This window comes from Pleurodeles waltl, chromosome 4_2 (assembly GCF_031143425.1).
Source record: "Pleurodeles waltl isolate 20211129_DDA chromosome 4_2, aPleWal1.hap1.20221129, whole genome shotgun sequence".
NCBI lineage: Eukaryota > Metazoa > Chordata > Amphibia > Caudata > Salamandridae > Pleurodeles > Pleurodeles waltl.
This window is the reverse complement of record NC_090443.1, coordinates 654,541,820-654,613,908: the sequence shown is the minus strand read 5'-3', so window position 1 is coordinate 654,613,908 and position 72,089 is coordinate 654,541,820.

The window sequence follows — 72,089 nt, the reverse complement described above, 5'->3', positions numbered from 1 at the left end:
TAGTGGATGTATGTCTCCACTGGTTCTGGAGGGGGCATGGTGCCCAGAGTGCTTCATCCTGCTAAGGACAGAGGTAGTGGATGTATCTCTCCACTGGTTCTGGAGGGGGCATGGGGCCCAGAGTGCTTCATCCTGCTAAGGACAGAGGTAGTGGACGACAGTCTCCACTGGTTCTGGAGGGGGCATGGTGCCTAGAGTGCTTCATCCTGCTAAGGACAGAGGTAGTGGATGCCTTTCTCCACTGGTTCTGGAGGGGGATCTGTGCCCAGAGTGCTTCATCCTGCTTGTGACGGACTCAGTAGCGTCAGCGCCCTTGGTGCTTATGGGCCAGCAGTGCATGTGGCAGCGGGCCCTGTTCAGCGGTGCTTGAGGCGGCGGTGCCCTGTTCAGCGGTGCTTGGAGTTGCAGTGCCCTGTTCAGAGGTGCATGAGGCGGTGGTGCCCTGTTCAGCGGTGCTTGTAGCGGCGGTGCCCTGTTCAGCGGTGCTTGAGGCCGCAGTGCCCTGTTCAGCCGTGCTTGTAGCGGCGGTGCCCCGTTCAGTGGTACTTGTGGCGGCGGTGCCCTGTTCGGCGGTGCTTGGAGTGGCGGTGCCCTGTTCAGCGGTGCTTGAGGCGGCGGTGCCCTGTTCAGCGGTGCTTGAGGCGGCGGTGCCCTGTTCAGCGGTGCATGAGGCGGCGGTGCCCTGTTCAGCGGTGCTTGTAGCGGCGGTGCCCTGTTCAGCGGTGCTTGGAGTGGCGGTGCCCTGTTCAGCAGTGCTTGAGGCGGCAGTGCCCTGTTCAGCAGTGCTTGAGGCGGCGGTGCCCTGTTCAGCGGTGCTTGAGGCGGCTGTGCCCTGTTCAGCTGTGCTTGAGGCGGCGGGCTCCTTTGCAGTGACTCAGCTGCTGGCGGTTCTCTCTGTCCCAGCGGGGCTTGTGCTGGCGGTCCTCTCTAGCCCAGCGGGGCCTGTGCTGTCCTCCTGGGCAGCAGGGCAGGTGCTGGCGGTGGCCTCCTTGGCAGCGGGGATGATGGCGGTGGCCTCCTGGGCAGTGGGGATGATGGCAGTGGCCTCCTGGGCAGCGGGGAGGATGGCGGTCTCCTCCGGCGTGCTGCTCTTCCCAGACTTTCCGGGTTTCTTGTTGCCCTTCCCCACCTTGGAAGGTTTTGCAGCTGACTCCACACTCCCACTGGGACCCCTGGGAGCGGCTTTGGTGGCTGGAGTCTCCCCCCTCTCCCGCCGGGCACTGGGCAACTTTTGATGCTTGACAGGTGGGGGACTGTCCGTGCCACACTGGATGCCCTGGTGGCCGGTGCACTCCAGATTCCGGTGACTACAGGCACCACTGGTCTCGGAGATGTTGTGGCTGAGGTGCTAGGTTGGGACCTGGAGAGTCGGGCCCTAGGAGATGGATGGGGTGGGGGAGGTGTGGGAAAGAGGTGAAGGTTGGACAGGAAAGGTTTTTGGGAGACACTGGGATGGGTAACTGGAGGGGGTTTGGGAGTGGAGGAAGAGGTTGTGGTTGTAGGAGGTGTTTGTTTGGTGACTTTGGGTGAAGGTGCATGCGCTGAAGGCTGTCATGAGGTGGATGGCTGTTGGGTGGGTGTGTGCCTGCGTTTGGTATCTCGGGAGGTGGCGTCACAGACACACTGGGAGAGGACACAGGGGACGTGTGAATGGTAGTGGGGGTGGTGACTGCACGTGAGCAGGGTGTGGTGGTGGGTGTGCTGGTGATGGCAGTAGTGGCTGTAGATGTAGTGCATGCAGGTGTGAGTGTAGACGAGACTGGGAGGGAGGAGGGAGACAAGGAGGAGGGGGACACAGTGGATGTTGATGTATCTGCATGTGTGTGATGCTTGCGTGAGTGCCTGTGGGATGTGTGGTGCTTATGTTTGCCTGAGCTTCCCTTGTGTGTTGACGTGTGTGCATGCTGGTCTGAAGGTGTGCTTGGGATAGGCTGGGGTACAGGGGATTGGGTCTGGGTGGAGGAAGTTGGAGCGGGGAGGCTAGAGACAGGGACAATGGCTGCCATCAGTGCTGAGGCCAGAGTCTGAAAAGCTAGCTGAAGGGCCGCCTGACCAGAATGAATGCCCTCCAGGAATGCATTTGTTTGTTGCAACTGCCTTTCGACATCCTGGATGGCATTCAAAATGGTAGACTGCCCAACAGTGAGGGACCTGAGGAGGTCAATGGCCTTGCTATTGTGGCATCTCCTCTTCTGCTGTTTGCTGTCACGCTTCACTGTTCTGAGTTCTTGGGTGTACCAGCTGCCCCTTTTGGTGCATTTTCTCTGCTTGTTGCTGTTGATGGGGGCAATGCTGCCAATACAGTTGGTGATTCAGGCCTTGAAGTTATTAATTCCCTGGTCCAGATTGGTGGCAGCGGCTGCGTTGAAGGTGTTGAAGGCATCAATCCAGCTGGGCTCTGAAATTTTTCCCCAGCTGTGGTAGGGGGTGCTGGCCATTTTGGGGGTGGCAGTGCAGGAGCTGAAGATGCTGAAGTGGATGATAGAATGATCAGTTCATGTCAGTTTTGTGATGTGACTGTATTTGACGCAGTTGATGGAAGTCAAAAATGGAGTCCAAAGTGTGTCTTGTGGTGTGTGAGGGGTTGAAGACAATATGGGTCTGTCTGAGGCTCTCCATGATGTTGAGGAGATTGTCAGTGTTGTAGTCACTGTGGCTGCCTATGTGGAAATTGAGATTGCTGAGGAAGATGTGGTCCTTGGAGTCAAGGGCTAGGGGAGTTATAAAGTCTGCAGTTGCATTGCAGAAGCTGGCGGGGGGGCCCAAGGGTCAGTATGCAAATGTGCCTCTGATGGTTCTCTTGCCGTCAGTGTAGAGTTTAAAATTGAGGTGTTCCCCGGGGGTAGTGACATTGTCAGTAGTGGTGGTGCTCTGTATGGCTTCCCTGTGGATGCTGGCTATTCCTCACCCGGGATTGTTGGTGCAGTCATGGCGAGTGATTTTGTATTCATCGGGGAGCTCTGTTGCGATGTCAGGGGTGGAGCCTGAGGAAGATGATGCCGGGTACGAGGGTGGTAATGAGGTCCCAAAATTCAATGGAGTGTTTGTCCATTGAGCATGTATTGAGGAGCAGGCTGTGGAGTCAGTGGCTTGCTTCTGGTGTAGTGTGGCGAGCTGGGCATGGTGCTTTGGGGCATGGTGGTGGTGTTGCTGGTGCAGGAGAAAGTGCAAAGCGTGTAGTGGTGTAGAGAGGAGTGACATTTAGTAGAGTGGCGTATAGTGGAGTAGCCTACAGTGGACTGGTGTAGTGTGGAATAACTGAGTTTACCTGTATACCGTGTAGTGAATGTAGTGTGGTGTGACATATAGTAGAGAGGCATAGAGTAGAGTGGTGTACAGTTCAGTGTTGTACAATTGAATAACGTAGAGTGTAGTTGAGTAGAGTGTAATGACATATGGGGTCATTACAACCCTGGCGGACGGTGTTAAAGGTGCGGTAATACCGCAAACTGGCTGGAGGACAAAAAAAGGGAATCATGACCGTGGCGGAAACCACCAACAAAGACAGCCACTTTAACACACCGCCCACCACGGCGGTACAGACAAGCAGTGCGGCGGTCACCGCCAACAGACAGGCGGAAGACAATGTACCGCCCATAGTATCACAACCCGCCAATCCGCCACCTTTTCCAGGGCGGATTCACCGTGGATAAAAACACGGCAGAAACAGTTTCTGCAATGGGAAAACGCTCACCTGAACACATCCCACGAGGAAGGAGGACTACATGGATCCAGAATTACAAATCCTACCGGCCCTTGTATTCCTACTCATCTACGAAGAGCAATGCCAGCGCCGGCGAAGACAACGGTGAGTACTGCACCTACGACATAGGGGAGGGGGGAGGCAAAAGTCAGGGGGACACACACGCAACACCCCCACCCCCACCCCCACCCTCGCATATTACAACACACACACCAATACATTCACAAACATCAAAGTAACAACCCACAACCCCCCCCCCGGAAGAATGCAAAGACAAAATGAAATCAGTTCAAACATTGTAATGTTTCAATATACATGTCTCAAATATATACAGATATATTATAAAATCATTCAAAAGTATATACATTACGAGAAGTAGTGCAGATAAGCACATCTCAATGTCCGTACACCACTAGTCCAAAAATGCATGGGCAAGGCCCACACAAGATACCTGTCCACAAACGGAGAGAACATTGCCGGGGCATCAGAGAGAAATACAACAGGCACCTCAGGGGGAAGGGAAGGGGGGGCACCTCAGCCGAATGAGTGATGTTTCCTGGGGAGTGCAAAGCCACAGTCTCTCAAGTCTCTACAGTGGGTGGGTTGCCCACTGTACCATCCTGGGGAGTGCAAAGCCACAGTCTCTCAAGTCTCTGCAGTGGGTTGGTTGCCCACTGTACCATCCTGGGGAGTGCAAAGCCACAGTCTCTCAAGTAGATAACAGCCACCACTGTTTCTGGCGGGGGACTGGTGCCCCGACTGGATTAGTCTCCCCGTGACAGTTCCTGTCCCGTCACTGTCCCAGCTGCACATGGGATAACGATGCTTGATGTGGCGGTCTTTTCCTTCTTCAGCGGTGCATGCCCTGTTCAGCGGTGCTTTTCCATGGCGGTCTCTGGACTCTTCAGCGGTGCTTAGCCATGGCGGTCTCTGGACTCTTCAGTGGTGCTTTGCTATGGCGGTCTCTGGACTGTTCAGTGGTGCTTAGCCATGGCGGTCTCTGGACTCTTCTGCGGTGCTTAGCCATGGCGGTCTCTGGACTCTTCAGCGGTGCTTAGCCATGGCGGTCTCTGGACTCTTCAGCGGTGCTTAGCCATGGCGGTGTCTGGACTGGGCATTGGTGTGTGGCATGACGGTCCCTCATTGCCCAGCGGGGCAGTGGCTGCCGGGGCCCTCCTGGGCAATGACTCTGGCGGTGGTCTCCTGACCAGTGACGATACTTTGGCCCTCCTGGGCACTGACTCTGGCGGTGGACTCCTGACCAGTGACGATACTTTGGCCCTCCTGGGCACTGACTCCGGCGGTGGCGGTGGATTGAACAGTGGGCAAACCACCCACTGTAGAGACTGTGGCTTTGCACTCCCCAGGATAATGCAGTGTGCAACTCACCCTCTGTAGAGACTTGAGAGACTGTGGCTTTGCACTCCCCAGGATGGAACAGTGAGCAACCCACCCATTGTAGAGACTTGAGAGACTGTGGCTTTGCACTCCCCAGGATGGAACAGTGGGCAACCCACCCACTGTATAGACTTGAGAGACTGTGGCTTTGCACTCCCCAGGATTAAACAGTGGGCATGTGACCCCCTCGTGGATTTGGCATCATGCACTCAACCGACTGAGGTGCCCCCCCTTTCCCTCCCCCTGAGGTGCCTGTTTTCTTGCTCTCTGATGCCCCTGCAGTGTTCTCTCCGTCATGGTCGGGGATCTTGTGTGGGCCTCGCCCATACTGTGTGGGCCCAGTGTTCCACGGACTTCATTGGAGCACTACCTGGACTACTAAGCTTGGTGTATATTTTGTTTATGGTGTATATATATATATATATATATATATATATATATATATATATATATATATATATATATATATATTTGAGTACTTGATTTTAATATATTACAATGGTTACACTCATTTCCTTTTGTCTTTGCATTCTTCTGGGGGGGTTGGGGGAGGTAACTATAATGTATAAATATGTATTAGTGTGTGTGTTGTAGTGGGTGAGGGTGGGGGTGGGGGTGTTGCGTGTGTGTGTCCCTGTTTTTCCCTGCCCCCTCCCTTGTGTTGTAGGTGAAGTACTCGCGGTTGTCTTCGCCGCCGGCGTTCGTGCTCCTGGTAGAGGAGCAAGAAGATGAGGGCTGGCAGGAAGTGCAGCTCGGGTTCCATGGCGTCCGGATTCCTCGTGGGGTGTGTAGAGGTGAGTGTTTTCCTTTCGAAGTCCTGTTTCCGCTGTGTTTTTGTCTGTGGTGAATCCGCCCCGGGAAAGGTGGCAGATTGGTAGGTTGTGATACTGTGGGCGGTACTTTGTCTTCCGCCTGTCTGTTGGCGGTGACCGCCAAGCTGTTTGTCTGTACCGCCGTGGCGGTCGGAGTGTTAAAGTGGCTGTCTTTGTTGGCGGTTTCCGCCATGGTTGTCGTTCCAACTATTTTACCACCGGACTGTTGGCGGTCTTACCGCCTCTTTAACACCGTCCGCCAGGGTTGTAATGACCCCCTTTGTGTCCTTCACTTTTTGGTTTGGATTATTTTTCACATCGATGACTGACTTTCTCTGGGCACCTCTAGCCTCCTTGTCCGCAGCTTGTTTCCCAACATGTTCTTTAGCTCTGGCAGCCATCAGGCACTTCAGACTAAGAGTTTCTCTCAGTATTTGTCATCTGAATGATTCGGACAAACATCCATTAATAACTCTAAGTTGCATGGCTTTTTCATCATCAAATTCATGAAATTACAGTGTCTGATGAGTATATCAAGAATTTCCACAAAATCTTCAATTGTTTTACCAAATCTTTGAGGTTCTTGACAGAAAACTTTTTTATGTGTAGATAACACTTCGTGTCCTTCAGTTTTTTATTTTGGATTACTTTTCACATCCATGACTGACTTGCTCTGGGTACCTCTAGCCTCCATGTCAGCAGCTTGTTTCTCAACATGTTCCTCACCTCTGGCAGCCATCAACAGGCACTCCAGACTAAGAGTTTCTCTCAGCATTTGTCGTCAAAATGAATCGGACAAACATCCATCAATAACTCTAAGCTGCATGGCTTTTTCATCATTAAATTCATTAAATTACAGTGTCTGATGAGTGTATCAAGACTTTCCACAAATTTATCAACTGTTTTACTAAATCTTTGACGTTCTTGACTGAAAACTTATTGTTCATAATCAACATTTGGTACTGGATTGAACTTGAGATTCAACACAGTCTTAAGTTGATGGTATGGGACTTCTTCTTCGTTTCTTGGCATTTTCCATTATGACTTCTTTCACACCATCACAAGCATGATTTTTTAGATGTGTGATAATTATTCTGTTAGTCATCTCTTCAAGTTCATCAATTAAATCTTCAAATGTGTCTGTCTAGTCAGCCCATCTTTCGCCAAGTTTTCACTTTTTGGCGGCAAGTAAAGGTGGTGGTGGAATGGCCTTCTGACGAATATCGGACTGCTGCAAATATGGGCTGCACCGAAAACACAACCCCTGGAACTTCTCCTGGGACCACTGTCAACCGTGCTATGATGACTATATCTACTTGATTCAGGTAAGCAAGTGACCCTTTATATATATATATATATATATATATATATATATATATATATATATATAAATATATATATATATTTGCTTGATCTTATTAGTGCTATTTTGTGGAGCCAGTAGTGTGGGGACATGACACTGTGAGGCCTACACATTGGATAACGTTGGACTACCTAATTACAAGTACTAAGTGATCAGTTTTGTTTGGGAGCAAGTAAAATGACTATGATGACTATATCTACTTGATTAAGGTAAGCAAATGACCCTTTATATATATATATATATTTGCTTGATCTTATCCTCAGTCTCTTTCTTCGTTACCTAGCTGGTCTCTGCTTTGCAGAATTATGTGGTATCTGATAATTGTCTTTTACTGTGCTTTATAAACCTGGTTAAATCCACTTTCACTGTTAAAGCTCCACACAATGTATAACTTTACTTTGCGTGGCTGGGTATTTCTTTTTCGTATGATCTCGGACAGAGCTGCTTGACCAATGATGCATACATTTCTTAGTGAAGCTTTCATTCAATTCACACAGATGTGCGACGAAGAATGGAATCCGAAGAGCAGGAGAAATGCTGCTGAGAATGAAGGAATTCTACTAGGGAGGATTCTGGAGTCAGTTAAGTGCTGCTGCCAGTCCAAAGAGGATAAGTGGGGGCTGTACTCGGATGAAGGATTTTACACCCGTTCAGGAGCAGATGCAGGAGAACACGTGTAAGGCGACAATGGCTTATCAGCAGTGTAAGCCGATGATACACCTGTTTGCTAACTGGCGGTTTCAATGTGGGGATTAGTTTTTAATAGGTGGCACATGTTTTGCAGTTGGCATGTGACACTGTCATTCAGGATATGACCAGAAACAATCATGGTGTGCTTCATGTGCCTTTAACAATATGAATACAAGCATTGCTTCTACGACTCAAAAATAAACAAGCATTGCTCTGACTCATGACTAACAATATTATAATGCTTATAGTGGAAATACCAAGTTACATCAGAAGCACACAAGATTGTAAGATGATCAAAGGCATAACATGTGTAAGATAAGTGCTATTTTGTAGAGCCAGTAGTGTGGGGGCATGACACTGTGAGGCCTACACATTGGATACCATTGGACTACCTAATTACAAGTACTAAGTGATCACTTTTGTTTGGGAGCAAGTAAAAATGTCATGTTTGCAGTCTAAGTGATAGCCATTTAAAAGACTCTTCAAGTAAAGTCAGATTTTAGGTCATAATTCTGAAAATACCACTTTAAGAATGCTGACATTTTCTTGTTCTAACCTTTTGGTGCCTGTATCCTATGTCCTTTGTCAAATGACTAGGTGTAGTTGGCAGTTGACCTTTGTGTGTTCTTCTCAGACAGCCAAACAATGGACCTACCAGGTGTTGGGAGGATGGGCTTTCCAAGCAGCATGAGGGGGTGGAGCTTTGCACAGCTCATACACAGAGACTTCTGGCAGACCGGGGCCAGGGCTTGGAAGCAGGAAATTCCAGACACATCTGTGGGAGGGACAATTCCTCAAGCTTCTTCCACTTCAAGCTGGCACCAGGTAAAAAAACTAGGACCCTCAGACCCACTCTTCAGTTTATTTCTAGACCTGCAGTAGGACTATCAGCAGAACGTCCTGCAGCCAGTGAGCTATTTTAAAGGCCTACCCTATAGCACCAGGAGAACTGTCAAGATACCTGAAGCCTGCCTTGGGCCCTCAGAGGACTGCTATGCTGCTTCAGAACTATTTACCTGCTTGAACCCAAGTGTTCCAGAGTGACTCCAATTGCTAGTTGGCTGGCCTCCTTATCGGAGCCTCAGGGACAGAAAAGGCTACAACCATTCTGAAACCACACCTGGACAAAGCCTGGGTGAGTCCTGACCCTTCTAGCTGTACCACTCCAGTTTTGGGCCCTTGGAAGTTGTGCTAGAGGTGTCCAGATAGTTGAAAACCAAAACCTTCCAAAAAGTGCTCTGAGAACTAAGAGGAGACCTGGACTTACCTGCCTGCCGATCTGCCCAAGGCGCATGGCCGCTCAGCCTGACTTTGTGGCACCCCTAACTACAGCATTCTCCATAACAGCAAATCCACTTCAGCGACTCCTTGCACAAGGGGTATCTAGCCTTGTGGAAGCCTCATGACTACAGTCTGCAACTTCATCCTGCTGTAGATTTTTTACTTCCATAAAGGAGACTAAGTTCAATGTAGAAATCTTCACCACAACTGCATTCAGTTGCTCCGAACAACCTCCTCCTCAGACACTTCCAGCTGCCTTGTCCTTCTGAACTTTACCTTCTCTGACATTTTTTCAAAATTTCTTTTACATCCAAAGTAACGCGGAGACAAGGGCCAATCCACGTCATGTATCTGAACTTAACTCCATACTTCGCCCAGTCTTGTGTGTTGATCTTTTAGTCACTAATTTGCACTTTAAACCTTAAAAATTCATAACTCCTGTTCTACTGACTGGGTTTTAGTTTTTGTTGACTCAAATAATGTATTAAAACTTATTCTGTTTTTAAATTAGTGTGGGATTTTTCTTTTGTTGTGTTTTAACTTCACTACTGTTTAAGAGCAGCATAAATACATTACAATTGCACCTGACTGCTTTTGTACCCAGCTGTTGGAGGGTTAGACACAGGTTCATGTAGTGACTTTTTATGGTTCACCCTGAGAAGGATTGTGGATGTTGCTTGAGAAGGCTTCTACCACCAACCAAGAATCCAATTATTCACAATCTCCACATTTGTCCTTTTGTGTTCTATATTTCCTGTTTCTGCAACTGATTTCCTTCTCTCTGAGAAAATATTCTGATGATTACAGGCATCTAAGTATATATGTTATGTTTTTATCTAGGATGGGAAGTACTTGAGGCTGCTGTGAAGAGGGCAGATAAGAACATCCAGTGCAGGGGGAAGGAATGGCTGCTGGGATAATTGGTAAGCAACTTTCCTTTCTCAGTGACAACTGCAGCATTTGTTAAGGTATACCTCTCTTTATTCCAAGCCCACTTAGCAATATTTTTTTTATTTATCCAGCCGCCTATCTTTCTGTCTCTATTAATCAATCAAGCAATCATTCAATCAGTACATTCATAGAGCTCTTCTTATTACCTGTGAGGGTATCAAGGCACTGACAAGGTTCAGTTTGTTAGCTGACTAGCCAGACCCTGAGGGTCTTTCGGAACTCTTGAAGAGATAGGAAGCTCAGAAGATGATAAAAGGGTGGGGTGTTCCACATTTTTGCTGCTAGGTAAAAGGAGCAACCTCTGTATCTGCTACATTAAATGTGAGGTGTTGAGGGTTAAAAAAAAGAGAGATGGAGGTTTCTGGTGAGCTAATGGAAGTTCAGGCAGTGGTTCAAGTAGGCGGGTCTGAAGTTGTGTAGGGCCTTGTGTGCGAGGTCAGGACCTTGAACTGGCATTTTGTTTGTACAGGGAGCCAGTGGAGTACCCCTGAGATGGGGTGATGTGGGTTCATCTAGGGGACCCAGTTTGAGTTTGTCTGCAGTGTTCTGTGTGGTCTGTAGTGATTGGAGGTGAGCTGTGATCCCTATAAAGAGAGTGTTGCCATGGTCCAGTCAGATGGGAATGATGGTCTGGATGATGATGCATCTTGAGTTTTGGGATAGCCATTTGAATATCTTATGGAGCACACAGAGGATGAAGAAGCAGGAGGAACAGATGGAGTTGACCTGAGTCATCATGGTTAGCTTGTTGTCAAGAATGATGTCTAGGTTCCTAGCATGATCAGTGGGGGTAAGAATAGGTCAGAGTTCTGAGGGCCACCAGGATGTGTCCCTGAAGGAGGTTTTGTTTCTGAAGATCAGTACCTCTGTGTTGTCTGTGTTGAGCTTCAGGCAGTTGTCCTTCATTCAGTTGTGAAAACTGTTCTTGGTGTTAGTAGTGTCTTCGGAGAGGATAAATTGTGTGTCATCGGCATAGGGTATGATGTTGAGTCTGTGGGTTTGGTGATGCTGGCCAGAGGTGTCACATACGTGTTGAAGAGGGTGGGACTGAGAAAGATTCTTTACTGCACTCCATAGATAATTTCCTTTGATTCAGAGGTGAAGGGGGAAGGTGGACTTTTGGTGTTCTTTTTGTGAGAAAAAAGGTGCTCCATTTGAGAACGGATCCTTGTATGCCTATGTCCTGCAGACTTGTGAAGAGTGTGTGTTGGGAGACCATATCAAAGGCTGATGAGAATCCTAGGAGGATCAGAATCGCAGTCTCTCCTCAGTTGAGTAGGGCTCAGATGTTGTCAGCAGCCATGATGACTGCTTTCTCAGTGCTGTGGTTGCTGCAAAATCAGGATTGGGAGGGGAGAGTAGGAGGTTCCATTCCAGATGTGTGGAGAATTGTTGGTTGATGGCTTTTTAAATAATTTTGCGAGAACAGGAGCAGAAAGATCAGTCAGTAGTTTTAAAGTTCACTGATATCGGCCAGTTATTTATTTAGTAGGGTGTTGACTCATCCTCTCTACCATCCAATTGCTAATAGAAAAGGTGTGGTGCCCAGTGCCCTCTTGACTCCAATGTACCCTATTCTTTCTGTTCCACCCAGTCCACAAATTGTAATCCCATATCTGCATTCACCACATTTGCCACACACTTTCAGCCTAAGTGACTACTTACATAGCTTCCTTTACTGTTCCATCTTCTACCTCTCATGAGATTAAGCCTGCTAGTATATGATACCCAATGGGTTCATTGGCAAGGATAAACCTAGACCAAGGCCTGCTGCTTAACTTACCTTACCCTACCCTCTCACTTATATGTACCATAGAGAAGGAATAATTATTTTGGGTGGAGAGGTGTAGAGTGTAACTCATTCTGGAGTTCTATTCAAGGTGGGACTCGGGCAGGAGGGAGTACAGAGAAAAAGAACAAGGCCATTGGAATTTATGATGGCATGCTGCTGGATGTCCTAAAAACACATACTGCCTCTACAGGATGTCTCCATTATATGTGTTTGTTAAAGTCAATTATATTGTGTAACATTAATTTAATGTGCCACATTAATCAATGCCAATATATAATTATTTTTTGAAGTTCATTCATTAACACATATTAAGCCTATGTTGAAGGTGTCTCCAATGAAAATAATGTTACATTTGCATCCAGTTTTATTAAAAAATATATTTTTGCTTATTGTGGCAATCATGGATTCATTCATGCCTCTCACTTCTATTGCATTATGTGAAGTATATGTGGTGAAAACAGTTTGCCTTCTGACCAAGAATCACATAAACAAAATCCAATAGCCCCATGTGAACCGCAATGCTGTGGCTACTGTGCAATGTGTTTAGTAATATATTTCATCCTGTTCTTTTCTGTTCGATCATCTAGTTACTCCTGCTGGTGGACCTGCCTTGGAGGCCCACTCCCAGTGGATGATTGGAGGCTACTGTGGTGGACTGCTGCCCACTGGACTGGTGGTGCTTAAAGAGCACGACGTGGAGTCATCTGCCGCTGCCTTGGGCTACAAGCTGGAGGATCACAAGCAATGACATTGCTTCCACCATAGGTAGCTGAAGTCCCCAGCCATCAAGCTTCCCCCAGGCACCACCACCATGAATTCTGCCTTCCTCTGGCACATCATGCAGGACCTGGACTAGATAAAGTGTGGCAAGTAGGACTTTTTCACCAGGTAGAGGCTGCAGAGTCCTATTTTAAGAAAGGAGGAGTAGGACTTGTGAGAGGTGAGGGTAGGCAGGAGAGGTAGGAACAAGCAGTGTTTTTTGGGTTTGTTTGGATTTGGGTGAAGGGTCTGGACTATTGTGGGAGGAGAGCGAGAGAAGGACAGTTGGGGACAGTGTTGTTTGGGTTTGGATGAGGGGGTGGGCCTATTGTGGGAGGAGAGGGTGGTACTTTTATTCATTTTTGTTAGATAAAGGAGTTTGTTTATCATCATGAATATCTCTTGTTGCATTACTGGTCAGAAAAGCATCACACAAGGTTAAAGAAAAATCAATATCAATGCAGTGAGGCCAGAGGTTGCTCTTCACACCTGTCCCATTGTAAACAAGTTGTCCCACTGTGTCCAATGTTTTTTCCCTTCAAGCATTCTTAATTGTTGCCTGCCTGATCTCCCATTCCAACATATGAGTTACATACACAACCGTTCCACAATTGATTGATCAGACTCAGCAGCATCCACTCTTTGGCCCACCCTCCATAGGTAGTCACCGTTAATTGGGTCTTGTCAACAACATACAGCAAAAACACAAATCCATCATTTTCCAGAACTTCTTTTGTTATCTGAGTGGATAAATGGTTTTCTGCTACCTCTAAATAACAAGTTCTTACCTTAATGCAGGGTTCCTTCTTAATTCTAGTGGTGGTGGACCAACAGCGCTAACAAGGACCGCATCACAGGACTTAAAAGAAAATGGTTGAAATTACCACACAACTCAACTGTTCACCTAACCTGGGGAAAGAGTGTTTGGGGTTGTATGTATGACTTGCTAAGAGGGAATTAGGGAAAGGTAAGAGACAGACAACACACAACATTTATGAAGCTATTGAGCCCAACACTTCTGTTGTGGAAGGATGATGACAGTTCAGATAACAAAAGCAAACAGCCCTTCAGCCCCCAGACTCCCAAGTTATCTAATAGCTTTGTTACCTAGGCTTGAAAAATGCAAAATAGGGAGGACCTATACAGTTAACAAAATGGTCATGGATAGAAAACAAAAATGATACAATACACAAATGGATGGTGCCTCTCTATTCTTCTGGCATTGTCTGTCTTGGAGGCAGGGCAGAACCACAAACTTTGAGTACAATAGAGCATTCTTTTCCAAATTAGGCTGTGGAATGAGAAAATAAAAGGTCAATATGGAGAGTTAAGGTAAGCATGATGGTGACTGAAAGGAAATAGGATTTGTATCATCACTCCCGTAGTGCCCATTTGTCATCCTCCATTGTCATGGCTCTGTCAGTTGCATCCCCTTATCTTTGAAATACGTATTCATTGATAGACTTGTGCTTCTCAAACAGATGATCCAGCTTTTACTTGGTTGAGTTCCAAAATAATTGCACCTCCTGTATGAGATCTTTTGCAGGGGGTTTATTAGCACACCGACGGATCACAAAACGTTTCTGGGCTGTAAATGAATGACTCAATGAGTGCTTAATTTTCGGCAGGTGACCAGTATGTTGCTGACTCGCTAGCTTTTTTTTTTTTAAAGTCCTGTACAATTTGGAGGCAATGCGCTAAACAAAGGACTCTGTAATAACCACCATCAGGTGTGGCTTTGACTATATTCCTGTCATTGACAGTGGGGAAAAAATCAATTTGAGAAACCTCTTGGTTTAAATCATTCCTAGGCCTTGGTATTAAACCTTTTCGAGATGTTGGTAGCTGTATACAATTTTTCTATGGCACACTGTGCAACTAGTGCATGCTGCCAAATGGTCTGAAAAGAATCATGAATGTAAGACCATCAACCAGTCTTTGCCTAACTGAACTGGAAAAGACATCGAGTTGACAGTGATGCACATATAATCTGTTTCTTGACAGCTATCCCATTTGTCCATAGTGAGGTGGATGGACTAAACTGCACTCTGTTCCATAGTGCTGCTAACTAATTGCAGCACTTCATGAGGGAGTACTGGTACAACCAGTCTGGCAAGATAGGTCTGGCTGGGAACCTTGCATTTTGGGCAGAGGGACTCCACAAATTCCAGAAAGCCCACTCCATCCACAAGAGAAAAAGGGATGACATCAAGCTTTAATATTTTATGTAGCTTTTTGCTGTACAAACATGTTGTTGTGTGGTTCTGGTGGTACCGTAACTCTTTGGTAAACATAACCTAATGTTAGGTTGTATTTCTTGCTGTCCTACTGCCACAAGTGACTTATGGGTGGAGCAGCAGGTAGGCTGTCCGGGTGTTTCAGGCTGGATATGGCTACATCCTGCTGTGCCTTGTACCATATATAGATTGATAAAGGTGAGGATTGTATACTATGAGGAAGGTTAAAAGGCTGCTTTGTGTGATGATACTGGCATCCTCCTCTTCTTCCTCTGGCTGTCTTCTTCTTTCACTTCAGCTGCTGGTTCCTTCTCACAACCAGCAGCTATGTTTTAAAGTGCTCGTCATATGAGTGTGTGTTATTTTTTCACACGGGACAGTTGGCCTCTAGTACCACAATGCTCACCTGGCTTACCATGACAAACTTTCTTGTAGAAAATGGAGCATATTTCTATGTTATCTCATGTTTGCTAAGAATAAATAAGTCTCAAACTAAGAAGTATAGTTTTAAAATTTTGCCAAAGCCTGAAGAACTGGAGGTAGAGCTAGATAACTGTGTTGTTTGCTTTTCTGTAGGGTTTGCTTAGACTGTGGCAGGGATGGTCATGGTGGTGGCTGTGGGTTTCTGGGGTCATGTAAGTATGAGAGCTGAAGGTATTTGTGGAGCCACATGACTCTGAGCAGGTCGTATAGAGATGATCTATACCTTCTCTGTCATACTCTGCACACTGGTGATCAAAGGCTTATCATCACCACCTTCCTCATGAGCCCTCCTTTTTGCTTGTTTTTCAGACTCAGTCAGTATATAATCCATATCCAGATCATCAGAACTGGGGATTGGAGAAGATGGGGGAATATTCTTTCTTTTCCTTGCTGGAGATTGAGGAGCCGATGTGGAAAGAGTACTCTTCTCGATAAACATTTGCTCAGCAGGAACTCCAATCATCTGTTCTGCTTCCACTTCTGGAGGATCTGTTGCGGACTGTGACTCATGTTGTCAACTTTATTGGTATTATTTGGTTTGAGGTTGAAACATTTCTACTTAGATTCCCCTTGTCTGCGGTCACTTCATGGTGATGGTGCAATTAATGCATGAGTGATACTCTCAACCTCTTTCTGCCCGGAGGAGGATGCAGCAGGTGTGTCACATTTCCAGAAAAAGGATGAGGAATTGATTTCACTGGAGGCAAACTGCTTCTTCTCCCCCACTGGACACTTTTTTGCAGGGACCTCCTTTTTTGGTGCAATCTTCTCAGCACTACAAATTCGCAAATAACATTAGAAGCAGAGACACTTAGCAGAGGAGGGTTCAGGTATAACTGTTATCTGATTTCTTCACAGACTTCTCTCCATGTCAGTATCATTTGTGATGTCTTCTGTAACACCTGCAAGCAAAGCAACAACACAAAAAGTAAGAGAAATGTGGACAACCAGCAGTATCTAAACAATGTAACATCTTCATCTTCCTCAAGCCAAATGTTTAACCATAGAGTACTCAAAACATGCATAAATCATTTCCCACATGATAACATTACACAAGTACAAGTTCAAGTTTTAGTTTATTTATGAATATGGAACTCTATGGAGGTCCACATAAAACATAAATCCAATTTAAACATACAACTTTAAAACTATGCATTAAAAATGACGCTGCGTGTCCTAAACAATATTTCAATTATATTTTTCAAACTTTACCAACAATACCATTAATATAAGTTTAACATTTTTAAAATAGTTAAAAATACTGTAACAAAACATTTTATTTGGGGGTGCATAAAGTGACTGCAGTGCTTCTGATGAAAAACGAATAGAATAAGACAAACATAATGGTTTTTACAATTTTAGGCGCTGTAAATAAAGTGCTGGGCAGTCAAAAAGGACGTTCTTTGGATCCTGAAGCCCATTATTATATAACTTGCAATCCGGTGGGGATCCATACCATTTTGCTAGAAGGGAATTAAGGGGAACCATCCTCAATCTCAAAAATATTAAAAAACGTCTAAACCCATGAGGTAGTTTCCATGTAATATAAGGTTGCCCCTTCCTCAACATAATCGAGCTACTTATGTTTGCAAAGTCCCTCCTCTTACTACATCCCTCGGTATCCAAGCGAAAGCAGAACACCCAGGTTACCTGCTTCAGAAAAGCTTTTAATTGAGCTGCTGAGATTGTAACAGCAGTGTTGGGCTCTATATTCAATTTCTCGGCTGCTGAAAGAAAGGTTCTATACAAAACCGACTTAACCTTTCTTTCAATCATCAATTCTTTCTTCATAAAAACCTTAAGGCATTCTCTCTACACCTTAATATTGCCACAGCCCAGTGAACCAACCACCCCAGCTAAACCTTGAGCGTCGAGATGCAAGGCCACTGCTGCAGTTGATGGAGAGACCCAAGTTAATTTCCTCAGCAGTTGACCTTCTATTTTTTTAAAGAAATCCCATCATCCATCTCAATAGTTTCCAAGCCGTATAGTAAGGTAGCTGGAAAATTTGCACTGTACACTTTGAAAAAGGTACCTTTGGCCTCATATAGTGCACTAACCCTCTGGCCTGTGCCCATGCTTTATTTTTATTATTATCTAAATGGGGGCTATCACTAAAGTCATGAACCAATATCGTCCACAGGAAGGTGTAATATTTTACACATTCTAACTTATGAGACCACCCTGACCAGGAAAAGTTAGAATATTTAGATCTCTTCCTACCATGGACGCACATATGTTTTGTTTTAGAACTATTAATCTTTAGATAGTGACTAGCAGTAAAATGTTGTAATTCCTTGAGGCAACTATTTAAGCCTTTGGGAGTCAGATCCAAAAGTATTATGTTGTCCGCATATAGCAGACAAGTTATTTCTTGACCCCCCAATCTTTGGCGCTATCCCCTCCACCCATGATATGCGACTTGGAAGATCCAAAATATATAACGAAAATAAAGTAGGGACTAAAAGGCACCCCTGCTTCAAGCCATTTTCAGTGGTTTTTTTTGCCGAAAGGCCTCGATCGCCTCCTAGTAGTACTCTACACCATCTAGAGGTGTGAAGAGCGATTATCAAATCTAAAACGAGCTGAGGCATTCCCATCCCTGCCAACTTCCTTGACAGCAAAGTACGGTCAACTTTATCATAAGCTGTGAAAAAATCTATGAATGCCGCATAGGTGACTCTGCCTATCATACTTTGCATTAATCAGGTGAAGAACTGCCCATTGATTTATTTGGGTCAGAAGACATTTGACAAAAACATTTCCACTGCATCCAGTATAGCAATATGGCAATAGTTTCTTGGGGATTTCCTATCACCTTTTTATATAAAGGAGACAGGATACTTCCTGTCCAGGAGGGAGGTACTTTATTCAACATGTAATACCCATTGAAAACTGGGAATAATATTTTGCTCCACCGGGAGGGTTCTCGTTTTATAACAGATATGGGGACTTCATCTGGCTCCATCGTTCCAGATGAACTCATCCCTCGGATTGCCAGTTCAATTCCATCAACAGAATGGGCTTGACAAGAAAATGCCCCTACTTCAATGTTGAAGTAATGAACCATTACCCCATTTGCTGCATATAGTTCAGTTAAAAACGAATCCATTGTGCTTCTTCTATCTCCGGGGAAATGATTTTTCACTGGATCCACAACCATTAGCAACTATGGGCCAGATGTAGCAAACGGTTTGTGAGTCGCAAACGGCGAAAATCGCCATTTGCGAGTTGCAAACCTGAGTTTGCTATGCAGAAATGCATTTTGCGAGTCGGGACCGACTCGCAAAATGCATTTCTGCATAGCAAATAGGAAGGGGTGTTCCCTTCCTATTTGCGAGTCGGAGTGGTATGCAACTCCATTTGGAGTCGCAGTTACCATCCACTTGAAGTGGATGGCAACCCACTCGCAAACGGGAAGGGGTCCCCATGGGACCCCTTCCCCTTTGTGACTGGACCCCAAATTATTTTTTCAGGGCAGGTAGTGGTCCAAGGGACCACTACCTGCCCTGAAAAAATTCCGATACAAAAGGTTTCGTTTTTTTTTTTAAGTGCAGCTCGTTTTCCTTTAAGGAAAACGGGCTACACTTGAGAAAAAAAAAACTGCTTTATTTAAAAGCAGTCACGGACATGGAGGTCTGCTGACTACAGCAGGCCTCCATGTCAGTGAGTGCCCATAGTCGCTATGGGGCCGCAATTTGCGACCCTCCTCATTAATATTAAAGAGGTGGGTCTTTGCGACCCCATAGCGACTCGCAGACGGTGTCTGAGACACCGTTCTGAGTTGCAATTTGCGAGTTGCTCGGACTCGCAAATTGCAAGTCGCAATTTGCAAAGTAACTTCATCTGGCCCACCGTTCTGCATTGCAAATTGCGAGGTGCAATTTGCAAAGTTGCTACATCTGGCCCTAAGATCCAAAACGACCTGGCATCTCCCTTTAGAACTGCCTCTCTCAACTTTATCCATAAACGGTTCCGGACCATTTTATCAATACTGGCCTTCAATCGTCTCCTCCTTCTTTTTAACAATGATAACCGAGCCTCCATCTCCACTGTAAAAGACAGATATTGCAGCTGTACTAAGTAATTTATTTCTCTATTCAGTGAGAGAATAGGGAGGGGGATTGGCTTAAAATATCTCTTGTGTGAATCTTGATGTACACTTATTATTAATTGCTTCATGAATGCTACAAAGCTATCCAGCTCACCCCTTTCCCAACCATCTAGGTTCTCAAAGGTGGACTCTAGAATAGCCTTTAATTCCCTACACCTCCTATAGTTCTACTGTGTTCTTCCAATTGTTTTTCTTAAAGTTTGAAAGTAGAGCCATAAAAATTCCAGGGGCATGCTGGGGGCAGAATAAAACCTATGGGCAAAGTCATATACTATGATCACTCTAGGGGACATTTACTACCTTTAGGTCACCTAATAAATAAAATGAAGAGGTACCAACCACTATGCAATCCAAAATAGTGCCACCTTGTATGGCTTTATGAGTAAATATGGCAGGGTATCAGAACTAAGTCTCCAGTTTGCTATAATACAATCACATCTTTTCATCTCTTCCAGGAGATGATGCCCTCTTTCATTAATTTTTATTCTTTGAGGGAATGGAAATAGGGGGAATACCAAGAGCTTCCTCATTTTCAAAATCACTTAACTGACTGAAGGCAAAATTAAAAATCCTACCATTCAGATCATCTACCAAGACAACATGTGGAGGCGGATCACAGTCAAGATGGTTTTCAATAAAGAAAAGACTTTAAACATCAAACAATCATATTTAGCCTTGGGTGGAATGTATGCATTTACTAATAAAAAAGAGGGCCCCCCAGTGCTCCACCTAATTGATAGACAAGGCTATAAATAGGTCATAAATGTTTCTATACCATTTGTATTTGCATACATATTTACTAGTTAAAGAAATGCTATTCCCCCTTCACATAGCCCCTTAATGGATGGACTAGCTTTACAATCAATAATTAGGACAGAAAATATCATTGTCACACCATGTCTCCCTGAGACAAATCACATCCACTTGTAGGGAATTTAAAAACTGAAGTTTTTCCTTATTATATTTTACCCCGGTTACATTCCAGGAGACAATTTTTATTTTTTTATTAAATCAGAGATGTGTTGGGCAGATTTCTATGCTGGATCAATTTAAAGCTCCTGGCAGCCAATTCCAACTCTGTTCCTGATTGTGATGAACTAAATGCTCTCAAGCCACTCATCTGCCATTTTTCCCCAGAAATATTTGCAGGTCCTGAGCCTCTCTTTTAAAATTATCCCTCCTGTGTGAAGGGGAAGACAGGTACTTAGCCCAAGCATTATCCTTGGGAGGGAACCAACCAGTTTTAGAGACACCCCTCTTGTTGGAAAATGGGTTATCGGTAAGGGCAGGAAAGTACCTACATTTATCAATAGGCCACTATTCTCCACTTAGGACCAGTTAGGTCTCAGTAAATTAAACCTAGCTCAACCTTTGGTAGCTTGGCAACGAGCGACAAGGCTTAACTTAGGAGACATCATTCAAATATCACAAAACAGTAATTAAATAAAACCCAGGAAACAGTTTAAAAATCCAAAACCAATTTATAAAATAGATTATATTTTTATCTTTAAAATGACACAAAAAACGAATAAAATCGGATAGGGGGAACCGGAAATATGAATTTTTAAAGAATTATTGTTTTCTAGAGCCTAGAAACAAAAAGCGCCAATCTGGTCATCTGGTCGCACCTCGACCGGGGCAAAGTCAAAGATTAAGGCTGACCGCGATGGAGCCCGGCTCGGCTACAGCCCGTGGGAGGCCTCGGTCAAAAGTTTACCTTCGCACTTATTCGTTTTTCTGAAGATTTTCTTCAGCAGGACGAACCTGCCAGTCCAATCCTACCTCCTGGAACTCTTCTCTGGATACGTGTCGTGGGAGCCCTCTGTGGAGATTTTTACCTTCAGACTAAGTCATTTTTTCGAGGTGAAAATCCTTCTACCGGGGTAAACCTGGATCTTGATCCAACGTCCTTGGTGCCCTCCTCGGATACGCTGGCTGGGAGGTCCCGGTCAACTTTCTATGTTCGGACACTGGGGCATATTTATACTCCGTTTGCGCTGAATTTGCGTCGTTTTTTTCAACGCAAATTCGACGCAAAACTAACTCCATATTTATACTTTGGCGTTAGACGCATCTAGCGCCAAAGTTCATGGAGTTAGCGTCATTTTTGGGCGTGAACACCTTCCTTGCGTTAATGAGATGCAAGGTAGGCGTTCCCGTCTTAAAAAATGACTCCCAGGCATGTGCGTGGTATTTATACTCCCGGGCAAAAATGACGCCCGGGAGTGGGCGGGGCAAAAAACCCCGCATTTGCGCCTCTTTTTAACGCCTGGGTCAGGGCAGGCGTTAAGGGACCTGTGGGCTCAGAATGAGCCCAGAGGTGCCCTCCCCTGCCCCCAGGGACACCCCCTGCCACCCTTGCCCACCCCAGGAGGACACCCAAGGATGGAGGGACCCATCCCAGGGAAGAAAAGGTAAGTTGTGGTAAGTATTTTTTTTTTAAAAACATTGTGGCATAGGGGGGGCCTGATTTGTGCCCCCCTACATGCCACTATGCCCAATGACCATGCCCAGGGGACATAAGTCACCTGGGCATGGCCATTGGGCAAGGGGGCATGACTCCTGTCTTTGCTAAGACAGGAGTCATGTTAATGGCATCTGGGCGCCCAAATAAAATGGCGCAAATCGGGTTAAGGCGATTTTTTTGCCTCAGCCTGACTTGCCCCATTTTGGGACGCCCAAACGCCATTTTTCCCTACGCCGGCGCTGCCTGGTGTACGTCGTTTTTTTTCACGCACACCTGGCAGCGCCGGTCGGCTAACGCCGGCTAACGCCATTCAATAAATACGGCGCCCGCATGGTGCTTCAGAATGGCGTTAGCCGGCGCAAATTTTTTTGCCGCAAAACTGCGTTAGTGCAGTTTTGCGTCAGAAAGTATAAATATGGCCCTTAGTCTCTTTTTTGGAGATTTCCTTCACCGGGACGAACCTGCAAATCAGGCCGGGTCGCGGTTGAGGCAAGCTGGCTAGAGTTGCCGCGGCGGGTCGGTCCCTCTATGGAGCTTTTTTTCAAAACTTCTCCAAACTTCTCCAAACTTCTGGGTCTTCTCCCAGATGTGCTTTTAAGGTTCTTTTGAGGTCCACAGCTCACCCCAAGGCTCCAGAAGCTCTGAGATGATCCTTGGGGGTGTGGACTACAACTCCCAGAATGCACCTGGCACAAAACTCCTTTTTGGCCACTGGACAGTGGCCAGCTGGTTGATTTCTTCAGGAGTTGGTGCAGGGGATTCTGGTTAGCAATTTTTCACCTGTAGAAAACAGGGAGTCCCTCCTTGAACCAGTTGAAGCCAGGCAAAGACATATTGTGGTGAAGCCCAAGTGTGCAGCTGGTGCAGTCCTTCAGAGTGCAGGGTCCAGGTGCAGGCCAGGGGTCCAGCAAGGCAGTCCTTCTTCTCCTTTGGTTCTTCTTTGTTGGAATCTGATGGGGAACTGAGGTGTGGGTGCAGGTCTGCCAGTTTTATCCTTGCTCCTGGGTGAAAAACAGGGGGGTCCTGATTCTCCAATTAGGTGCAGGGTCCTTCCCCCTGTGATGACCACTTCCTGGGAAGTGTGGCAAAAATCAATCCCAGGAGGCAACATTCCTCAAAAACCCATCATGGCTGAAAGTGATTTTTGGAGGTTACACCTGGCTGAGCCCACCCACTGGTGTGGCTAAAATCATAAATACACCCCTCTCCTGCCCTCTCCTAATCTAATCAAGGGGGCACCTAGTTTCCTGGGGTTGCAGGATGTGGGGGTGTGTAGCCGGCTGTCCGATCATCAACAAGAAGACGCCGACGGAGACGAGGAGGAGGAAGGAACGAGCGACCGGGGTAGCGCTGAGAGCAACGAGGATATTCTGGAAGGAAAGGGAGCCGAAGGACACAAACTCCGCCACGTCCCCGGAGGGACGTGGCTAACAAAGGTACGGTCCTTCATCAAGGACAAAGTCTTATCAAAGGGGAAGGATAACGACGGGAGAGGGGAGGGTGGAGGCTGGGAGACGGGAGGGGAGAGTCTTGAGAGGGCAGGGAGAAGAAGGGTATTGTGAAGGAGGAAAGTATTCGGGGAAATATAAGAATACCCTAAACGAAAGGAGTTAATCACAGATAAGAAAGACCACTATTTAGTAATTCCTAAAGAGCACACAGAAACAAAAGCGAAGTCTGAGAAAACATGAAGAGGTGACTATTTTCTAACTCAATGCACTTTCCAAAAGGGCACACAATCCCTCTCTCTCTCTCTCTCTCTGTCTCTCTCTCTCTCTCCCTCTCTCCTATACTACTAATAAAGACCTCTACTCACATACCATCCCGACTTACCTTTATCCGTTCCTTTTTCCGGTCCGCCTGGGAGCCCAAGAAGAAATCTGCACCAGTCAAGAGGGGAGCTGGGAAAAGAAAGAGAGAAGAGACACTCAATTAGGAAGAGCACGCCATCCATATCTACGTGAACTAATCGCATATCTATAAAGAACCATAAATAAAATCCTCGATTCTCACACACTCAAGACTCATAGTCCTTATTATCACCAGCCCACTGCCACAGGGTGTTGCTGGGTTGCTCCAAATGTCCTTCTCTGCCTTTGAAGACCAGTTTGGCAGCCCTCCCCCTTCCTGCCTCACCATCTGCTGAGGGGAGATCTCCACCCACAGGCACATCTCTTTGTGTGAAGCCAGGCCACTACACACCTCATCAAGGCAGCCTGGTCAGGCTGCCAGAGGCTGGCCAGTCAGAGCACAGCACCAAAAACAATGCAGGGCTGAAGTTGGCAACTTTTCAGGTAAAGTTTAAAACTCTTTACCTGAACAAGTAATATTAAATCCAACAACTGGAAGTTGTGGGCTTTATTACAACCATTATTTTGATACCAAAGTCTTTGTATCTGTCACTTGAGGGGACTTTTAAAATTGAAATAAAGTCTCCCCATTCTAGCCTATGAAGGCCATTCACTACAATGAGGGAAAAACTAATTTTGCTGTTTTTACCTCACCAGGGCTTATAAAACTATTTTTATAAGGTCTCTGCTTATAGTTACATGGCACCCAGCCCTAGGGGCACATAGGGCACACCTTAGGAGTGACTTATATGTAAAAATAAGGTTGTTTAAGACTTTGGATCTACTTTTAATTCCAAAGTCGAATTTGCATATAACTTTAATTTAAAAGCAGCCAGAAAGGCAGGCCTGCCTTTAAAATTACACTAGGCACCTCAGCAGTGCACCTATGGGTGCGCTATGTATGCTGTGGTCCCTAAACCTACATGCCCTACCATATACTAGGGACTTATAGGTAGGTTGACTTAGCCAATTATAATTAGCCTAATTTGCATATCCACTTTACACAGAGCACTGGCCCTGGGACTGGTAAGCAGTACCCAGGGCACAGCCAAGAGTCAGTAACCACCAGCAGAAGACCAAAAGGTGTAGAGTTGACCAGGGCAAAAAGGAGGACTTTCCTACACCTCTCATGAAAAATGGGAACAACATCAATTCCTCTACATTGCAGACACTCTGAATTTTGCACAATAGTGTTTAAAATAATATTGGAAATAAAGTTCACCTAGATTTTAGTCCCCCCCATTGTAACTGAAGGAAACCACGTCCAGATCTCTACTTCGTATAGAATTTAAAGACTCAGGCCCATATTTATACTTTTTTAGCGCCGCATTTGCGTTGTTTTTTCACGCTAAATCGGCGAAAACCTACAAAATAATTGTATTTTGTAGGTTTGCGCCGATTTAGCGCAAAAAAACAACGCAAATGCGACACTAAAAATGTATAAATATGGGCCTCAATATCCACAAACAAGACAACAGTGCTTGCCTATTCAATACTATACCAACATCAAAAAGGGGAATAAAATCCAATGCACCTGTCACAACATTCTGCTGCTGATGGACTGTACCTGCAGATTGACATACTGCCCCCAAATGATTCTGAACCTTAGGTAATTTAAATGGGGGGATCAGTAGATTCAAGAAGGGTATATCCAAGGGAGGAGGTGTAGCTAGAGAATTTGCACTGGATTCCACTCCATTCACCAAGGAGCTAGAATTAACAGGATTCTGAGGACAGCTTCCAGCCCTCAAACCCAGCTGTGACAAGTGAGGCAGTTCCTATTAGCTAAATACAGAGGCTCTTCTAGCCCAGGACATTGCTCCGTTAAGGGGATGCTTCTTCCTTAAAGTAACGTTTATGACAACCTCTCTTTGAAATTCCTATTGATAGATTTCTTTCTTTTTTAGGGTCGAGCGCAAAGTGCTCTGTCTCAATGGGCTTTTAACCACGCCCATCCATTAGGTTGGTTTGTGGGCTTGCATTTCACAATTTTTCTTCATTTCATTAGTGAAAGGCATGCATACATCATGCCTTTTCCGGTGTTTAGTCCTCCTTAAGTGCTCCGGCAAACTACTGAAACCATATAAGGTTACATGTTTTCCATATGGTTTCTGGACTACTTTTTCTCTTTATTCCACAGGCAGCACAATCCCGCTGGGCAGTAGTCGTGCGCTTTGCATGATATCAACCCTGTTACATGGCTAATTGCACTTTTGCTGGTTACATGGTTAATTGCACTTTTGCCGGTTAAGTAGATAATTGCACTTTTGTAGATACGTTTCACTGCAAGTGAACTTCTGTTTGCTTTTGTGTGTCTCCGTCACACTTCATGGTGGCCATGGGCTCGTTTATGTGAAACTGTTTTACTTTTCAGTTTATGTGGCAAGAAAAGTCCAGTTAGGAGTTTAAAACTTGAAAAGCTCAAACTCAAGCAAACGCGAGACCCGTTGCATTGCAAATGCTTGTTTCATTTCTGGTTTTCCTTAGGCTTTGTTAAACCAGAGCTAATAGTCTGAGCAACATGAGAATTGAAAATAGGATACAAAGATTTGCCCGCCTCCACCCTTTCAGTGTTTCCTCCTCTGGTTGCATTCATCTCAAACATATATTTCACACAACCAGTTGGACTTTCCACAACAGGCATTTCTTGCTTACTGACCTTATGATAGGGTATACCAGCTTGTGAGCTGACATTGACAAAAGTCTTACCCATCCTGAAACCAGAATTTATACAATTTAAGAAATGATCCACTAAGGCCGTAGATTTTATCCCTTCCCCTGGAATACTTTCATTTCTCCCCTCTATTAATTCCTTTCATATAACTGTAACTACATCCAGAGTAGATTCAGATCCCCTTACAATTTTTTCCAAGAAAGTTAGAATAGACAATAAAAGTCTCTCCAAACAGAGAAGAGTTGATAAACACTTCACTTCACAATCCGGAGAGCTAATCAGCTGATTTCTCCTTAGATTTAACTATGGGGTCTCCGACAATTGGGATACAAAATGAGATTCAATTGATGGAGTACTACTAAATAGTTGCAAGCCGGTGGATAGAATTTGGGTTTGAATGGCAGAGGATTGAATTGTAAGTACCTTCACTTGCACCCATATCTTTTACAAAGATCAAAATCCATATAGGATAACGTAAAATCTTCTTCCTGGATACCTGGTAATGCACTCGGCAGGGAAGACCCAGAGTGAGCAGGTAGCCCTCCCTCAACCCCTTGACCTATGCCTCAAAAGTCTGGGAAAGGGGTTGGCTCGAAAACAGGGAAGCCCGCATTTTCCTCTTGGGCCAGACTTCTAGACTTTATTAAAGTAACCTCCTCCCTCGGAGATATTCACAACGACAAGCCTCTTTTACTTGATGGCTAGTAAGGCTTCCAGATGGCTCTGCCGAGCATTAGCCTGCAGGGATGTCTTTTCCACTTCCTAGAGAGGGTAAATTAATTTTTGCCTTAAAAAGCGAAATTCAAAGAGTCTCTATTTCAAAGGTGTTGCACCTGGCCCTTTTACAGGGTCATTCCCCAGACTTTTTGCTTTTTTCTTTTTTCTTTTTGCCTCCTTATTTTTCTGACCTTTGTTGGCTGACGTTTTGACTCTGAGCACTTTTTCACTGCTAACCAGTGCTAAAGCGCATGTGCTCTCTCTTACAAAATTGTTATGATGGGATTATACCTAATTGGCATATTTAATTTTAGCTATAAGTCCCTTGTAAAGTGGTATCCCTATACCCAGGGCCTGTAAATTAAATGCTACTAGTGGGCCTGCAGCGCCACTTGTGCCACCAAGTAAAGTAGCCTGTCAAACCTATCTATGGCCTTCTAGCGCAGAGCCTGTGTGCGCATTTTTCTGCCACAGGGACCTGGCATCTAAGTTTACTTGCCAGGCCCAGAACTCCCTTTTAAGTCACATGTAAGTCACCCCTAAGGTACGCCCTAGCTAGCCCTTTGGGCAGGGTGCCATGTGACTCCCTTCAGCACAAGGAGTGCTGCCTCAGCTGCATAGCATCTTGGGAGCGCTCTTTTGGTGCCTGTAGCACTTTTCCAAAAGCGCGTTTTCCCTGTAAATTTGGGCCATCGCACTGCTTTGAGCGCTCTTTGTGCTAGCAAGATCACCGCCACAACCCGGGCTGCAAGGATAGTTCTAACACTTGAAAAGCCTTCCTCGTTTTCTAAAAGCTCACCGCCGCGACCCGGCTGAGGGAGATTCCAGTGTGCCACAGTCACACTGTCCATGGCGCCCCCGGGGCACCCAGAAACGAGGACAGGAGCGAGTGCCCTCCAAACAGTTTCCCCGGGGTGAAGCACGCTTCTTGACGTGCCCCTGGGGCACCTGCAGGCACCATCCTTGGTGCCTTCCCCACTCAACAGCCTAGATCGGGCTGAAAAGCGGCTCGTGCACCACATCGGGTGCGGCCGCGTTGGGAAGCAGGAGGGAAGCCCCATCGGAGGCCCCTGCTTCCTTCTTCACCGCTGGCAGCCACATTGAGGACGAGGGTGGCTGCCTCCCACCATGCAGGACATGGGGTGGAAAGGGAATTCCCTTCCACCCGGTCACTGCCATAGTAGTGCCATTGCCCCAGTTGCTTAATCCCTGATTAACTCCCCCCCTTCTGAGAGAGGGCTGTTAGAGGCCGGGGGGCCCCACAAAGGTTGCGGGTCCCAAGAGGGGCCCTTTCCATTTTCTACAAGGGGAGGGTGCCGACCGCCCCTCTCCCCTAGGAGCACCACGTGGACCCTGTTTCACGCATATTAGTGCCGGGGGCTCCCATGCTCCTCTTCTAGGCACCAGGAGTGCTTCATCTCCAGGAAAACAGGTACTTTCAAGAAAGTATTGGCTCAGTGAGCCAAGTATGAACCTTGGGGGGGTTTATAGATTTCCTACCTGCTTTCCTGCCCTTACATATATGTGCTAATGTTCTTTTTATGGGCATGATTTGCTGATATGTATTTATGTGACTTGTGAAATGTTTTTTAATGTTCTTTATAAGGGTATTTAGGGGTTATTCATTGCAAGTGCATAGAATTTTTACTGTAATTCCTGACTACTGCTTATGTTGCAGAATCCTGAGTACTTACGTGTTCTAATGTGACAACTGCTAGGGTAGCAGGGTATTACTTACATGTAATGTTGGCCTAATTATGTTTTGTGAAATACAGTTTATTTTTACATATTTCAGTGTTGTGTTTACTTTGTGGTGTACATTTTACGTCTCGTGTGTTGTGTGTGTTGTGCAAACGCTTTACACATTGCCTCCCGGTTAGGCCTGACTGCTCGTGCCAAGCTACCAAGGGGGTGAGCAGGGGTTATCTTGGATGTGTAACTCCCTTGCCCTGACTAGAGTGGGTGGGTTCTGCCTGGCTTAGGTGCATGCCCTAGTCAATCATAAACCCCATTTCTAACAAAAGGGGATTAGCTTTAGACTTTACACATGACTGCCCCTTCAAAATACACCCTGATCTTGATTTTTTGGACGTCGTTTTTCCCCGCACTTTTCCCGCCTTTTGGGTGGGTGAAGATATATCAGGTTTCTTCTTTAGACCTTTGTGCAGAGATTAATTCAAGCCTCAAATATATTAACAGAATTTAAACGTAACTTCTGACTCCCTCCAGGAATTATATTCCAACAATAGAAAGAATGTCCTGTAGAAAAAAAAACTAATTCCAGAGATGCAGGGTGGAGGATGAATTTAATGAGGCAATTATGCAATGAGAAGGGCACACCAGATGACCCACAAGCCGCACCCTGTCTAACCGGGCCACCTCCGAGGGTCGCTAGGGCACACACTTTACGGTAACCAACTGTGACCACCAGACTTGTATCACTCCAATTTAAGAGGCATCACATGGTGGTTGAAGAGGGAGGCATAGAAAACAAAGGCAAGATGGCCTCCAACACACACAGGCACACTAACTAACTCCACAAAATGGTAGTTGTTGCATGGCCAGCAAAGAAGGAGACACAGAGAACAAAGACAAAATGGCCACAAAATACACACACACTAACTGGCTCCACAAAATGGTGGTCACAGCATGGCCTGCAAAGAAGTAGGTATAGAGAAAAAAAAACACTTAGCCACCAACACTGTCACTCACACACACACAAAATGGTAGTTGCTACATGGCAAACAATCATGGATGCATAGTGAATTAAGGAAAAATGGCCACCACCCTTACACTGGCCACACAAACTGGCCACAGCCACATGGGCAACATTAAAAGTGGTATGGAGACCAAAGAACACATGGAAGCCTATGACAAAACGCATACACTTGCTATCCAAAATGGCCACCGCTGCATGGCCAGCAAAGAAAGCGGCTTGAAGAAAAAAGAAGACAGTTGCCCTGCCCTGCCTGGAGCACTTCCCCCCACAAAAAATATTTTTACAGGGAAAGAAGTGCACAGGTTTTATTTACGCAATGTGTCTGAGTCCCCACACACAACTGCCCTTTCCCATCATCAGGAAATTAGCAATCCCAAAAGTGAAAACTACATTAAGTTTAAAAACTTGAAATCCACAATTGCAATTATGTCACAAATTACAAAAAATGGTGGGCAAAAACAAGGTAGCTGAGAACAAAGGAAAATATCTGGCAACATATTATGGTTACTTGCTAGAGCACAGCGACTCACACCCGAAGTGTACCTCAGAGTTTAGCTACTCAAAGTCAGAATAGTGCAGTAAGAACATTCATATTTTAAGCGTCTTTTGAACTTGGAAGGATCTGAGCGCATCCAAATTTGTAAAGGAAGCTTGTTTCAGTGAAGGGCAGCAAGAAATGAGAAAGATCTACCTCCGAATCTGAAGGCACAGATATGAGGGATTCTTAGTAAAGCTTTATTTGCAGACCTGTACAATTTTTTAGGCTGGTAGTGACAGAGTCTTGTGTTCATTTAGGTTGATAGCCTCTTGGTTAGTGCCTTAGAGTCAAGGTCGGATTTAGATCCTGGAGGCGGCATAACTTCTTCAAAACGTGACGCCTAACCTGTCTGCCGTATTATGATCTCCATAACAAATTATGGGATTGTAAAACAGCGGACAGGATATCCTTCACATTTGTGACAGAGTATTCTCTGCCACCAAGATCTAAATCTAGCCCACAGTTTAAAAATGGCACATTTTCTGACTGGCAGCCAGTGCAGGGCATTCAGAATGGGTGCAGAGGAAAAGCATTACGGAAGATTACAAATCATTTGAGCTGCAGTATTCTGCACAACTTGAAGCTTAGCCAGCAGTGAATAACTTGCTGCCACAAGCAGTGCATTTCCATAGTCCAAGTGACTCATGATCAAAGCTTGTACATGGTTTTCTTAATGTGGAGGAGAGCCATTGAAAGGCTTTTTTAGAAGGTGCATGGGTCTGGACTTCAGAAGCCACCCCAAAGCTAGCACCACAAAAGGGATGATGGCTAGAGTGCTGAAACTTTTCAAAACACTCACACCCAGTCACAGATCTAGGTTAAATCCATTATTATTTTGCTTACCATGCTATACCAGTTTGGATCCAGCCATATGCAAATCAGTGTTGACCTTGCTCGCCATGGGAACAGTCCAGCCCAAATTGCCAGATAATGTCCTCCCTAGACTGCAAACAGGTATCTTGGGACTGGTTTTGGGGTATCACCCCTTGTCAGCCAGGCTAGATTGAATCCAGTCGCACAGTAAGCAAGGGACCCACGTCTGGGCATACCCTTGTCATTTAGGGCAACTTTGGCAACACAAAAGGATGGTGAACGAAGTGCTGAAGCTTTTCAAATACTTACCTTCAGTCCCAGATCTGGGTCCAACCCATTGTTTTTTGTGCTCACCATGCCACCCGAGTTTGGACCTAGCCATATGCATATCAGTCTAGACCCTGCTTCCCATGGGCAGAGTCCAGCCCAAACTTCCAGGCCAGGTCCTCCGTGGACTAGAAGCAAGCATCATGGGACCAGTTTGGGGTATCACCCCTCATCAGCCAGGCTAGCTTGAATCCAATGGCACAGTGAGCATGGGACTCACATCTGGGCATGCCCTGGCCACTTAGGACAACTTTGGCAGCAAAAAAGGATGATGGACAGAGTAACCTACTTTTTGCATTTAATCTAAGGCCATCCACAACCCCATAAAACTCTTATAAAAATCATATAGCACAGCAGCAGTGGGAATGTTAAAAATATATCAACTACCCATCCAAGGTCTAGACTAGAACTCAAACATTCAAACAATATCACAGTAAAATGGTAAACAAATCAGTAATAAATCCAAAAAGCCAACATGAGAAAATTGAGAAAAGGTATATTAAACCATAGGCCTATACCATTAAAAAAAACATTCCCCCTTAAGAAAGTGAATATCACACAGGTCCCCTGCACTCAAGTCCAAATTCCAGTCCACCCACCAACAAAAATACAATAAAAGGAACAAACAATCCTGTGCGTGCCCCCTTACATCAAACTTGAATTGAATTTATTTGATTTCTCCCACAAAAATAGAATTCCAATCTTGTGAATACAACCAAGATTGCAGAGAAAGAGAGAGAGTGATGAATTTCCCCCAAAATCTAAATCCAAAGGACCAAGGGCCGGGCAAAGCAGAGAGAGGAGTCTTCAGGACAGGAAGAGGAAGTTGCTGCTCTATGTACCATAGCCTCCTGATTTCTTTGGTACTTAACTCCTGTTTAAAAGAATAAAATTAAATAAAAAAGTGCATTTCACACTACAAAATACCCAACCAGTCTATAATTGTAAAATATCAACCCAAAATGCTTTTCTAGATCATTTCTGAGCCACTTGAGTAAACAATTTACTTGAAATGCTGATTAACAACCACCTGCACTTGAGTTTTGATACTGGTGTTCAGAATGACCTCTGAACATCCCCAAAAGAGCATTCACACTTCCATGCTGTTTCAATGCTTATTGTGGTCTGATTTTTGCTGACCAGGAGAATTGGTTATGCAACATGCCATCATAGAGTTAAAATCAGTAATTCAGCATCACAAGAGTAGTGATGAGTAACCAAAATACTTCAATTATGCCCAGGCCTAATTTTGAGGTTCCTGCAGGGTTTGACTGCATACTATGTGCATCATTTGCAGGGCTCCTTCAGAAGAGTCTGACATCCTCCACTGCTCCCTCACCACCACCTTCTTCTATCGATTGAACTTATTTTCTCTCATCACCAGCAATTATGTTTTTGAGGTGCTCTGCATGGTGTTTTTCAGATGGACCAGTTGGCCCTGGTAGAATAACGTCCACCTGGCTTAGTGGAACAGCATTTTAGAAAAAAGAAAATTGAGCATTCTGCAATGTGCTACTCATGAGGCCGAGTGTAAGGAAGTCCCAATCCGGGAAGGTGAGTTTTCTTATAGTGCTAAAACCTGAAGGATGTGTTGAGCTGCATCTTGGGCTTTTGCTAGGGCAGCTTCGACTGTGTTAGAGGTGGTTGGTGCTGCAGGTTTTGGTGGTCTTATGAAGATGGAAGTAGACAGTGTTTGTGGAATGACATGACTGGGAGCATGTTGAATAAAACTGAGCTGTACTTCCTGACAAGCTCTTCTGCTTCCTCACCACCAGTTTCTTCTCTCTGTTGAACTTCTCTCCCATCACCAGCAGTTATGTTTTTGAGGTTCTCTGCATGACTAGGAGCATGTTGAATAAAGTTGAGAACTACTTCCTATATGCCATTCTCAATGCTAACTTTTTAACTTCCAAAGCAATTGGGAATCTTCCTTTTCTCTTGTTTCACATGGCGGTTCTTGCTTGGGTCCCAGAGCATATCCAAGTCATTGAAAAGGGGGCTTAGAGAAGATGCGGCAATGCTCTTTCTTTTCCACGCCGTAGATCATGAACTTGATGTGGCTATTGGAAGAGATTGCACAGGAAAACTAATGTGGTGCCACTGCAGCACCCATGAGAACCCTATTTTAGGCAAGATGGCTGGCAAAAATTTAATACAAGCATGAAATAATTACTGCTATCCCTCTAGGGCTATTAGAAACCCTATGGGAAGCAAGGAGAACAGTCAAATATTGAATAAACAGATTAAATAATTGATGGGTTCCCTCCATGGCTCATAGAGACCTCCTGGAAGGCAGAGGCAGGCAAACATCAAATCAAATAAATGTATTAAATTATTGCCTTTGCCCCTTCAGGGACCATGGGAAACCTATGGGAGGCAGGGAGCTGACAAAAACAAACACATTTATGAAAAACAACAACTATGTACTAATTCACAAATAAATAAATCAGGAAACAAAATAGCAAAAAATGCCATAAGCTTTTTCTATCACTGTTCCTAGAAAGTGAGTTTTAAATTGGAAAAAAAGGATTAAAACATTCACTACCTTCGTAAAATGGTGGTTGTAAATGGCCAAATGGCCAGCAAAGAAGGAGATATGCAACACAAAGGCCAAATGGTTACTACACACACATGCTCACTGGCTCCACAAACTACTGGTTGCTAAATAGCTGGCAAAGATGGATCCAAAATGACCTCCACACAGACACACAACCTGACTACACAAGGTCAGCGGCCACAACCACATGGCCAGAAAAGAAGAAGACATGAGAACAAAGAAAAGAATGGAATCCTCTGACAAACACACATAGACTTGCTACCAAAAATGACTACTGCCACATGGCCAGCAAAGAAGTAGACATGAAAAACAAAGAACCTATCCTACCTGGAGCACTTCTCCTATAAAACAACCTGTAGCGTTGCAGGGAAAGGATTGCACAGATATATATTATTTACCCAAAATGGGTCTGGGCTCACATGGGGCTGTAAACCAGCAATTCCAGATAAGAAAATGAAATAAATTTAAAATTAAATCTCCAACCACAAGCAGTCTGAAACAACATGCAATACCACTCCTTTTAAAGGTTTCAGAAATAAAGTAAAACACAATATCAACCATATCACACACATACAAGTTCACCAAAAAATTGTGGACAAGCACACAGGAAAGAAAGTAGCTGAGAACAAAGGAACATGCCTGTTGGAAATGGCCTCTCTGAAAGGTCACCAACGGTCACCCCAAAACCTTTTGCCTTCCTCCTCTTCTTTTTCTGGCCTCATTTCTGCTGGCTTTGGTACTCTGGACACTTTACCATTGCTAGCCAGTGCTAAAGTGCATGCACTCTCTCCCTACAAACATGGTAACACTGCTCATACCCAATTGGCATATTTAATTTACTTGTCACTCCCCAGTAAAGTGCACTACATGTGCCCAGGATCTGTACATTAAATGCTACTATGGGCCTGCAGCACTGATTCTGCCACCCACATAAGTAACCCCTTAACCATGCCTCAGGCCTGCCATTGCAAGGCCAGTGTGTGCCGCTTCACTGCCACTTCGACTTGGCATTTAAAAGTACTTGCCAAGCCTTAAACTCCCCTTTATCTACATATAAGTCACCCCTAATGTAGGCCCTATGTAGCCCATAGGGCAGGGTGCTATGTAGGTAAAAGGCAGGACATGTACATATGTGTTTTATATGTCCTGGTAGTGGAAAACTCCAAATTCGTTTTCCACTACTGTGAGGCCTGCTCCTTTCATAGGCTAGCATTAGGACTGCCCTTATATACTGTTTGAGTGATAGATTCTGATCAGATGGGGTAACCAGGTCATATTTATTATGGACAGAATGGTTATAGAAAATCTTGCTTTTTGGGTAGGTTGGATTTTTTTTTACGATTTTAGAAATGCCACTTTCAGAAGGTGAGCATTGCTCTGCACTTAAAACCCATCTGTGCCTTCCAGCCTGTCTCCAATCAACATCTGGGCTGGGCTGGTTGACAGCTTCCTTGTGCATTTCACCCAGACTGCCACAAACATAGGACACTCAGTCACACCTGCACTCATCTGCAGACTGAATGGGTCCTCCTGGGATGGAAGAGTGGAGGGCCCGACACTTACATTTGAAAGGATAGTGGTCTGCCCTCGCACAATGGACTGCTATACCCCCTACTGGGACCCTGGCTGACAGACCTGTACTGAAAGGGAAACTTGTGAACTTCAAGACCACTCTTTAAAGTCTCCACCACTTCAAAGGCATTTTTGGGTACATAAACTAAGTCTCTGACCCCACTAACTCAGACACTTCTGGACCTAAACCTGCAACCTGTCAAGAGGAACTGCCTGGCTGCCTAAAGGACTTATCTGGATTGCTTTGCTGAGAAGGAATGCTGCCCTGCTGCTGGCCTCTGACGTTGCTGGAAAGTGCTCTCCCAGGGCTTGGTTTGACCTTTCCTCCTGTTTGCTGAGGTCTCAGGGCCAAAAACACTTAGGGGGTCATTACAACATTGGCGGTAAAAGCCGCTTACCGCCGTGCAGAAGACCGCCAATACACCGCCGCGGCCGCGGAATTCCGCCACAGCTAATATGACCCACAGCACGGAATCCGCCGAAATTCAGACACCCACACAAGTCCGCCACACCAAAGGTCAGTGATAAACTGGCGAAAACAAATCCTCCACCGTCACGGCAACAGAAACACGCCCATGCTATCACGACCCACGAATCCACGCGGCGGTCTTTCAAACGCGGTATTCCATTGGCGGTACACACCTCTGCGCTCAAAATGCACACACATCTCCAAAAAACCGCCACATTGGACAATTCGAATTACACACACCTGATACACATACAAACACCACTCCCACACACCCAACACAATATAAAACACACACCCACATCACCCACAAACCCCTATGACCACTATTACAGAGAGAAGGCCAGAGAGAGACTACAGCAATAGAGAACCCCACCACACAGAGGCACACAACACCATCACCCATACAACATCCACGCTCAAAACACCCCACACCACCACACATCACCACACTCAGCACCACATACACCACCCCACACATCAACTACACCACCCCATTTCACGCCAAAGCCACCCCAGGTTTTCCGAGGAGGAGCTCAGGGTAATTGTTGGGGAAATCCTACGGGTAGAGCCACAGCTATTTGGAGCACAGGTGCAGCACACCTCCATAGCCAGGAAGATGGAGCTATGGCGAAGAATCGTCGACAGGGTCAACGCTGTGGGACAGCATCCAAGAAATCGGGAGAACATCAGGAAGAGGTGGAACGACCTACGGTGGAAGGTGCGTTCCGTGGTCTCCAGGCACAACATTGCGATTCAACGGACTGGCGGCGGACCCTCACCTCCTCCCCCACAACTAACAACATGGGAGGAGCAGGTCTTGACCATCATGCATCCAGAGGGCCTCGGAGGAGTCAGTGGAGGAATGGACACTGGTAAGTCTAATCTTAACTATCATATCCCCCACCCTACCTGCATGTTATAACAAACCCCCACCCTCACCCCCTCCCCTATCACTCAAACTCCTCACTAATGTACTAATATCACAAACCACACATCCCAACACCAAGCCCTGCATGACACAACTAAACATGGACACCCAGCACAAAAGCATGCTCACTGCACATACCCATAACAACCCCCCAACCATCACCATACAAGCCCCCACACAGGAATGCTTGCACTGGGGTACACGCACACCCACCCATTGCACACCATGACACACACATGCAATAATCATGCTCTTATACCCCTGCAGGACCACTACTTAACGTCACCAGACAGGAGGGTCCAGACATCTCCACTCCACCCACAGAAGAGGCCCACAGTGACGACAGCAGCTCTGGCCAACTGGATCCAGATGATCAGCCCGGACCATTGTGGGCCTCGGGACAGTCGGTTCCCCTTTCACAGGCACAGTCCTACGCTGACCTTCCACCCTTAGGTAACACCAGCACAGCACCCTTCCAGCGGGCCCATACCTCCGTACCCAGGACACGGCAATCAGCTGTGTGTCCACCACTACAGGGAACCCAGGGTAACCCACCACCCCAACAACAACAGGGACCTGGGGGCAGTGGTAGTGGGCACACGGTCCAGGGGACGGAGGCCCAGGAACACAGGGGAACTGGGAGGGCTGCTGTGCGACAGGGGGCGGACAAGCCAAGGTAACCCACCCTCCACGAGGCCCTCTCCTCCATCATAGGAGCATACCACCACTCCCAGGAGACGATGGCTACGGTCCTGGCCAAGTTTCAGGAGACCCAGCGGCTGCAGGACGAACAGTATTTGGGGTTCAGGGAGGAGCTCAGAACCATCAGCTCCGCCCTGGGCACCATCGTAGGGGTGCTGAAGGACATACAAAAGACCATGAGGGACACCGTGGCACTCCAAGGGGCCCCTGACACTAGCATGGACGATGAACTGCCCAGCACCTCCGCCGGCGCTAGTGGACAGGACGCCCTGCCACAGGACCACCACACCAGCACTCCACCCCTGAAGAGGGAGAACCACCCCGCAAGCGGTACCTGAGATCCAGGAACAGGACAGAGCAAGATGGCAAGACCCCGCCAGAAAATTAGACCACAATGATTGTCCTCCCACTGTCCCACTTTGTTACCCTGTCCAGATTGGAACTGCCCCAGCTCCAGTTCCTATGCCCATATGGGCAGTGCACCTGTGAGACCAATAGACTGGACTCTGCCATGGACATTCCTCCACCATCACCATTTTGCCACCCCCTCCAATAATTAGCACTTCAATAAACACCCTTGAACCACAAAACAATCTGGATTCAGTCTGTGATTTAAAAAATGTGTATTAGCTATGACAGTGACAAAATGCGTTTTCAAATGTAATGCCAACATACCTATGTCACATATCACAAGTCCATGAAGGATGCAAGCAGATGACACACGTTGGTAACCACACCTGTGAAACCGTAATGGAAATGTACAACTCAGTTACCAAATACTGCTACTAATTGACAGACAGGATAGAGGTAGAAGTGTGAAAGTGAATGTGATAGTAAAAATATTGTTCTCACCTGTGTGTCACTGGAAATATTGCTGTATGACTGACTCCCTGTTGTCTATGTCTTCTTCCTCAGCTTCCTCCTCATCACTGTCCACAGGCTCCACAGGCTCCACAGCTGCCACAACACCGTCATCTTGACCATCCTACTGCAGAAAAGGCACCTGGCGTCGCAAAGCAAGATTGTGAAGCATTGAGCAGACGATAATGATCTGGCACACCTTCCTTGGTGAGTAGAATAGGGAACCACCTGTCATATGGAGGCACCTGAACCTGGCCTTCAGGAGGCCAAAGGTGCGTTCAATCACCCTCCTAGTCCGCCCATGGGCCTCATTGTAGCGTTCCTCTGCCCTGGTCCTGGGATTCCTCACTGGGGTCAATAGCCATGACAGGTTGGGGTAACCAGAGTCCCCTAATAGCCACACACAGTGCCTCTGGGGTTGACCCATCACATACGGGATGCTGCTATTCCGCAGGATGTAGGCGTCATGCACTGAGCCAGGAAACATAGCATTCACCTGGGAGATGTACTGGTCTGCCAAACATACCATCTGTACATTCATGGAATGATAACTCTTCCGGTTCCTGTACACCTGTTCACTCCTGCGTGGGGGGACCAGAGCTACATGGGTGCCATCAATAGCACCTATGATGTTGGGGATATGTCCCAGGGCATAGAAGTCATCTTTCACTGTAGCCAAATCCTCCACCTGAGGGAAAACGATGTAGCTCCTTACGTGTTTCAGCAGGGCAGACAACACTCTGGACAACAAGTTGGAAAACGTAGGCTGGGACATCCCTGATGCCATGGCCACTGTTGTTTGAAATGGTCCACTTGCAAGGAAATGGAGCACTGATAGCACCTGCACTTCAGGGGGTATTCCTGTGGGATGGCGGATTGGTGAGATCAGGTCTGGCTCCAACTGGGTACACAGTTCCTGGATTGTGGCACGGTCAAACCTGTAGGTGATGATCAAGTGTCGCTCCTCCATTGTTAACAGGTCCACCAGCGGTCGGTACACCGGAGGATTCCGCCATCTCCTCAAATGTCCCAGCTGACGGTGCCTAAGAAGGACAACAGCGACCACAGAGTCAACAAATTCCCAGGTATGAATCCACAGCTACACAAAATACGACACCAAATACAAAACTCTTCCTGTATGTGTGTTGAGTGTAGGCCTAGGTATGTGTGAAGCAGTAGTAAATGAAGCCATGCGGGCCCCTGAAATGGCGGCTGCCTGACCTCTAAAGTTGGACAATGGGATGTGAGGTAACTGCGCTGGCGTTGTACACCTTCGCGGTAGGCGGTCGTAGACCGCGGCGCAATGCTGCATTGGTTATCATTGGACCCTATGGGTCCCAGGAGCCAATGATGAAGTGTGCCGGCGGTGATGATACGCACTGCCATGGACGTGACCGCCGCGGACGTGACCGCCATTTTCTATCTGTTCAAATCACTCGATACCTGATTTTCGACAGGAGAGGACCTACACTGCAAGTGCTGCTGTGACCTCGGTCTGGAAGAGACAATGGCTGCTGCGTCTGGGGAAAGGGCCCCTGCCTTCACAGCTCAGGAGTTGGAGAAGCTAGTCGACGGGGTCCTCCCCCAGTACACGCTACTCTACGGTCCTCCAGACCAACAGGTAAGTACACAGGGAGCACGTTGTATGGGCTATTCTGGGTGGAGAGGGCTGGATGTCAGTAGCAAGGGGGCAGAGTTCAGCGACCATGAAGGACTGTGAATGCATGTGCCACATGGCAAGGGTAGGGATGGGGGCCAGTCACTTTGACGGTGCAGTTGGTAATGACTTCTCTTCTTCCCCTGTACATGTCATGTAGGTCAGCACCCACCAGAAGAAGGACATTTGGCGTGCCATCACCAAGGACGTCCGGACCCTGGGAGTCCACCAGAGACGGGGCACCCACTGCCGTAAAAGATGGGAGGACATTCGCTGCTGGAGCAAGAAGACGGCGGAGGCTCAGCTGGGGATGGCCTCCCAACGTGGGAGGGGTGCCCGTCGCACCATGACCCCCCTGATGTTCCGGATCCTGGCGGTGGCCTACCCTGAGTTGGATGGGCGCATGAGGGCATCACAGCAGACACAAGGGGGTGAGTACACTCTCATTCTGCAGACTTTGCACGCAGTGGAGGGGTCTGGGTGGGGGAGGAGGGCTGTGGGTTTCCCTAGGCGAGGGCGAGTTCCATAGGCTAGGCCCCTCCGTAATGCAGGCCATGTGGCACTCCACCCCACCTCTGTAGAGTGCCAAGTACAGGTATACATGCCCCTGTGTCATCTATGTGTTCAGATGTCCACCATAGCCATGTAGGCCAGATCCCAGGAATTGCATCTGTAGAGGCCAAGAGCACGGCGTAGTGCAGGGGGCTGCTGTGTCTGTATTGTCCGCCAATGGTAGCGGTAAGCCATGCACTCAACCTGTCTTTCTTCTGTCGTCTCCCCCCCCTTTTTGTACTCTCCCTATTCTTTTGTGCATCAGCATCATCAGGCGGAGGTACAGTGGCACCGGAGCATGAGGGAGCTGCATCCCACATGGCCATGGAGGGCCACACCACTGACTCTGAATACACCAGTGGGACGGAGGGCGAGGGGAGCTTCACGTCGGTCACCGGATCACCAAACAGCGACACGGACTCGTCCGCCGATGGGAGCTCCCTTGTGGTGGCGGCACCATCTGTGCCCCCCACTTCTACAGGTACAGCCGCCACCCCCCTACCAGCACCGCCCTCCCAGCAGCCCTCAGCCTTCGCTCCGTGCCTGCTCACCCAGGAGGGTGGGCATCACCTTCGCCCCAGGCACCTCAGCCCCTGCCCCTGTCAACCCTGCTGCCCTCAGTGAGAAGGCCATTGACCTCCTCAGGTCACTCACTGTTGGGCAGTCTACCATTTTGAATGCCATCCAGGGTGTAGAAAAGGAGTTGCAACACAGTAATGCATTCATGGATGGCATTCATTCTGGTCAGGCTGCCCTTCATCGAACCCTGCAATCTCTGGCCTCAGCACTGATGGCAGCCATTGTCCCTGTGTCTAGCCTCCCCCCTCCAACTTCCTCCACCCAGACCCAATCCCCTGTACCCCGCCCATCCCAAGCACACGATCAGACAAGCATGCACACACCCCAACACACAAAAGTAGCTCAGGCAAACATAAGCACCACACAACCCACAGGCACTCACACAAGCATCACCCACATACAGACACAGCAACATCCACTGCCTCCACTGTGTCCCCCTCCTCGTCGTCTCCCTCCTCCCTCCCAGTGTCGTCTACACTCTCACCTGCATGCACTACATCTACAGGCACTTGGACTTGCACCAGAACTTTCAGCACCACACCCCGCTCACCTGCACTCACCACCCCCACTACCATTTACACGTCCCCTGTGTCCACTCCCAGTGTGTCTGTGATGCCCCCTACCAAAGTACACAAACGCGGGCACCCACACACCCAACATCCATCCACCTCACAACAGCCTCCAGTACCTGCACCTGCACCCAAATCACCGAAAGTGACACCTCCTACAACCACCTCCTCTTCCTCTACTCCCAGACCCCCTCCAGCTACCCATCCCAGTGTTCGTCAGAAACTCTTCCTCACCGACGTTGACCTCTTTCCCACCACCCCCACCCCTCCAATTCATAGGTCCTGTAGTAGCACCTCAGCCAAAAAAAGTCCGGTACCAGTGGTGCGTGTTAAAGGTGTGTGGAGTGCACCGGCCACCAGGGCAGCCAGTGTGACACGGAGCCAAAGCACTGCCAGTCCACCCCCTGTAAAGCACCTTAAGTTGGAAAGTGGCCGACGGGAGAGGGTGAAGACTCCTGCCGGAAAAACAGCTCACAAGGGTCCCGGGGGAGTGCCGAGTCAGCTGTGACTCCTCCCAAGGTGGTGAAGGGGCAGAAGAAGTCTCCAAAGTCTGGGAAGAGCAGCACGGCAGAGAAGGCCGCTATCGTCCCCGCCGGCCGGGACACCACCGCCAGCAGTATCGTCACTGGTCAGGAGACCACCGCCAGTGTCAGTGCCCTGGAGGGCAGCAGTATCGTCACTGGTCCGGAGACCACCGCCAGAGTCAGTTCCCTGGAGGGCAGCAGTATTGTCACTGGTCCGGAGACCATCGCCAGAGTCAGTGCCCTAGAGGGCACCAGTATCGTCACTGGTCCGGAGACCAACGCCAGAGTCAGTGCCCTGGAGGGCACCAGTATTGTCACTGGTCAGGAGACCACCGCCAGAGTCAGTGCCCTGGAGGGCAGCAGTATCGTCACTGGTCAGGAGACCACCGCCAGAGTCAGTGCCCTGGAGGGCAGCAGTATCGTCACTGGTCAGGAGACCACCACCAGCGTCAGTGACCTGGAGGGCCCCGGCAGCCACAGCCCCGCTGGGCTGCCGGGGCCACACACCGCTGCACAGGTCAGAGACAGCAAAGGCAAGCACCACTGAACAGGGCAAAGACCGCCATGGCAGAGCACCGCTGAACAGGCCAAAGACCGACATGGTGAAGACCGCTGAACAGGGAAAAGCACCGCCATGGTGAAGACCGCTGAACAGGGCAAAGCACCGCCATGGTGAAAACCGCTGAACAGGGCAAAGCACCGCTGAACATGCCAAAGACCGCCATGGCAAAGCACAGCTGAACATGCCAAAGACCCCATGGCAAAGCACCGCTGAACAGGCCAAAGACCGCCATGGCAAAGCACCGCTAAACAGGCCAAAGACCGACATGGTGAAGACCGCTTGTTAGACCTGACAGCCTTAGGGTAGTCACCCCTAACTTTTTGCCTGCCTCCCTCCTCGTTTTGGATACTGTTTTGCTGGTTTTTAGACTCTGCGCACTTTACCACTGCTAACCAGTGATAAAGTGTATATGCTCTCTCTCTGTAAACATGGTAACTTTGGATCATACCTGATTGAACTATTTAATCTACTTATAAGTCCCCAGTCATGTGCACTCCAGGTGCCTAGGGCATATAGATTGAATGCTACTAGTGGACCTGCAGCACGGATTGTGCCACCCACTTAAGTAGCCCCTTTTCCTTGTCTCAGGCCTACCATTGCTAGGCCTGGGTGTGCAGTTTCACTGCCACCTCGACTTGGCATTTAAAAGTACTTGCCAAGCCTAGAACTCCCCTTTTTCTGCATATAAGTCACCCTTAATGTGTGCCCTGGGTATCCCCTAGAGCAGGGTGCTGTGTAGGTAAAAGGCAGGACATGTACCTGTGTAGTTATATGTCCTGGTAGTGTAAAACTCCTAAATTCGTTTTTGCACTACTGGGAGACCTGCTCCCTTCATAGGCTAACATTGGGGCTGCCCTCATACACTGTTGAAGTGGCAGCTGCTGATCTGAAAGGAGCAGGGAGGTCATATTTAGTATGGCCAGAATGGTAATACAAAGTCCTACTGACTGGTGAAGTCGGATTTAATATTACTATTCTAGAAATGCCACTTTTAGAAAGTGAGCATTTCTTTGCACTTAAATCCTTCTGTGCCTTACAATCCACGTCTGGCTAGGTTTAGTTGACAGCTCCTTGTGCATTCACTCAGACACACCCCAAACACAGGGTACTCAGCCTCACTTGCATACATCTGCATTTTGAATGGGTCTTCCTGGGCTGGGAGGGTGGAGGGCCTGCCCTCACACAAAGGACTGCCACACCCCCTACTGGGACCCTGGCAGACAGGATTGAACTGAAAGGGGACCTGGTGCACTTCTTAGCCTCTCTTTGAAGTCTCCCCCACTTCAAAGGCACATTTGGGTATAAAACAGGGCCTCTGCCCTACCTCATCAGACACTTGCTGGAGAAGAAACCGGAACCAGAAACTACATCCTGCCAAGAAGAACTGCCTGGCTGCTCAAAGGACTCACCTGTCTGCTTTCTACAAAGGACTGCTGTCTTGCTGTTGCCCTGCTGCCTTGCTGAACTCTTGTCTGGCTGTGAAAGTGCTCTCCAAGGGCTTGGATAGAGCTTGCCTCCTGTTCCTTGAAGTCTCAGGACCAAAAAGACTTCTTCCTTTCACTTGGACGCTCCGTGCGCCGAAAATTTCGACGCACAGCTTGTTTCGCGGTGAGAAAAACGCCGCACACCGACGCTGATCGACGCGACGCCCTCGGGACGATCGAGACTTCGACGCACAACCTCGCAAGGACAAAGCCGCTCGACTTTCCAGGAGAAATCGACGCGACGCCCACCGTGAGTGCGAAACTTTGACGCACGGCCTCGCAAGGACAACGCCGCCCGACTTCCAAGGAGAAATCGACGCGACGCCTGCCGTGAGACCAAACTTTCGACGCACGGCCTCGCAAGGACAACGCCGCCCGACTTCCAAGGAGAAATCGACGCGACGCCTACCGTGAGATCGAAACTTCGACGCGCAGCCCCGCAGAACGACGCGCAGCCGGAAAACAAGCAGGAGAATCCACGCACAGACCCGGGACATCTGGTAATCCCCGCGATCCACAAAAAGAGACTGTCTGCGCGCCGGAAAACGACGCCCGACTTCCCCGCGTGGAAAAGACCGACGCAAGTCTGTGTGTGCTGAGGAGAAATCGACGCACACACCCCTTTTTCCACGCATCTCTTCTCCTGTGGCCCTCTGAGGAGATTTTCCACCAGAAACCAGGTACTTTGTGCTAGAAAGACACTGTATTGCATTCTAAAGACTTAAGACACTTTATATCACTTCCCTGTGATATTTCTACAATTTTCCATTGCAACTTTATTCTTTTTGACCTACAATTATCCTGATAAATATTATATATTTTTCTAAACACTGTGTGGTGTAGTTTTGTGGTGCTATATGGTGGTATTGTATGATTTATTGCACAAATACTTTACACATTGCCTTCTAAGTTAAGCCTGACTGCTCGTGCCAAGCTACCAGAGGGTGGGCACAGGATAATCTTGGATAGTGTGTGACTTACCCTGACTAGAGTGAGGGCTTTTGCTTGGACAGGAGGTAACCTGACTGCCAACCAAAAACCCCATTTCTAACATTGGTGATCAGCGGTGAGGATAGGACTTGTATTTGTGCAGTGACATACAGTAGCTAAGTATCTCACTACCTACCCACAGTTGAAGGTCAACTTGGTTTTTATCTCTTTTTGAAAATCCGTTTTTTCCTGACAATTTTCAAAAACTAAATCCTCACTCAACATGTCTCTGACTGGGTCTCAGACAGGGGACTTTGACCTAGTCCAGTTGGATACATACACGGTCAAACAACTAAGAGGATTCTGCAGGGCATTGAGGGTACCCACCCAAGGGGCCTCCAGAAAGGAGGACTTTCAAGTGGCGCTGAGGGCCTGGGCAGAAGCCCATTTAGAGGATGATGAGGAAGGGGAGCCAGAAAATGGCCCCTCAGAAGGATTTTCACTATCTATGGATGGTGTTACCACTGCAATTGTGCACCCTTCCAGACCAGGGAGCAGTGTCTCCATGCAAAGCCTGACCGCAGAGGAAAGGAGAGAGGAAAGGGAGTTCCAATTGCAAATGGCAAAACTGAAAATTGAGGCGCAACAGGAGGAGAGGAGGGCAGAAAGAGAAGCCAAACAAGCTGAGGCTGAAAGAGCAGCCAAACAGATTGAAGCTGAAAGGACAGCCAAACAGATTCAAGCAGAAGCTGAAAGGGCAGCCAAACAAGCAGAAGCTGAAAGAGCAGCCAAACAAGTGGAAGCTGAAAGAGCTTTGGCTGAAAAGAAACTATTGTTGGCTCATGAACTGAGTCTCAAGGAGCTGGAGATCAAGGCAAGACAGTCTGAATCCAGCAATAATGGTGGCAGCATACAGACAGGACCTGCTGGAGAAAAGAAGGTTCGTATACCCAAAAATGTGGTGCCCAGTTTTGTGGTGGGAGATGACATAGATAAATGGTTAGCTGCTTATGAAGTTGCACTAAGGGCTCATGAGGGTCCTGAAGGGCAATGGGGGGTAGCTATGTGGGGTTATGTGCCGCCATTGGGGAGGGACACACTTCTCACATTGGATCCACCGGATCAAAACACATACCCACTCCAGAAAGCCACTTTACTTGCCAAGTTTGGGCTGACCCCTGAGGGATACCGTCAGAGGTTCAGGGACAGCACCAAACAAACCACACAAACATGGGTAGATTTCTTTGATTTCTCTAGTAAGGCACTGAATGGATGGGTGCGGGGCAACAAAGTAGCAGATTATAAAAGTTTATATGATTTGATCCTGAGAGAGCATATGCTTAATGTTACTTATACAGATTTGCGCCAGCACCTAGTGGATAGTAAGCTGACTGATCCCAGGAAGCTTGCTGAGGAGGCGGACCTCTGGGTTAGCACCAGAGTGTCCAAAAAGGTACCTGGGGGGGACTCCCACAAAGGTGGTCAGGGTTCCCAACAGAAGAAAGAGGGGGGAGATAAACTTACAGATAAGGAACTCTCTAAAGGCCCCCAAAAGAATTCCCAGGGAGGGGGTGGCAACCCTTCCTTTTCCAAATTTGGGAGAAAGCCAGGGACATTTGACAAGTCAGGAAAATCTAGCCCCAAATGCATGGAATGTTACCAATATGGTCACTACAAAGGCGATCCTCAGTGCCCCAAGAGGGCACCGTCCACTACCGGACAGGCACCTGGGTTGACTAGTGTAGCACTCGGGGGGGAGATGGACCCAACTAGCTTTGGGGAACAGGTAGAGATTTCCCTAGTGTCCCTGGGAGAAGGAGAAATGGTGCCCAAGGCCCACATGCCTAGAAATACTTCCAAGTACCGGCAGTGGGTCACCATTGATGGGCAGAGGGTGGAGGCTCTGCGTGACACAGGAGCCAGTATGACTACTATCAAGAGTCAGCTGGTGTCAGCAGAGCAGATAATGCCTAATACATTCCACCAGGTCAGAGTAGCTGACAATCGCGAGAGTCACCTACCGGTGGCTCTGGTTCCCTTTGAGTGGGGGGGGGGTCTCTGGTACTCTGAAAGTAGCTGTGAGTCCTGCCATGCCTGTAGATTGTCTGTTAGGCAATGACCTTGAGCACACTGCTTGGAAAGAAGTGGAGCTCAGGTCTCACCTGGAGATGTTAGGGTTACCTGAGTGGGTCTGCATGACCACACGGTCCATGGCTGACCGAGAGGGAAGTCAAGGGCATCTGGAGCCTGGAACGATGGCCCAGAGAGCTGCCAGGAGGAGGGACCAGGGGTGCGGGAAACCGGCCCCCGCTGTTCCCACAGTGGCTGACGGGGCTCCTGAGGAGGAGGCTTCCGAGCCAACTGGGGAAGACATCGCCGCCCTAGGTGACTTACCTGAGCTTGCTGGTTGGCAAGTTGAGGGTGGACCCACCAGGGAGGACTTCTGCAAGGCGCAGAAAGAATGTCCCACTCTAGAAGGTTTGAGGAAACAAGCCTCAAACCAGGCAGCCGGCGACGCCTCTGGCGATCACCACCTATATTGGGAGAATGATCTCCTTTACAGTGAGCCTAAGGTTCCGGGTTTTGGGGCAGCACGTGTGCTGGTGGTCCCCCAATGTTACCGAACCTTCCTACTGGGTCTGGCTCACGACATTCCCCTGGCAGGACATTTGGGGCAGGGCAAGACCTTTAACAGGCTTGTCACCCACTTTTATTGGCCCAAAATGAGGACACACTCAGACAAGTTCTGCAGATCCTGTCCTACCTGCCAGGCCAGTGGTAAAGCAGGAAAAAGGGTTAAAACCCCCCTGATTCCACTTCCTGTCGTTGGCACCCCCTTTGAAAGGGTGGGCATCGACATTGTTGGCCCCTTGGACCCCAAAACTGCCTTAGGCAACAGGTTCATCCTGGTTTTGGTGGACCATGCCACCCGTTACCCAGAGGCAATCCCTCTAAGGACAGTAACTGCACCGGTGGTGGCCAGAACCCTGATGGGGATATTTACCCGTGTGGGGTTCCCCAAGGAAATAGTGTCTGACAGAGGCACTAACTTCATGTCCGCATACATGAAGTCGCTGTGGGATGCGTGTGGTGTAACTTACAAGTTCACCACACCCTATCACCCCCAGACGAACGGTCTTGTGGAGAGATTCAACAAGACCCTGAAAGGCATGATTGGTGGCCTTCCTGAGGCCATGAGGCGTAAGTGGGACGTCCTCTTACCATGCCTTCTCTTTGCTTACAGAGAGGTCCCCCAGAGAGGGGTAGGGTTCAGTCCCTTTGAACTTCTCTATGGGTACCCTGTCAGGGGACCCTTAAGCATTGTCCAGGAGGGATTGGAGAAAGCTCCAAAGGCACCCCCTCAGGATGTGGTCAGCTATATGTTGGCCCTCCGCAACCAGATGACCCGCTTCTGGAAAGAAGCCCAAGATAACCTTGAGGCCAGTCAAGAGGTGATGAAACAATGGTATGACCAGAAGGCCACCCTGGTAGAGTTTCAACCTGGAGACAAAGTGTGGGTAATGGAGCCAGTAGAGCCCAGAGCTCTCCAGGACCGCTGGTCTGGCCCATTTGAAATAAAGGAGCGGAAAGGGGAGGCCACTTACCTAGTGGACCTCAAAACCCCTAGGAATCCCCTAAGGGTGCTCCATGTGAACCGACTAAAAGCTCATTGTGAGAGGTCGGAGATCAACATGCTTCTGGTCACAGATGAAGGAACGGAAGAGGAGAGTGAACCTCTCCCCGACCTCCTCTCTGCCCAAGAAGGTGATGGGTCAGTAAGCGGGGTCATTCTGTCTGGCACCCTGACTCTAAATCAGAAAGGAGACTGTTATGAGCTGTTGGAGCAGTTCTCCCCCCTGTTCTCCCTTACTCCTGGGCTGACCCACCTCTGTGTTCATGATATTGACACCGGTGACAGTCTCCCTGTGAAAAACAAAATTTACAGGTTGTCGGATAAGGTGAAGACCAGCATCAAGGAGGAGGTCTCCAAGATGTTGACTCTAGGGGTCATTGAGAAATCCAGTAGTCCCTGGGCCAGCCCAGTGGTATTGGTCCCTAAGGCTACTGCCCCAGGTGCGAAGCCAGAGCTCCGGTTCTGTGTGGACTACCGGGGTCTCAACTCAGTCACCCGGACTGATGCTCACCCCATCCCCCGAGCTGATGAGCTCGTGGACAGGCTAGGCGCTGCCAAGTTCCTGAGTACGTTTGATCTTACTTCAGGGTACTGGCAGATCGCCCTGACTGAGGGGGCTAAGGAAAGGTCCGCCTTTTCCACCCCTGACGGCCATTACCAGTTCCGAGTGATGCCGTTTGGATTAAAAAATGCCTCCGCTACCTTCCAACGGTTGGTTAACGGGGTCCTGGCTGGCAAGGATGCCTTCTGTGCAGCCTACCTGGATGACATAGCTGTCTACAGTTCCAGCTGGGAGGAACACCTGCTCCACCTCAAGGAGGTGCTTCAGGCCCTGCAACAGGCAGGCCTGACCATCAAGGCTAGTAAGTGCCAGATTGGGCAGGGTTCCGTGGTGTACTTGGGACACCTAGTAGGTGGTGGCAAGGTGCAGCCACTCCAGGCCAAGATCGAAACTATCAAGGCCTGGCAACCACCTCGAACCCAGACTGAGGTGAGAGCCTTTTTAGGCCTCACCGGATACTACCGCAGGTTTGTCAAGGGCTATGGTACCATTGTGTCCCCCTTGACAGAACTCACGTCCAAGAAGCAACCTAGGTTGGTGAATTGGACAGAGGCTTGTCAGAAAGCCTTTGACGCCCTAAAGGAAGCCATGTGCACGGCCCCCGTGCTCAAGGCCCCTGACTACTCCCAGGAATTTATCGTGCAGACAGACGCTTCAGAGCATGGCATAGGGGCAGTCCTAGCACAGCTAAATGAGGAGGGCCAAGATCAACCGGTAGTCTTTATTAGCAGAAGGCTATTACCACGGGAACAGAGGTGGAGTGCTATTGAAAGAGAAGCTTTTGCTGTGGTCTGGGCCCTGAAGAAGCTGAGGCCCTACCTGTTTGGGACTCACTTCCTAGTTCAGACAGACCACAGACCCCTCAGATGGCTCATGCAGATGAGGGGTGAGAATCCAAAACTTCTGAGGTGGTCCATTTCCCTACAGGGGATGGACTTTACGGTGGAACATCGCCCAGGGGTTGACCACGCCAATGCTGATGGTCTCTCCAGGTACTTCCGCCTTAGCGATGAGAGCTCCCAGGAGGTCGGGTAGCTCTCCCCACTTTCAGCTGGGGGGGACACATGTTAGACCTGACAGCCTTAGGGTAGTCACCCCTAACTTTTTGCCTGCCTCCCTCCTCGTTTTGGATACTGTTTTGCTGGTTTTTAGACTCTGCGCACTTTACCACTGCTAACCAGTGATAAAGTGTATATGCTCTCTCTCTGTAAACATGGTAACTTTGGATCATACCTGATTGAACTATTTAATCTACTTATAAGTCCCCAGTCATGTGCACTCCAGGTGCCTAGGGCATATAGATTGAATGCTACTAGTGGACCTGCAGCACGGATTGTGCCACCCACTTAAGTAGCCCCTTTTCCTTGTCTCAGGCCTACCATTGCTAGGCCTGGGTGTGCAGTTTCACTGCTACCTCGACTTGGCATTTAAAAGTACTTGCCAAGCCTAGAACTCCCCTTTTTCTGCATATAAGTCACCCTTAATGTGTGCCCTGGGTATCCCCTAGAGCAGGGTGCTGTGTAGGTAAAAGGCAGGACATGTACCTGTGTAGTTATATGTCCTGGTAGTGTAAAACTCCTAAATTCGTTTTTGCACTACTGGGAGACCTGCTCCCTTCATAGGCTAACATTGGGGCTGCCCTCATACACTGTTGAAGTGGCAGCTGCTGATCTGAAAGGAGCAGGGAGGTCATATTTAGTATGGCCAGAATGGTAATACAAAGTCCTACTGACTGGTGAAGTCGGATTTAATATTACTATTCTAGAAATGCCACTTTTAGAAAGTGAGCATTTCTTTGCACTTAAATCCTTCTGTGCCTTACAATCCACGTCTGGCTAGGTTTAGTTGACAGCTCCTTGTGCATTCACTCAGACACACCCCAAACACAGGGTACTCAGCCTCACTTGCATACATCTGCATTTTGAATGGGTCTTCCTGGGCTGGGAGGGTGGAGGGCCTGCCCTCACACAAAGGACTGCCACACCCCCTACTGGGACCCTGGCAGACAGGATTGAACTGAAAGGGGACCTGGTGCACTTCTTAGCCTCTCTTTGAAGTCTCCCCCACTTCAAAGGCACATTTGGGTATAAAACAGGGCCTCTGCCCTACCTCATCAGACACTTGCTGGAGAAGAAACCGGAACCAGAAACTACATCCTGCCAAGAAGAACTGCCTGGCTGCTCAAAGGACTCACCTGTCTGCTTTCTACAAAGGACTGCTGTCTTGCTGTTGCCCTGCTGCCTTGCTGAACTCTTGTCTGGCTGTGAAAGTGCTCTCCAAGGGCTTGGATAGAGCTTGCCTCCTGTTCCTTGAAGTCTCAGGACCAAAAAGACTTCTTCCTTTCACTTGGACGCTCCGTGCGCCGAAAATTTCGACGCACAGCTTGTTTCGCGGCGAGAAAAACGCCGCACACCGACGCTGATCGACGCGACGCCCTCGGGACGATCGAGACTTCGACGCACAACCTCGCAAGGACAAAGCCGCTCGACTTTCCAGGAGAAATCGACGCGACGCCCACCGTGAGTGCGAAACTTTGACGCACGGCCTCGCAAGGACAACGCCGCCCGACTTCCAAGGAGAAATCGACGCGACGCCTGCCGTGAGACCAAACTTTCGACGCACGGCCTCGCAAGGACAACGCCGCCCGACTTCCAAGGAGAAATCGACGCGACGCCTACCGTGAGATCGAAACTTCGACGCGCAGCCCCGCAGAACGACGCGCAGCCGGAAAACAAGCAGGAGAATCCACGCACAGACCCGGGACATCTGGTAATCCCCGCGATCCACAAAAAGAGACTGTCTGCGCGCCGGAAAACGACGCCCGACTTCCCCGCGTGGAAAAGACCGACGCAAGTCTGTGTGTGCTGAGGAGAAATCGACGCACACACCCCTTTTTCCACGCATCTCTTCTCCTGTGGCCCTCTGAGGAGATTTTCCACCAGAAACCAGGTACTTTGTGCTAGAAAGACACTGTATTGCATTCTAAAGACTTAAGACACTTTATATCACTTCCCTGTGATATTTCTACAATTTTCCATTGCAACTTTATTCTTTTTGACCTACAATTATCCTGATAAATATTATATATTTTTCTAAACACTGTGTGGTGTAGTTTTGTGGTGCTATATGGTGGTATTGTATGATTTATTGCACAAATACTTTACACATTGCCTTCTAAGTTAAGCCTGACTGCTCGTGCCAAGCTACCAGAGGGTGGGCACAGGATAATCTTGGATAGTGTGTGACTTACCCTGACTAGAGTGAGGGCTTTTGCTTGGACAGGAGGTAACCTGACTGCCAACCAAAAACCCCATTTCTAACACCGCTGAACAGGGAAAAGCACCGACATGGTGAAGACCGCTGAACAGGACAAAACCCCGCCATGGTGAAGACCGCTGAACAGGGCAAAGCACCGCCATGGTGAAGACCGCTGAACAGGGCAAAGCACCGCTGAACATGCCAAAGACCGCCATGGCAAAGCACCACTGAACAGGCCAAAGACCGCCATGGCAAAGCACTGCTGAACAGGCCAAAGACCGCCATGGCAAAGCACCGCTGAACAGGCCAAAGACCCTATGTCGTAGGTGCAGTACTCACCGTTGTCTTCAGCGCCTACGTTGCTGGTGATCGTAGAGGAGCAGGAAGACAAGCGCAGGGAGCATTTGTAGTTCGGGCTCCATGGTGGCCTCCTTCCTCGTGGAGTGTGTTCAGGTGAGCGTTTTCCAATTGCAAAAGCTGTTTCCACCGTGTTTTTATCCACGGTGAATCCGCCCCGGAAAAGGTGGCGGATTGGTGGGTTGTGATACTGTGGGCGGTACATTGTCTCCCGCCTGTCTGTTGGCGGTGACCGCTGCGCTGCTTGTCTGTACCGCCGTGGCGGTCGGAGTGTGAAAGTGGCTGTCTATGTTGGCGGTTTCCGCCACGGTCATAATTCCCTTTTTTTGTCCACCGGCCTGTTTGCGGTATTACCGCAGCTTTAACACCGTCCACCAGGGTTGTAATGACCACTTAATCTCTTCAGGATACTCCTTGTGCTCTGAAAATCGACACACAGCTTGCCCGAAACGACGCACAACCTGCCTTGCGACCGAGAAATCACTGCACAGCCGAACTAGAACAACGCAGCCTGATTTCCCGAGTGGAAATTCAACACAGCACCTGCCTTTGACAGAAAATGTGGTGCACCGTCCTACCGGATTGACGCACAGCCTAACCCGAATGATTCAGGCGATTCCCTGAGTGGAAAATTGACGCAGCATATGCCGTGTGACAGAAAATTTGAAGCATCGCTCTCCCAGATCGACGCAATGTCTGTGACTTCTTCTAGCACAACCAGGATTTCCCTGCATCATCCCTGGACGTCAAAAAGATCCATGCATCGCGTTGGAAAATGGGTTATTGGTAAGGGCAGGTAAGTACCTACACTTAGCAATAGGGCACTAACCTCCACTTAGGTCCAGTTAGGTCTCAGTAACTTAAACCCAGCTCAACCCTTGGTAGCTTGGCAATGAGCGACAAGGCTTAACTTAGGAGACAGAGTGTAAAGCATTCAAATATCACAAAACAGTAATTAAATAAAACACAGGAAACAGTTTAAAAATCCAAAATCAATTGATAAAAATAGGAAATATTTTTTGCTTTAAAATGACACAAAAACTAATAGAATCGGATAATGGGAACCAGAGATATGAATTTTTAACGAATTATTGCTTTCTAGCGCATAGAAACAAAAAGCGCCAATCTGGTCATCTGGTCACACCTCGACCAGGACAACGTCAAAGTTTAAGGCCGACCGCAATGGAGCCTGGCTCGGCTACAGCCCGCGGGAGGCCTCGGTCAAAAGTTTACCTTAGGACTTAGTCGTTTTTCTGAAGATTTTCTTCAGCGGGACGAACCTGCCAGTCCAATCCGACCTCCTGGAACTCTTCTTCAGATACGCATCGCAGGAGCCCTCAGTGGAGATTTTTACCTTCGGACGTAGTAATTTTTTCGAGGTGAAAATCCTTTGACCGGGGCAAACCTGGATCTTGATCCGACGTCCTTGGAGCCCTCCTTGGAACAGCTGGTTGGTTTCTTCAGGAGTTGGTGCAGGGGACTCTGCTTAGCAAGTTTTAACCTGTAGCAAACAGAGAGTGCCTCCTTGAACCAGTTGAAGCCAGGCAAAGTCCTTCTTGTGGTGAAGCCCAAGTGTGCAGCTGGTGCAGTCCTTCAGAGTGCAGGGTCCAGGTGCAGGCCAGGGATCCAGCAGGGCAGTCCTTCTTCTCCTTTAGTTCTTCCTTGTTGGAATCTGATGGGGATCTGAGTTGTGGGTGCAGGTCTGCCATTTTTATCCTTGCTCCTGGGTGAAAAACAGGGGGATCCTGGTTCTCCAATCAGGTGCAAGGTCCTCCCCCCTGTGATGACCACTTCCTGGGAAATGTGGCAAAAATCAATGCCAGGGAGCAACATTCCTCAAAAATCCATCATGACTGAAAGTGATTTGAGCCAACCCACTGGTGTGGCTAAAAATCCTAAACACACCCCTCTCCTGCCCTCTCCTAATCTAATCAGGGGGGCACCTAATTGTCTTTGAAGACCAGTTTGGCAGCCCTCCCCCTTTCTGCTTCACCATCTGCTGAGGGGAGATCTCCTCCCCAGGCACATCTCTTTGTGTGGAGCCAGGCCACTTCACACCTCATCAAGGCAGCCTGCCCAGACTGCCAGAGGCTGGCCAATCAGAGCACAGCAGTAGAAAACACTGCAGGGATGACGTTGGCAACTTTTCAGGTAAAGTTTAAAACTCTTTACCTGAACAAGTTATACTAAATCCAACAACTGGAAGTTGTGGGATTTATTATAACAATTCATTTGATACCAAACGTCTGGTATCTGTTACTTAAGGGGACTTTTAAAATTAAAATTAAGTCTCCCCATTCTAGCCTATGGAGGCCATTCACTACAACAAGGGAAAAACTAATTTGGCTGTTTTACCTCACCAAGGCTTATAAAACTATTTTATAAGGTCCCTGCTTATAGTTACATGGCACCCTCCCTAGGGGCACATAGGGCACACCTTAGGGGTGACTTGTATGTAAAAATGAGGTAGTCTAAGACTTTGTAACTACTTTTAATTCCAAAGTAGAATTTGCATGTAACTTTAATTTAAAAGCAGCCAGCAACGCAGGTCTGCCTTTAAAATGACACTGGGCACCTCAGCAGTGCACGTATGGGGGCACTACCTAAGCTGGGGTCCCTAAACCTCCATGCCCTACCAAATACTAGGGACTTATAGGTAAGTCAATGTTGCCAATTATCATTAGCCTAATTTGCATATCTACTTTACACAGAGCACTGGCCCTGGGACTGGTAAGCAGTACCCAGGGCACAGCCAAGAGTCAGTAACCACCAGTACCTGTCCAAAACGTTTGGGGGTGACCAGGGCAAAAAGGAGAACTTTCCTACACATCGGAGTGAGGAACCAGGACTGCATGCCAAACAAAGACGAAAGCCTCTTGCACCGTGGAAAGAAAAGATGCAAAGTCTGTGCAGCATTAGAAAACCCAATGCACACCGTATTTTTCCATGCACCTCCTCCTCTGAGGTCTCCTTTCATGTTATTTTTTACGCAAACCAGGTACTTTGTGTACTCAAGAGACAACTGTTGATTTCTAAGATTTAAAACACTTTTTAAACTTGCAAAAGTGATATTTGAACTTGTGTTTATCGAATCTTTATAATTTTGACCATATTTTATTCAGATAAATATTATCTATTTTTCTAATCCTGTGTGTTGTATTTCTGTGGAATTTTCACTCTGTTACTGTATGATTTATTGCACAAATACTTTGCACATTGCCTTCTAAGTTAAGCCTGACTGCTCAGTGCCAAGCTACCAGAGAGTGGACACAGGATAGCTTGGATTGTGTGTGACTCACCCTGACTAGGAGTATGGTCCATACTTGGACAAGGGTGTATACCTCTGCCAACCAGAGACCCAATTTCTAACAATGCATGGCTACATGGGCCTCAACTCCACAGAATACCTCAATCCTAGGCACTAATAGGCACTAGGGCTGAATAATGCAAAGGGAGGAGCCTTTAGTACAGAAAGAGTATTTGCTATTGTCTTTACAGTAGGCGTCACAGTCTATATAGCACTTTCTTCAAGTTAAAAAAGAAAAGAAAAATTAGGTTCATACTCAAATAACTGTGCAACAGTACGATGTGATCGAGTAAAAAGTTAACTGAAAAATGTAATTTAGTGGTATGAGTTAAGAGGACTGCTGCTCGCATTGGGAGTAAATTATAGTTTCACCCTCAAAAATTTACTGGAGAGTGCACAGAGTGAAAAAAACAACCTTAAATTATTGACTGCTCACATTAAAAAAACATGCTGTGGCTGGGAAGATGCTGCTTGCATTCACTCTAATCACGATGTTTCCATGCATTTTGTGTCACAATTTTCCCCGAATGGGAATTTTGTACTTAACACAGCAAAATAGCATAATCTCAATTAATATTAGTAAATGTTAACACATAGAAGTATCAAAATGATGCCAATTACTCTGGCATACTTACAAATGTGCCTAGGCTTAATGGTGTTTTCATGATGTGGTGTGATGTGGAAAACCTTTTCCTTTAGACATTGTTACTTCGGTGATCTGTTACAACCAAAAATCTGGGTGTCTCGAAATAAGCAATCTTTCATTGCATCAGTTTGTCTTACTTGAAACTGCAGCAGTCTATTTATAGGCTTTTACAAACCCTAACTTCAACAAGTATCCCAAAACCGGGGTGACAAAGCGGAAGGTGTATTTTTTTTTACATTTGGGGGAATTTTTACTAAGTTTTAGCGCCTTGTTTGCTTCACAAAAGTGACGAAAATCGGCGCTACATTTTTTTTGCTAACTTACTTTCAAGTGCTAAACTAGGTAACAAACGCAAAAGTAGTGGAAAGCAGTGCACAGCGCTGTCTTGCATTACTTAGCTCTAAGGGGGCGTACCATGTGTGATGCACGGGCGTTCCTATGAAACAGCACAAGGTTTCTGATGCTGAACCCTATTTAGGTTTAGCGTCAGAAAATAATGCTCACTTCAACCAGGTGCAAACATGGAGAAATGTATCCATTTCTCCTTTCTTTTCGGAGTTTGCGTGTATGCGGTACTGTACAGCACCCATGCAAGGTGGGAAACGTTTCTAAGTTATTTTGTACTGGAAGGGTATCCCTCCAGTACAACATCTATGCTAGTCTTACGTAGGTACCCTTGGTGCAAAGATGTGTATATGGTGCAGCACCTTTCCGCATGGGTGCTAGGGAGAGGGGAGGAGAGTGCCATATTTCTGTAAATATTAAGTTCCCCTGCGCCCCTCTCCTCACCCAGCACAGCAAAGATGTTTTGCCCGCTGCGCAAAAATCTGGTAAATCTGAGCCTTGGTGACCAGGGTCCAACAAGGATGAAAAATAGGACTGGGCAGCAAAATAGAAGTGGCCCACATTAGCAAAATATGTAGTTAAAGAAAAGTGGCGATGTCAGGGAAATTCACTGTGAAAACCAGCCCACTTGGACTTAAAACTGGCAAAAAGATGGCCCACACAATTATCTGCCAGACCAGCCAATCCAGCACTGCCTGATTGCTCGATAGGCCAGTCCTTCCTTCTTGGTGACATTATTTACGTCGATATTCCAAAGGAATGGTATATAAGCATCCCCATCCCTATGTCATATGCTGTTACTGTCATATGTCGCAATAATAAACTAGACATGGCATACGTATCTGTAGAACATAAATTCACATTTTCTGTCTTTTCGACTTTGAAGAGTCATCAGTTTGAGTCAATTATGTTGACAAGCGGGCTGTTATCATTCTCTATCTGCGAAAAATATGACTGGTAAAAGAGCCCTGTAAGTCGTAAACGTGAAAAATGTACTCACAGTAAATCCCACTGCAGAAAAATAATAGTTTCAGGCTTCCTTTATACGATAGTTAAAACTGTATTGTAAGCATGTTCATATTTAGACGACCATTTATTTTGTGAACACAGCAGCGTCTTTTTATTGTGAAAAGCGTGGCCCAGACATCGGACAGGAACCTCTGCATGCACAGAGTGGCGTCTGTGTAATCCCGGCACTGGCGTAACAGGCGATGCAATACTTTCAGTGCACTTGAAAGAGTGTCATAAACATTTACTTCACACTTTGCCTGGAGGTTAACGCAAACTGAAAAACCAGAAGACAAAAGAGTCATTAAGAAAACCATACTGACATTACAAATCACCATACATTAATTTCAGGCGCGTTCGCTACAAGCTGTATTTCTATTTCTAATTTAATGGATAATGCCTGCACATTGTTTTGTGTAGCGTGCTGTCCAGAACAGTGCAAGAACATGCGTCTGGTTTTGTATTCGTAAATCTGCCTGTTTTGGATGTTATGCTATCTTGAAGATAACTAATATAACATGAGATAGATTACAAACCTGCCAGCTGCAATGCCAACGCAAGGAACTGCAAAGTGATGTTCAGAGCTCGTGAAGTTAAAAATAAACAAACAAAAAAGCAAACAAACTAATAAATAAACAGCATTTTTTTGCTGCTTCTCAGGGACAAAACTTTACTACGCCGCCGCTCTGCAGCGTCATCTCCCATCCTCCATTTCTTTATGGGCAGCATATGCCGTGGCAGGTACTAGATGACGGTAGAGCTAATCTTTGCCTCAGGTGATGGCATACAACTTAATTCACATTTGCCAGGGTTGAGGCTTATTGATTTCAAACGACTTGCTGGTGAACCTTTCAGTTCAATCTTTTTGTAATGAGTCACAAAACCCTATTGAAGAGTGCCTGGAATTCAGTAACATATTTAAGATTTCAGCGTGCCCCCTACTTTGACATTTTTCCCCTGTGAATTTGTTTTCTCTGCTTAAATATATTTTCCTTTAGAAAAGCCCTTGCCTTGCAGTCCTATGAAATTTGATGGCGTATCTTTTTCTTTTCCTACCCTTATGACTATTAGCCCCATTGATTTACAAACCTTTCTAGGGTGAAAATCAACCTGCAGCATGTAATTGAATAGGTTTCTGTGTATGGATCACCATTTTGGTAAATGGCCAATCTGGAATGTTCCTTTACCATCCCTAGCCCAAGGTTTATTCCAAGGTACGAGCCACAGAATAAGTGCATTTCCTGTTGTCCTGGTGATAGAGCGGTCCGTACTAATAATTTTACCTGGTTTCGGACGCTCTTTAGGCCGATGAATCTTTTGACTAAGTGGGAACTCTCTGTACTCTTAATCAATCCATTGCATCAAATCAATAATCAATAACGAACATAGGCAATACCTTGATCAACATAACACTTAACAATTAGTCCAGAATACATTTCGGCGAACCCTGACCTTTCAGCCAGGAATAACCACACCAGTTTATTCAAAGTTAGTGAATTTTATTTCCCTATATTAACAAAGCTAGCACAATATATATGTGTCTCAACACCAAATGATAAACATATATGAACATTAATAGCTGTCCATAACGGCGGAACAAGTGCAATCTATGTAGCATTTGAATCACAAGACATTCGATAATAGCAATGCAAATCACTAATACGATAATCTGTAATGAACTAATCGCATACATTTAGTCAGCATAACAAGATCTCAAATTGCATCGTGCGACATATGGAATCCTCGTCTAACCTCAAATTAGCATCTGCATGCGGGACTTCATGCCAAAACAATTTAGCAACATTAATTTAGAAAACTCCTAGCTAGGGACCTTATCAAAATCAGCAGTTGGTTACCTAAAAGAAACACAATGCAATTTTACAATTTCCTTTTCATATTTACCAATTACGATCAGCATACAAGGAAGTCTTCGTCTCACAGGTACCGTTCTTCGGTCATCATGGTTACCGTTTCTTGATCAGCATGGGACGGGGCAAAGGGGCAGGGGTGGACGGGGCAATTGCCTCACGGCGGCAAGGTAAAACTACTACTTCATGCAAAGGGACAAATCAAAATTAAAGTCTCTAGGGCAAGAATCATTTAAAGTCTCTTTCTCTCGATTAGAGAAAGAATCAAAGTCTCTTTCAAAATGGCGTCGCAGCAAAGTGGGCCATAATAGCTACGAAGTCAAAATGGCGGGATGTTCAATAATAGCCGATGATAGCGCAATGGCAATCATAGCGCGTAATGGCCGTAATAGCTACCTTCGTCTCGTGCACCTGGTTTTTATAGACAACAGTTCAAGTCCAGAAGGGTCTTCCATTGGAGGGTTCATAGGTTAGCTTCAAATTGACCAATCAAAAACGACAGTTCTCAAGCTTTTACTTAAGCATACATTATCCTTGGAGATGGGTACGCAAGTTGCAACATTGTCTACCAATTAGCTCACTTTCAGAGCCTCCATTGTCCGCACCTGCAAGTCGACCTTGAAGTAAAGAGAAAATATGCCAGGCTGGCACTAACTTTAAGATAAGCATGTGAACAGTTTCTGTGGAAAAGTACAGCTTCAAGCAAAAATACACGTTTATTAGCACAGTGGAAAAATACGAGCATCTAAACCGTGAGACCAGGCCACTAGGCCAAAGCCTCCGCTAAAGTAATGCTAAGCTAAAGCATTTCAAACAAGCAAATCGTAGCACACGTTTACGATTATGTCGGATTAGTGCAATTCTAATACACCACGTTATATAAAGCACGCTTATAAATGTTGGCAAACTACTCTGAGGGCACATTTTGTCCCCGTACAATCTTTATTAGTTCGGTTAAAGTCACACATGATTATTTCAGCACTACGTTTAAGCGTTAATAAATCAAAACCTTCATTTTCTGCTTCATCAATCCCTCCTCTGATGACTACTTGTCATCACACAAATCATGCCCACAAATTTTATTCCATTAAAATTCTGTCAGTTCCCTTTTCCTTTTAGTTCCCCTAGTTTGCGCTTTGTATTCTTCTGCCATTCTTTTCATAATTTTCTCTTCTTTTCTTCTTTTAATTCTTTCCATAATCATTATTATTCCCCTTTTTATTCCCCAAATTCCAAATATACAAATTATTACTATTAATATTCCTTCTATTATTTTCAATAGTATTCCATTCCAAATTCCCCCAATCCAATGTCCCACGGAAGCAAGTCCTTTTCCAACCTTCTCCCACACTCCTGGTTCTTTCAATTCCTTCAAATCTGCACTTTCTTTTGTTAGATTAGCAAGCATAGTTTTAATTTTCACACCATTGTCAGGTATATAGGTACAACAGTGTCGTGCACCAAGCATTTTGCAAACGCCTCCATCCTTTGCTAAAAGAATGTCTAAAGCAAGCCTATTTTGAAGAGTCATAGCTCTTTCCGCTGCAAGTTCAGCATCTATCAGGATTATAGCACCTGAAAACTTTGTCAACATGTTATCCACTATAGTAGACAACTTTCTTATTTTGATAGAATTCAACACAACTCCCAATGAAGGAATCATGGCTCCAAATATATCTCCTACCACAGCAGCTGCGGTCTCTCTTTTCTGGATACGATGGGATCCAGATGTCTTTTGAATCATCGATACGTCATCCAGTTGATAAACCTTTGGGAATACTATACCCAAATAACATCTCCCCCACCATCCCTTTGGAAGACGATAATAGGCATTATACCCACAAATGTAATATACACCTGGAATGACAGGGTCAAGTCCGTTCATCATGAATGTCCATTTGGCCTTAAAAATAAACGTATGTTTACACTCACTCGCTCCTACAAAAATATTGTCGTAATAAGATTCACCTCGATATATACAAAATTTCCCTACATGCCAAGCATCTAAAGCTATTTTCCCTTGTGTCTTTATAGCAGCAAAATCATAGTTATCTACTGAAGTCCTCTTATGTAGCTCTTTTTCTAATTTCGCCTTCATTTGTGCCCTTCTATCATCTGTGCGATCTAAAAAGCTTATTTCTTCAGCAGAGACTGAGCAAGTAAGGTTCTCCCTATGAGCATGAGCCGTTTCAAAAGGTTGCATTGGCTCGAAAAATTCCCTCATTATCTTAGCATCCCAATCTTTAGCAGTCTGGCTTAGCTGCGCTATTATAGGAACATAAGCAAAGGTAACATCATAATTCGAGTAAAAATACTGTATGTTAGTTTGACCATAAAACCTAGACATTACTATACTACATGTAATCCCATATGTAAGAGGCATGTGGTGATAAGTTACCCCTTCCTTTACTGATGTCGGTATCTGTGTACACACATAACAATCTTTCGCATCCATTGTCTCAACATATTCTGTTAGCAAGCGATAGAAAACGTTATACGAAAGCTCTTTCTTATCGTGCAAGAGCCTCTCATCCAATGCTAGTCTTTTCAATGGGGTTAGTTCAGTGACAGTAACAGGAGCAAAAGTAGAAGCCTCAATATTCTCACTCTCACCCTTTCCATGCATTCCAAGCACAATTGCCATTATTATTAGTACACATGTAATTACCAAGCCTATACACACATATTTACAATATTTCTTTCTATTATTTTGCGTAGCGTACCTAGTCATGATCTGTATAGAATCAGAGAGCTAGAAGCACCTATAAATGAAACTATTTAGCAATTCAGTTACAAAGCTGAACAAGCGCAATGTTCACACAGTTTTCTTCAAAAGGCCAGTCACTTTTCGGTTAGCAGCATTTGTATCAGTTCGGCAATAACTCAGTCTTTATCAGTTTAGCAAGTCTCATCCGGTTTAGCAATGTCTCAGCTGGTTGTTTCTTTCACGTTAGATTGTAGCAAGCAATATCATTTACTATTCTTTCAATCGACAGAGTCTATGAAACTTTTCTTTTCTATTGGTATCTCTTCTTCTTCTTCGTTCTCGATGCTTAGAGATACAATCTCGTCAGTCCAATCGTCATTGACTGCATATGCCCATTCAGGACCGGAATATCTCCTGTTTGGTATCCTTTTCCTTTTCAATTTTGCTTCTCTTTTCGACTCTGCCTCGCTGGCACTTTCCTCTTTTGTCAAGTCTTTTTCCTCACTTGACGATTGTTCCACGACAGTCACTTCCTTTCTTTTCTCTTTCACTTTCGGCCTTCCTCCTTCATTCAAACTTTCTTTACCCCTTTCTTTTATTGGTGAGATACTTAGTCTTCTCTTTGCACCATGTCCATTTGATGGACCTGCAGTCTTTTCTGTGGAAGCTTGAACCTTTTCGTTCTGATCTGCCTCGTTCCCTCCTTCTGGGGAATCAATCACGTTCTCTTTTTCTTTTTCTGTGTCGTCTGCTTCTGGGAAAGCCCTCCTCTGATCAGGCTCTCCTGCCTTTTCACCTTTTTTGAGCCCTTCGTCACCGTTATTTTCTTCAGGCTCTTTATCACTTTCAGCTGCTTCAGGCTCCTTGTCACCTTCAGCTGCTTCAGGCTTTTTGCTACCCTCAGCTGCTTCAGGTTGTTTGCTACCCTCAGCTGCTTCAGGTTGATTGTCACCTTCAGCTTCTGCGTCGCTGTCTGAACTTTCTCCTTGGTCTCCCCCAAGCGAGTTAGTCTCTTCGTCGTCAGAGAATATCTCCTTTTCTCCAATTTCTGCCTGTTCGCTTTCAGTTCGGTTCTGTTCTGTCTCAGCACTCAGCACTGCTTTATCAGGCACTGGTAGTTTCAGCGCTTCAACTTCCTCATCTGTGGGACACAACACCTTCTTTGTGTGACTGGCGTGAATCCAGTTGGGAACCCCCGCACACTTCACAGCGGTAGTTGTCGTCAGGATCACTTGAAAAGGGCCTTTCCAACGGGGTTCCAGACACGACTTTCTCAAGTGCTTCTTTACCACAACCCAGTCACCTGCTTTCAGTGCGTGTCCTGGACCTTGTATCGGTGGCAAGGTGGTCGCTTCCACCTGGTGAGAGAAAGAGCGAACCACGTCAGCCAGTCCTTTGCAGTAGTCTAACACCATATCATCTGTAAAATTCAAAAGCGCGTTTGCGGGAACTGCAGGAAGTCTCATAGCCCTGCCCATGAGTATTTCATGCGGAGACAATCCAGTCTCTTTATACATTGTGATTTAATCCAGGAATCTCTTTCATCCTCCCTGACATTGTTCTGCAGTGCTTTTAGTTCATCTATTGTATCTACGACCTTCAAGGCAAATGCTTCAGCTGGTTCGAGTTCTGGCTCATTTATCGTATTCCAATCATCCCTGAGTAATATACAGTTCAAGGCACAAAATCTTGCGACTTGATCCGCATATGCATTTCCCAGAGAAACATAGTCCTGTCCTTTCGTATTAGCACTACATTTTACCACTGCAACTTCAGCTGGCACTTGAATGGCATGCAACAATTCCCTTATCCTCTCCCCGTTCTTCACTGGGGATCCTGAAGAAGTCAGGAACCCTCTCTGTGACCATAGTTGTCCAAAGTCATGCACAATCCCAAACCCGTATTGACTATCAGTGTAAATGGTGACTTTCATCAATGCAGATAGTTGACATGCTCTGGTAAGGGCTACAAGTTCTGCTACTTGTGCAGAATAGACTCCTTGAAGCCATCCCGCTTCCAAGACCCCTGTTACAGTGCATACAGCATATCCTGCTTTCAAAATCCCCATCCCATCTCTTAGACATGAACCATCAACAAAAAGAATTTGGTCATTTTCATCAAGCTTGGTATCCTTGATGTCCGGTCGAGGTTTTGTGCAAAATTCAGTCACCTGAAGGCAGTCATGCTCGACGTCTTCAGCGTTCTCAATTTCAGCATTTTCTCCAGGAAGCAAGGTTGCTGGATTCAACGTAGTGCACCTTTTCAGCTGCACGTTCGGTGAGCCCAGAATTATCGTTTCATACCTTGTGAGTCTTGCTCCAGTCATGTGTTGCGTTCGGGAGCGGGTCAAAAGTATCTCGACTGAGTGAGGGACCATGACTGTTACTGGATGTCCCATCACTATTCCTTCACTCTGAGTGAGGCTGATACCAACTGCTGCTACGGCGCGCAAACACCCTGGGAGTGCTGCTGCAACCGGATCCAAAGTAGCTGAAAAATATGCTACTGGTCTGTTTACGCCACCATGGGCTTGAGTCAAGACAGACAGAGAACATGCATCACGTTCATGACAAAACAATGTGAAAGGCTTTGTGTAATCAGGCATACCTAAAGCTGGAGCCCTACACATGCATTCTTTCAGTTCAACAAAAGCATCCATCTCATCTCCTTTCAGCTCAATTTCATCCAAGGCATCCTTCTGGGTCAATTTCAGTAGAGGCTTTGCTAGAGTCGAGAAGTTGGGAATCCACTGGCGACAATAACCCACCATTCCCAAAAACTTCCTCACCTCCTTCCTTGTCTTTGGTGGACTCATTTGAAGTACACTTGTAATTCTTTCCTTCATTATTCTCCGTGACCCTTTCTCTATTTGGTGACCCAAGTACTTCACTTTCTTCTGGCAGAACTGCAATTTGGAAGGAGACACCTTATGTCCATTCCTTCCCAAATGATTCAACAGAGCAATGGTATCGGCTGTGCAGCCATTTTCTGTCTTTGATGCAACCAGTAAGTCATCGATGTACTGTACTAGGGTTGACTCGAATGGCAATTCTAATTCTTCCAAATCTTTCTTTAGAATCTGATTGAAGATTGACGGTGACTCAGAAAACCCTTGAGGAATTCGACACCAACTGTACACTCTGTCTAGGAATTTGAAACAAAAGAGAAATTGGCTGTCCTCATGAAGAGGCACAGAAAAGAATGCTTGTGACAAATCGATGACTGAGAACCATTCGGCATCGCAAGGAATTTGGAACATTATTACAGCTGGATTCGGTACGACAGGGCAGCACTTGACTATGATGTCATTTATTTTCCTCAAATCCTGCACGAGTCGGACCTTTCCACTCGGTTTCATTAGTCCCATTATTGGTGAATTACATGGACTGCTTAACACTTCTTTCAGTACCCCCTGCTTTACAAATTCGTCAATGAGTTGAGCAACTTTCATGAGGGTATCTTGTGGCATGTGGTATTGTGGGGTCTGGGGAAAGATTGCATTGGGCTTTACAGTCACTTTCACTGGTTCCACTCCTTTCATCAATCCCACCTCTTTCCCTGTCATATCCCACACTTCCTTTCCGACTGTTTCCCGTAATTCAGCTGGGATGTCCTCTTCAGTTATCATCGGGAAAAGACAAATCAGAGGATACTCTTCATCGACAGTTTCCACCTCATCCCCCTCTACACTGTCCTCTTCTTCCCCATCACTGCTCGTCTGGATTGTTATTCCTTCGTTCGAACACATGATCGAACAACCCAATTTGCACAATAGGTCTCTCCCTAACAGTGCTATCGGGCTTGAGTCACATACCACAAACTGATGTACCCCTTGATAGTTACCGATGCTGACTGGTACCGGATCTGTTATTGGGTTCGTCAGATGTCTGTTTGCTACTCCCACCACTTGAACTGTCCTCCCTGAGAGTGGCAAATTTGGTACTTCACTGCTCTTAACTGTTGAACGCGTGGCTCCCGTGTCAACCAAGAATGAAACACGATGACCCATTACTCTTCCCTCTACGTACGGACCCCTTTGATCAACTTCCAAGGATGCTGCAAGCACACAATCTCCTTCTTCTCCTGAACTGTCACTCTCCCATACGTTGTTTATTCCACTCTCACTGTGTAATGGGAACTGTTGTACGGTGCCATTTGTGCTCATTACCTGACCCGAGACCTGTGGAGGAACCATCACTTGCTGCTGACTCATTGGTGCCAAGGGTATTTGCATTTGCTGATTAGGTACCATTGGTAACTGCTGTTGCATTGGCTGCATTTGCGTCATCTGCATACGGGTCATCTGCATCTGCTGCGGCTGCATAGGTTGTAATCCCTGCAATTGATTTACGGTCTGAAAATTTGGGCTTGGACCTCTCAGTTTCGGTCCCCTCATTGTCTGAAATGCATTGACATCATTGTTTTGCTGACCAACACCTGCACCTGCACCTGCACCTGCACCTTCCTGCACCACCATCGGGCACTCGCGTTTCCAATGACCTACAATTCCGCACACGTGACACGGCATCACCTTCTTCATTGCCTGCACACCCGTCACAACAGTGTTCAAATCCGGACCATTATTCACAAAACCTCCTCTGCCTCTGCCTCTGGCCTGTGGCTGAAACGCCATGTTTCCCTGTAACTGCGGCTGCGGTTGTGGTACCTGCTGTTGGAACCCTTGCATCCCTTGCAAACCCTGCAAACCTGTTTGAGCTGCTTTAAGCTGCATCATCATCACCTTCTCTTTCAACCTTTTCTGTTTCACTTCGATTTCGTCGCTACAGTATTTCGCATAATTCAACACCTCATCAATCGGTTTCGACTGCCAACAAATCAAATGTGACTTTATCATCTGACTTATCTCTGGCCTCAGCCCTTCCACAAATCTGAAGACAAAATGGAGCATGTCCTTCGCCTCTATTGTTTCCGTGCCACTGTAGTTCTTAAACGCCTTCAACAACCTCTCATAATAACTATGAATCGACTCTTTAGCCTCTTGGGCAGTTCGATCAATCTTCTGCCAATCCACGTTTTTCGCGGGTACCTTAGTCTTCAAATGCTCAATCACCTTATAGTACAAGCTCATCACCATAGGTGATGGTACGCCCGTCTCCCTGTCTCTTTCCGGTTCACTCGTCGGCCAACCTACAGCTCTTTTGCAATCTTCCCACAAATCTGCCGGAACCACAATCTCAAACAGAGTGTTCAGATCTTCCCAGAGACATTTGGCAAGCTTCACAAACCTGTCAGTCTGTTGGTACCATTCAATCAGTTTCTCTCTCAGTTTGGGGAAATCGTCCGTAAAAGACTGAATGTCGCTTCTGTGCCATGGTACATGTACTAATTTTCCCCCTGCTGTCTCCCTCATTGGTAACATGGTTACTGTATCACTACTCTGCGGTCTTTTCTCATTGTGCTCTGTAGCACTGTCCCTCCTCTTTTCCTTTCTCTTTACCCACCTGCTTTCCCATTTGTCTAAGCACCTCCACACTTGTGCACTCTGCAGCAATTCTCTAAGGTGTGTCTTCATGCCTGCTGACCTCATGTGTTCAAAATCTGTGGTCCCAAAATCTAACCTCTAGCTCCTGCTCAAGTGTTTCATCTTGTCTATGTCAACCCCGTTTCTGTCAGCTGCTTCTTGCAGACTCTTATGTACCTTGTTCACTTCCTTCGTAATCCTGGGACATAGATACCTCAGCTCTTCTTCAGTATAGGACTCTAACCTGTTCACACCCATGGTCCCTTCCACCAATTCTTGTGCTTCCATGTTCAACCTGACCCTATTCATATAGTCTTCTCCTTTTCCACTGGCTGAATTTTGTGTGGAGTTTAGACTGTTGAACCATTGTGTCAACTGTTGCGCATTCACCCCCATCAGCGTGGCGTTCACATCGACTGCCATTGATGGTTGCGGCAACTTTTCAGTGTTCGATGTTAAGGGTATTATCAGTGGGGGGCTCGACCTCACCAGTGTTGACTGAGCACATATTGGACTAAACTCCATCAAGGACCCAGACCCAGTTGGCTGAGCCGTTATCGGAGTTATCCCTGGAGTGTTTTCTATACACCTCCTCTCTGTCCCATTCTGCAGCATTGATCCCTGACTGCTCATACCTAAGTTAGGCTGACTATACAAAGGTACCGGTGGACCTACAGTAATGGGTAGTGATATCGCGTCTGGGTTCTGTCCATTTCCCATGTTCTGAGGCATGTTCATTCCTACACCATGGGTCATCATTGCCGGCATGCCCATCTGACTCCCCGTCATCTGAACATGTGCGTTTCCTCCCTGCATCTGCTTTTGAGGCATCAAAAACTGAGTTGATTCAGCTTGTGCCATTGTTGGGTTGTAACCATTCTGTACGCCCCTTACGGTTGGATCTAGAATCATTCCTGCACTGTTATCACTGTTGTAATACCCTGGCATCTGCGGCTGATAATTTTCTGCTGGTTTCAACACGGGCACATCTGGATATATTCTCCTAACCTGCGGTATCTGCGGGGTGAACAGCAGACTCGGGTCCTTTGGTCCCGATGATGCTCCTGAACTCTGGGTTTCACTGTTCTGTACCGATGCCGGAGGGGCAGAACTGGTACTTGGACCTTGTCCATTCTCTGCATAAGGCGGTGGACGGTCGTTCAGCAATTGCATTATTAACTCCTCATCCTCTAACTCCTCTTCTCTTCTCAACTTTTCCTCGTCTTCTCTATCCTTGGAACACTTCCTGTCTGTCTTACAGGTGGCTTTCTTACCTGTCTCCTCTCCTTCCTTAGTAATTGCGGGGAACAATTTTATCCCCTGCAATACATCTGACCTCCACACCTTCTGTGCATTATCCCACCTAGCATCCGCTAGTGTCTTTTCTACCTTTCTCATCCTGGTCTCAAACTTCTTCTGCTGTTGCTGTCTGGCCATTAGTTCCCAAATCGCTAGAGCCTCAAACTGTGCTGGCCTTGGAGGCACCTTCATGTCGTACATCGTGAATCTCAAATTCTCTAGGATCCTTATATTGAATGTCCCATGTATCAGGAACGCTACGCTCCCATGTTTCTCTGTCAACTTGTGCCATTGCTTTAGCCAAAGGCACGGAGCTACCCCCTTCTCTTCCATTACAATGTAAGCTGGTGTACCCTCGGGCGGCGTCTCCTCTCCTACGCTCGCTTTAATGTAAGACTCCCCTTTCATCGCGCTCCTGAATGCTTTAAAGAATTTCATTTTCTCGTCTTTTATTTCACAAAGTTTGTAATCAATATGTGACTTTTATTCCCGGAATACTCTTCACCTGCCTTTCCCCTTCCAAACGAGTCCCACGGACTGCGTCCAATCCGTGCGCGACCCTTCTCTACAACCAACCTATCCCAGCGCGGCTCTCAGTGACGTCACACTCACACACACTGCGGCTGACAAAGCCTCGCGGCTAGTCTTCCTTCACTCACCTCCTCTCGTAACAACTTTTGCATGTATCGCGAGCTACCAAAAATAAAACAGATCTGTCGGTTTACTACAGGAAGAGTAACACAATCGCTTCAGGACCTTAGGGACCTTTCACTAGCCTCGGCCGCTATTCCGTCTTTCTCAGTCCCCACATTCGCAAGCAAATCTGACCCGCAGATCTACTCTCAACTTGTCAATGATCTATTCTAGTGCACTTAGAATCTTGTCAAAGCCCGAAGTCGAACTTTCTTTCACTCCCTAACACACGTACCGACTTGTTGACCACGCCCGATCAACCTACTAAACCGCCCAGACCACAACATGGATCAACATACTCCGGAGTCTCTTGACCTCGCAGGGCCCGTCTCAACAACAACAACCACGTGGACCTTTTTATGCACAAAGCGCCACACGCACATGAAGTTCGACGACTTCCCTACTCTCACACTCGGAGCCGCACCTCCGCTATCTCTATGAAGTTTGACGACTTCACTACTTCTACACTCGGAGTCGCACCTCCGCTATCCTTAAAAAGAAAATCCTCGCAACCTTTTCACACACCCTGCGGCAATAAGCTGTGCAAGCGCAAAACCCTAACTTCACTCATACCATCACTAGTACCGCCAACGCTAATTCCACACCTCCGTTCTCTCCATTCGCAAGCTCCGAGATCCCGGGAAAGTCGCGGTGGACCTAGCCCATCATCATTCTGTCAATCAATTTTATCCAAAAAAATCTAATTCAACTTCTCGAATGGGGTTTCAAAATGCGTAACCGTTAATTCAACACCATGTACTTTAAGAGTACAAGGTCCCAAAAGACGTAACCATCCTCTGCTACCATCTACTGATAGAGCGGTCCGTACTAATAATTTTACCTGGTTTCGGATGCTCTTTAGGCCGATGAATCTTTTGACTAAGTGGGAACTCTCTGTACTCTTAATCAATCCATTGCATCAAATCAATAATCAATAACGAACATAGGCAATACCTTGATCAACATAACACTTAACAATTAGTCCAGAATACATTTCGGCGAACCCTGACCTTTCAGCCAGGAATAACCACACCAGTTTATTCAAAGTTAGTGAATTTTATTTCCCTATATTAACAAAGCTAGCACAATATATATGTGTCTCAACACCAAATGATAAACATATATGAACATTAATAGCTGTCCATAACGGCGGAACAAGTGCAATCTATGTAGCATTTGAATCACAAGACATTCGATAATAGCAATGCAAATCACTAATACGATAATCTGTAATGAACTAATCGCATACATTTAGTCAGCATAACAAGATCTCAAATTGCATCGTGCGA